Genomic DNA, 68,799 nt, shown 5'->3' on the forward strand with positions numbered 1-68,799 from the left:
GGCATCTTCGTCATTTAATTATTCAAATTGGGTTTGTGGGCAGTAATATGATTCCTCTCATCCATGGAACTTAGGAAGGCCTGCAGGACTTAAAATAGGATTGGGTGGACTGCCTGGGGAAATCCAGAACCTATGATTCAATTACAGGGGCTTTCACAGGGTCAGTCGCTACTCGGAAATTACAAAATCAAGTTAAGAGTCCAAAAATAGTCTAAATGGTAAGCTGATCATGTTGATCAGATTTTAATTATGCTCTATTATCTAGAACTAGATTATAGCATGAAGGAACAGATGAAGAGATATTTGTTCATCCAAGTGGTTTTGTCTGGTCTTTATTTTCATGGGCAACCTAAAATATAAATTCAGTTGGGCCCATGAAAAATTGTCAAGTAGAAGAAGTCTGGCTTTCCACTTCCTTCTTTCAGCCAGTTGTCATTGGTCCCAAGTCCTCTGTCCAGCTGAGGTTATCCTTTATCTGCCATCCAGGCTTGTTTTTTTCTCTACTCTGCCCCATGTTGTATCTGGTATGTGTTCTCGCCTTCCCACGCTTCCCTGACACACACTGGACAACACTTGGATTGCTTCACTCTCCTAAAACTCTGCCCGTACAAGGCTAGCGTTACCTGCAGTAGCGACAACTGGCAGTGTGTATGTGTGTGTGTGTGGGGGGGTCGGTGTTCAATGATTAACCCGCAAATGATATCCGTCCTAGCCTTAAACTGGAGATTCTATTTTTATTTTATTTTATTTATTTATTTATTGCCTGAAACTCAGTCTTTCTCCGTGTTTTGGTGCCTCCTCTCTGTTCTGAGAAGCTCAGAATTACCCAACTATTTTATGCAGAGCTGTAACACTTTCACTCTTTCATCTTCCAGGCCATATCTGGGGGCTTTTCTTTCCCACTGAGTGTTGTAAAAATGAGGAGTTCGTAAGAAGAAATTTTGTCTCCAGCTTCTGAAACCACGCTGTTGTTTTTCCTTGCTAAGCTTCCATCCTTCCTTTGATTCCCTACAGTTAATGGCCATCTGGAGAAACCCAGGAGCCTGGTGCTTTCCACCCTCCCAGGACATACAGTGATCTTCGAGTCTCAGCCTGTCTTGTTCTGCCGCATGCTCCTGAGGGATTCTCTGATACGCCCATTCCAAAAGATTCCTTCCCAGCTAGTCTGATGCATTAATACAGAGTTTAATCCCATTAAACTATCACTCCCAGTGAAGTGTTCCTAACTGAAAATGGCAGAAATGTGTACGGATTGCGTTTTGATGGAGGACTGGATGCAGAGTATTTTATCAGTGGTTCTCAACTGAACGGTTTAATCTTACACCTTGCTTCCTCCTGCCCTCACCAGGAACATCTGGCAATGTCTGGGGACGCTTTTGGTTGTCACATCTCAGAAGCAGGAGAGTACCTCTGGCATCTAGTGTGTAGACAGAGGGTTGCTTTTGAAGATTGTACAATGTCTAAGATAGTCTTCTCACCCGAAGGGCTAGCAAATAGGGAAGTTTCATTGATAATGTTTGGGCAAAAATATTTGGGGAAAATGGTCTTCAAAGAATCCATGTAGAGACAAGTATCATTACCTCATTACCTCTTCTGCAGTTCATCCTAGAGGGACCACAAGCAGCCTGACAATCAGGCCACCTTGGGGTACTTGATGGGCATAGTCAGCACCTTGCTTGGTCACGTCACCCCAAAATAGTTTATCAGGGAAAAGCAAATGTTGGGTGGATTTCCTTTGCTGGAGGAGAGTTTATTTCCATTTTCCAAGCTTTCCCTACTTGCATGTGAGTAGCACCCACAGTCAGGATACACAGATTTCAATTCAGGGGCAAGGGACCTTGTATGTTTCTAATCAAGGTGAAAAAAATACCATTTAAACCAAAAGCAAGCACTCTACATGGAAAGCAATAATTTGGAGAGGTCAGCAGCGTGGGTCTAGCTGCTGTGGAGAGACACTGAATTTATGAACACAGCCAAAGCATGCTGGCACCTAGAGGGGGTAAGCACTTAAATGGCAACACCAGGTGAAAATGTAGAATAATCCCTCAGTCAGGAATATAAGCCTTACCCATGAGTTCATACGAGTATTTATCAGTAAGGTAAGCCAACAGTCTTCCCCGAAAATCTTTACAAACTTGAAAGCCACCTCTTAATAATGTTGTATAGGAAGTGTATTCCTGAGAGAAGACAAGGGACTAATTTCCATAACCCGCAAGGATTTCTTTCCACCAGGGGGTTTAGCAAGACTATCACAAGTTTAAAATAACAAAGTCAACACTGAAAATTCTCTTTATTATGTTTTGATTTCACAGAAAATGTAGACTTGTAAATAACAATAGTTCTTTGTAACAATCTGCGTGACACTTTTATTAGCTCATGGAAGTGGGAGGTTTGGTTAAACAGGAATCATGTGAATATCAGGGAAAAAAAAAACTAGAGTTGGAACAACTATGATTTAGAAAAATAATAATCATGTTGGGCTTTGCAGACCACCTGTCACCTTGCTGATCCCCTGAAAAATGTAAAGAACATTCTCATGGATGAGTGAGAATTTTCTCTGCCTAGCTAAGGAGAACGGCAAAATAAGCATGCCTTTGTGAGCTTATACCAGCGGGCTATTTTGCAGAAAGTCAGCGTAGACCTGACAAAAGCAATTCACCAGTTTTAGAACTGGCAAGGTTTATTTGTTAAGAGTATGTTTCTTGCTCTTAAGAGAAGGAAACCCAGGTTGAAGTACAGTAAACAGACACAAAAGGATGGTTCTGGTCGATTGGACGCCTCTCTGAGCCTTTATTTGAAGATCAGGCAAGAGGGGAGATGAATGTTCTTCAGCTGAGCGAGACACCACCAGCCCCGGGCTAACCTTTAATAAATGAGACGTAATAACAATATCTTGGCCTGAAACTGCCATCCAGGACAAGTGCATGCTCAGTCATGTTGGCTGCTTCGGAGGGAGCCCTGCTTTAGGTTTTGTAGAGCTGATGGAAGATTCCATAATAAATTAATCGGGCTGAGAAATGTCAATGTGAAGTTCGGTTTTCTGACTCAAAAGCTACTTTCTTTGAAAAAGAAATGTGATACCTGATGTTATTGAGCTCCGTGGTAACTCCAACAGAAAGGAATATGGTTCTGACGATCGAGAACATCTCTTGAAATGAACCTGTGCAGCCTCGCACAGAACTACACCATGGGCGGGGAGAATGCGGGTAGTGCTGCCCGAGGCTTTGCACCTCTGGGCCTCCCGATGCCCCCTTGGGGAGTAGATGCTAGGAGGGGACAGGGAAATGACCACAGGAGGAAGGGCGGCTGTTACCCACGGGAGCTGAGAAAGCCACTCTGCTCTGTCACCAAGTTCAGCCAGTCACTTGGCAACAGCCACCTGGCTCTTTCTCTCTCAAGTCTTTTCCCCACCATCCAGCCCCATACAGAATATGTTGCCATTTGGTAGATCCTTCGGGAATGTTCCTTTCAGTATGGTGATATCTGTATTGTGCCGGGGCCTCCATCCTGGAGGGGCACAGAGCCACGGTTGAGTGTGGTCCTGGCCCTTGGGGCTCTTGTGCTGGAGCTTGAATGTGAGAGGCTATCCTAGGGTAACCAGGATGCACCCCGACAAGGCATGCTCACAGAATACACAGATCAGTCCAGTCCAGTCTTGCGAAGTGCAGACCAACGTAGGAAGGCACAATGACCGAAGAAGACAACTCATTTGCTAAGATCAGAGACCTGTGCGGATGATATTTTTATTGTAGAAGACCCCACCGAGTTAGTTGAGATCTCCTGTCATGTTAGAACTTTTCTGGGTACTTCAGAACATTAGTGAACATCCTCTTGGGTCTAGAAATCTTTGTTTTATAGTAAGATTTTCATTGAGAGGGAATTTGTAAGGGATCTGAACTGAGCAGATTTTTTCATTTTGTTTTGGGTAATTTGTGCCACACATTCCCTTAAAAGCCTCAGGTAATCAAGAGCTCAGTATGACTTAGAATCATGCTGTCTCGATCCCAAACCCTAAAGAAAATGAGTTTGAATTTATCTTCAACTGTTTTTAAATGTTTTCCCTTAGTAGTGGAGATTTCCTCTTTCAGAAGTAAAAGCAGATAAAAATACTTCACCCTCTTATTGTGCCCTCCGTGATGGCCACACCCACCACCACTTGAGATGGCTGCCATAGCCTCCCTTACAGATTAGGAAAATTTGTGGCCCTGCTCATTATCAAGAAGGCTGCAACTCAGCATGAAATCAAAGTCAGATCAAAACATCCCAGCAATGAAAAGAAATCATGACCATCCCCTTTGGATACTAAATGACTTAGAATCCACTTGGGTTAATTCTGAGACAAATTAGATAAAGTGCTTGACTTTCCTACTCCTCTGTTTGCCATGGAGATGGGGGGCAATGGCAGATAAGTGCACAGAGGCCTTCACCTCTCTTGGTCTCAGCTTCCCCAGATACAGAGTGGAGGGAGCTGAGATGTCCTCTTAGATCCTCTCCATTTCTATATGCACCCATGGAGTTATGATTTCATAGTTCATCCAGCAGGCAGAAGGGCTGACAGCTGTGGGACCATTATGCAAGTCCCCTCACCACCCCCAGAAAGGTGTCCACAGGCAGCTGCAGTGTAACTAAGACGGTCCACCTGCCTGGACTTCCCACTCAGCCCTGAAGGCCCACGCTGAGCTCAGAGCAACTCTGTCCTGCTCCACTCTTCCCACCCTCTGAATCCACAGAATAAGAAGAGGATAGAGCTACTCTGGAAAAATCAGATGACAAAATTTGGGGTTTGGAAGTGAAGGAAAGGAGATGAATTCTGTTCGTTTTGACAAGGGCTAGGAGGCAAGCGTTAATTCTGGCCAAGGATCCCAGCAGGTTTTTGTCCGTGAGCCTCCATCTAGACATCCTGCAAGGACTGAGAAACTGAAGGCCAGGCTCCCAATGAACGGGTGAGCCTCAGTCACCAGGCACAGGGTACAGAGAATGGAACATCTTCTTAGTAAATGCGAAAAGACCACACTGAGAACCAGAACCTCACTGTACCAAGGGGATGAGAACTATCTTCAGATATTTCACCTTTCTTTCACTTACTTTGCAAAATGGGGTGGCAGCTTCTCTATTCCCTGAATGTCATCTTTTGTCTCATGGCTGAAGCCAGCCACAATTTGCACATTGATGTTCCCATAATTATAGCTGGTCCCTTAAATATAGTCTCCAAATGACGATTTGTTTGCAATATAATATACTAGGGTTGCCAACTATATAAGCAAAGCTGTGTGTCATTTGCTCTGGGCTCTGGTGTCTTGTCATCTTGTCAGCCTCAGATGAACACAATTCAACGTGACAGCACTTTTAAACATGCTTCAAGGGGGATGGGTAGAAGCTGGCACACATGGCCAACTCGCTCTGGGCATCTGTTTATGGTGCAGGCGTGACTTAGCTCTGGAAACCTCTGTGTCAGTGTGCTGGTTCCCTGGTCTTGTCATCCCTGAAGTTTTCTTTCTCAAAGCCATTTTGTCTACAAAATTCCACAGGTCACATGCATCATACCAGACAGAAATATCATTCCCCCTTTTTTCCTTATCTGTACAGACACATTTTCTGATATTCCACTTACTAAGTTATTTTCCTCCATCTTCCCTCAATAGGTAGAGAACACTGCCAGATCATCAATCTTCTTTTAAATTCCTTTCAGATCCTAAGGAAGAAGTCTCATTCCTTAAAGCTTCTTTATATCAAGGGGACAGTAATGCAGAACAATTTTTTTCTGAGGCTCTTGCAATTGTAAAGATTCCAAACTGTACCAAAGGACAGTGGTCCCACCTTGTCACATCAGACTTCAATAAGGCAATAAACGCCTTGAAAAATATGCATTTGAAACCTAAAGTTCATTGAAAGCCATTCTTCTCCAAGCAATTACCAATTAACCCTGGAGGGGTTGGCTGTGAAAAGCAATTGATCAGGCAGAAGCCTTGCTTGTTCTTTTCAAGATTTAAAGTTAATTCAGTGGCAATTGGTCCTGCTGTCTTTATCCTCCAGAGCGAAGTACAGAATTTCTCAAACTATGAGCATTTATTGTGAGACACAGAAAAAGCTCCTTTGGGACACTCTTTCCCTCTGGCCAAGTGCTAGGAAAGAGGAAAGAGGAAAGGTCTAGGTGGGTGGAGACTGGGATCAGCTAGACAACCCCCACCCCGCCGCCTCCCCCCTTCCCTTCTTAGCAGTCTGTCCAGACCAGGAAGAGATGTGCCCCCAGAATGCTGGAAGTCGGGGAGGATAAGGCATGCTTTATGTGCAGCATGTGGCCCCTGTCCTGAGGCCCTCAGGGAGGGAGAAAGGGCTTCTGTTGAGACAAAGGTCACATGCCTTAGGAAGTATCTCCCCGAGAAAGCCCAGAGGCCCAGGGTCCTTGCAGATCCCACGGAGTCTTTGCAGGAGGGCAGGTGTGCGGGGCCTTCCGCCGGCATCATGTGGGAGCCGCCCAGTCAGCGCTCTTGGGGGCCTTGCACGTGTGCACGTCCAGGGCCTCCAGACAGTCCTGACAGCGCACGGCACAGCACCAGTGGAACTTACACTCGCACTTGGTCATCCGGGTGACCCGGGAGGTGTCGTAGCCTCTCCCGCAGCACATGACCTCGCAGCTGTCCATGCCGCGGGAAGTCAGGTTGCACACGCGGCCTGCTGTCCCTGGGGAGCCTGGAAGACAAGCCGGGGAGGGGTCACTGAGAAGGTGTGGGCCGAATACAACAGGCCTCAGGAGTGGGAGAATCCCTCCTCCGGGATGGTGCCCGGCGCCTCGTCACCACAGCCTGGGGCTGAGCCCCTGTGCTGAGGCCCAGACAGGGTCTGTCATCCCCAGGCACCGGGCTGCTGTGAGTGAAGCCCTGCCCACAGGGCCAAGTCCAAGAAAGACTGATGTGAAACTTTGGAGCTGCCTGGGGCAACTTACCTCTAGGGCTCCCACTTCTGAGCTGGATAAATGTTTTGAGTTTAGCCCTACCCAGCCTTGTACAGGTGGATCACTGAGTGTGCAAGGCCAGCTCAGAATGAAAGAAGGATCTATCCTAGCTCCTTCCCACCTGCCCTCAAACCACGTCAAGGAAGCCGTGACCCAGGTTCAGAAGTTGTCAGAACTCACTCAAAGGGAGGGGATTCTCTCTCCCCAGACCTGACTACCCTGCCTTATGTGAAAGAGGAGAGAACTCTGGCTGCTGAGGGGGAGGCATGGGCATCGTTAGTGTAAGACCTTGAGGAGGGAGCGAAGCCCGTCTGCTTTACCACAAGCGCTAAGGGCCAGTGGACCGTCTACAGGTGTGTGAGGCTCCTGGGCAAAGCCAGGATGCTAAGCTTGCAATGAACAGAAGTGGCTTAAAAACCTATTGGAAACTACCACTGGAACATTGTCATAGTTATTTAAGGTGAGGTTTCCTAAATGGCAATTCATTTTTATGTATTTGTGTCTGAAAAAGACTCTCAAAGACAGGGTGCCTCTTCATGTGTTCTATTCCTGGGGAAGCACCGGAATTCTTTCACAAGAGTATTATTAGACAACAGAACAAAGTGTAGTGGGCCTTTGTGGAGAGTTTGCTCAGCTCAGAAGGATCCTTTCTGCTTCTGCTCTGGCACAGAAATGGACACTTGTTAGCCATGTTGAACACCATCACTGGCTCTGCTGGTGGCAGGTGACTGGACAGGGCATGGGGACCTGGCTTGTGCCAGCCAATCAGGTAGACTTCTCTGGGGACTGGCAGTTTTGCGGGAGCTAGGCGGTCGTGCCAAATACATATTCAATAGCCCCTGGCAGCCATCCACCATGATGAAGTGTGTGGGCAAGTGGAGGTCTACAGAGAAGTAAGAATGAGACGGATGTACATAGACAGTGAAGACAAGACATGGAAAGAGGTTGCCGCCCAGATTCTAGACTATCTTCCTGGAGCTGCTTCCATATATCCCTGAGGCCTGGCTGCATTCCAACCTTTGGGTTCCTAGAGATTCTGTATCCTTATGATAAATTTCCCCTCAGCTTAAACCACTCCGGTTTCTATTACTTGCAATCAACAATCCTAAATAATTGACAAACTGAGAGAAACTAAGCTCCTTATTTTTAAAAAAAAAAAAAAAAAAAGTGTGTCAGGATGAAAAAGACAGGGTCTTCATTCACTTCCAGTTCCTCTATCATTTAACAAGGAATTTCTCCTGCTTCATAACTCTTGCCCTGCCTCGTGACTCTCTTTGTTTACCGCAATCCAAACTGTGTTCCAATTATCTACATAAATGTCATGCTGCCCTGCCTGTCAAGAATGACCCAGGAAGCAGCCAGGTTCCAGCAGGCCGCGAGGTCAAGAAGAGGAGAGGCTGGGCAGAACTTGTTCTGCGTGATCAGGCCACTGACAGCAGGAAGACAGGCAGGGAATTTCATGATGACCGGAAGGATGGCAAAGGGCTGGGGTCAGGGGGGAGAAGGGGGTCAGCCAGGGATGGCCAGGAGCCTCTATCGCGCTGAAGAAGCACACAGAAGAGGGAGCACGTGGTGGGGGGCAATCATCAGGACAGTGCTCGGAATTACTGACTGGACAAGAAGGACTGCTTCTTAACAGCATGCCTGTTATTTCATTCAACAAACATCTGATGAACACAAACATGTAAGACACTGTGCCGACTCTTTAGAGTTTTGGGTAGTGGTGGTGGAGAGGTAAAATAATTAGAATTCACTTCCTGTTCTCTGAGCACTCATACTATAATGAAGAGATTACTCTGTAAAGAGGTACCCGCACTACTTTAAGATAACTGTTGTGTTTGCTGAAGACCTTCTGTAACCTCCAGGAGAGTTTTGGGCAAAGCAGCACTGGAGACAAACTCACGATGGTGGAATCAGGTTATTTAGAGCTTGGACACATCAGGATCCAAGTCCTAGCTTTTGTCATCTATCAGCTGGGCAACCTTGGGCAAGCTGTTTGATCGCAGTAGACTTTCAGTTTCTTCCCTTGTGAATCTGGGATAAAAATGGAGTTCCTTCCTCACAGGATTGTGGTGAGGAGGGAATGAGATCCTGCAGGAAAAACACCTGGCAAATAAGGGCTCAGTGAATGTTACCCTTCTACTCATTAGCCAGTTTATTGAGTGCCTACTATGTGCTGGGCACAGTTGTGGGAGCTTGGGATATATCAGAACAAAACAGAGATCCTGCTCTGAGGAGCTTATGTACCAGAGAGAGTGAGTCAAATATATAGTAATGATAATGAATGTTATTAATACCAATAGCAGCAAACAGGGTCAGAAAAGGAGCTGTTACCAGTTTTACAGAGGTGGCTTTGGAGGTAGGATGGAAAGGATAAGTAGGTCTGGAGAGAGAAGGAGGCAAAGGGCATCTTGGGTAAGACAGAACTCCCAGCAGACGCCCCGGGGTGCGTTCGTGGGATGCAGAGCCAGTGTGGCCATGGCACAGGCGTGGGGAGGCAGGGGTTCAGGGCCTTCCTGCCTTGCTACAGTTTGGGTTTCATCCCATGGTGAGCAGCAAGCCTGTCCAGATTTGTCGTCAGCGGAAAGCCTGTCGGCATGGGGCAGGGAGGTATCCTTGAGGCAGCTGGTTAGTCCAGGCAGGAGACGATGAGTGTAGGACAAATACGTGATGGGGGAAAGGGGGGACAATCACTAGGACTCGGGGACTCACGGAACTGGGGGCAGAGGGTTAGGAGGAAAAGACTGAAAACTGAGCACTTGGCTCAACACGAAGAAGGTAACAGGCACCCTCTGAGGAGAGCTGCTGTAGCAGAACCAGAGGACACAGCAGCGATCCTGTGGGGTGAGTGGGGGCGAGGGCAGATGGGCACAGAGTGTGGCCAATTTTCACTTGGTGGCAAAGCGGACAAAAGAGCATGACAGCAAGGACTGATGAGTCTGAGATGGGTCTTTAAGGTTGTGAAACTTAGGTGTAAAACTTAAGGTTTTAGACTGAAATTTAAGGACTTTCAGCTGGGTGACTTTGGGCAAGCTGGACTTTAAGGTTGTGAAATTTAAGGTGTAAAACTAAGGTTTTAGACTGTGAAATTTATGGGTGGTTTTTTTATGCAGCAGTAGACATCAGACACAATTCGGTAGGTTCTAATTACATAAAGTACGAAAGTGGGAAAAATCCGTCTATGCTATTTGAACTCAGGGTAGTGATTTCCCTTGGGAAATGGTGAAAAGGGGCATGAGGGAGGTTTCTGGAATACCAGTCCTCTTCAGGTCTTGGTCTGGGCATAGATTATATGGGTGTGTTCGTTGGAGACCATTCCCTGAGCCATACAGGTGGTGTGCACTTTTCTGTATGTGTTTCATGTTCTAGTAACGAAAAGAAGAGGGAGGAGGCCACAGAGGCAAAACCAGGAAACCAGCAAAACTCTGATAGGTGAGGAGCAGAAAGGTGTTTAACCTGCCTAGAGGGCAGCATTCAAAGGAGAGAGTGGCGAGAGCTGAGGCCGGAGAGGTGGGCAGAAGCCAGGATGTGGAAGGCCTTGGAGGACAGGTGAGGGCGTAGAAACTTTAACCCAAGGACAAAAGAGGGCTACCGAGAGCTTTTACCCAAAGGGGGACATGGTGGGTTTACACTCAGAAGGCTCACGGTGGGTGCTGGGGTCAGATGGATTGAAGAGGGCCAGGGTAAAGGCAAGGAGCCAAGTTAGCGGTGAAGCGCCCTGGGGAGGACACAGGGTGACCGGGACAAGGACAGCGCTGGTGGGGGTGGGAGAGGTTAAAGGGTTCAGGGGACTGTGGGGGAGGCAGGATGGGCAGGACACAGAGGGTGAGGGTCAGGAAATACTCCCAGGCTTCTGGCCTGAGGGACTGGGTTTATGCTGGTGACCTTCCTTGGGGTGGGACACCTGGAGAGGGGCAGGCTTTGAGCCGAGATACTGAGTTTTGTTTTCAACGCATTGACTTTGTTGTTGACAGTGGGTCCTCCAGGCAGGAACATTCACTGAAAATACTCTTTGGGACGCAGGAGAGAGGTCAGCGTGGAGATGCAGAGTGGGAAATCTTTACCTCAGAGGTGACTGCTGAGCCATGGTGCAAAGGAGACCCCCCCCCAATGGGTGTGAGAAGCACCGTCACCTGCCTCCCCAGAGGCTGCTGAATTTTCACCTTTTTGTGTTTTTTCCATAAACCTGCACACCCATAAGCATTCTTCACTTTTACCAATATGCATTCATTAAAATAAGAATGCACGCAATTGGAATTTTCTCTCCCCCTTGGTTCTGTGAGGTGTGTATGTGTGTGTTGGGGTGGGGGGTTGCGGCTAGAACAGGGAGGTGAAGAGTCTTATTCCCGAATCAGTCTATGGGCTTTTTACTGATATCAAACTTGGTGACCTTTCCCCGGTGGCCTGAAGCCTAAGAAGGTCCTGAGCCAGTGGTCTGACCAGCCGCAGTGATAGCTGGGGTGTTTTTGTCCTTCGGATGCAAAAAGTTGAACCAGACTCTGAACAGGAGGGCTCAGGGAAGTGACCTCAGTGCCATCAAATCTCTGAGGTGGTCAAAGTGATGGCCACTGACAAGAGCTTACCTCAGAAGTGGTTTCAGTCAAGGAAACAAAGCCTCTGGTGCTGAGATCTCAGTAGCTCAGCGTTTGGTTACAGAACGCCGGAGAACACCACTCACCACTCATCTGGACACACCACTCTCCACTGGCCGCCCAAACCAGGCACAAGGAGAGCCCAGAAGGAGGAAGAGGAGAAGGGTTTCTGAAGGTTGAGAGCCACTGATGTGAGAACAGGGGTCACAGCCTAGAGGAGGTATGGCCTCCTTGCGAGGACCCCAGGCTCCCAGGAATGTGCCAGCCAAGAGGTGCAGGGTGGCTCTGTCGTCTGGGGAGACCACGAGGCTACAGGACGATGGACTACAAATTAGCTCTTGCTCTGGGGTTTGCATCTAAGTAGATTTAATGACAGACTGTAGGGAAGGAGAGCAGTTTTGACACTTGCTGTCATTCAAGCAGAATATAGAGCAATTTCATGAAAACCCTGAAAAGAACATTTCTAGGGTGCAGAATTTATACAAAATTTGCTGGCACTGCTTTCCTTTACCAGAATGAAAATAAAGCCCCATTATCAATGATAGCAGAAAGGCTCTGATGTCTTAGGGACCTCCCACTGTCCTTTCCAAAACAGAAGACATCACCATTATTCTTAAAATAGGAGGTAAGGATAAAGACTATAAACTCTGTGTGTGTGTGTGTGTGTGTGTGTGTGTACCTTGTGAAAGGGACCCTCCGAGTTCTATGATCTTCCTGCTTGTTTTAGTTCTAAATAGTGAGACATACACTTCTAGATCTCCCCCGCCCAATGCTATACCATTCATTAATGAGTCAGTCCTCATTAGTTAATTGATGGTCCTGCCTGGACCACAGCAGGAACCCCCAGATTAATAAAACCAGCTCCAATGTCAGCCTGAAGTCCAAAGCCCGTGCCTTCTTGCCTTTTTCCTCTCTTCCCCTCATTCTTCTTGCTTCCTTGCCCTCTGCCTTCTTTTCCATCCTCTTTCTCTTCTTTTTGTTCATAACTGGAGCCAATAATTATGGGGCACCAACACGGGCTAGGGCCTGTGAGAAGCATTTTGCCTGTATTATCTAATTTAATTCCTGTAAGCTTAGAAAGTAGGGTCTGTGATTACCAGTTTGGAAATGGGGTAGTGGAGGAGGGGGAGGAACTTGATCACACAGCTGGCAGCAGGCAGGTCAGGAGGGGAAACCAGGCTTGTGTAAGTCCAGAGCTCAAGTTCTTGACCGTGGCGGCATCTGGCAGAGAGCGCCAGCCCACAGCCCTGCCAGATCCCAGGAGGATGAACTTTAAAACCCTTCCTGCTCCCTCCCTTCACCCTTTTAGCAAATGAACTTGCAAAGGTCATGATGCGTAATCTTTTTGGAAGGGACTTTTTCACCAGCATATGCCATGCCACAGAGAGTGAAGACGCCTACAGTTACATGAGAATTGAGAAAGGCTAGTTAGCCTGCAGTTAGTGGCCTTCATGCATTGTCCCTGTACTCAGAGTCCTGCTGAACTCCTGCCACCTTTTTGAGAGACAAGACCATTTTCTCTGTTATACCAACATGCACGCCTCCCAAAACCTCAAGGTGGTTTTAACTTCCGTCACTGATGGGGCCATGGTTGAAAACATTGGGAAGAACTCTCGCTAAGCACAACTTTCTGATTCAGGAAAGCCAATAGCACCAATTTGCCTCTCACCCAAAATAGCATGTCTTAGCCCGTTCCCTCACCTAACTCTCCCCTGGACTTGACTTTAAGATTTGCTGAGACATGTCCTAAACCCAAATGGACCTTTATAGGTAACATATCTGCATCTTACAGCATCCGCAAAAGCTCACGTGGTAGGCTTTACAAATACTTCAACGGAAGTTTTAAAAACATTTTGAGTAATGGCCCTATCATTAGTTTCCCAAAGTGGTATATGGTAATAAGATAAACACATATGAGATATGTTTCTTTAAAAATCATTCATAAAATCATTCAAAAATCACATTTCTTTAAAAATAATTCATAGTGATTTATAATGTTATTTCCTACTGCACATTGATTTACTCAGTTTACCTAAGATAAGTTGCCAGTCCGAGCTCTTTTCCCTGACTTCCCTTAGGTTTAGGTTTGTGAAATGTGACCTGATGTGTGGCCTGCCTGGGTTCGGATCCCAGTTTCCAGACGGAGTGTGGCAGACTTGGCCTCAGGGAACCCAACCTTCCTCTGTCACCTTCACACCACACTGCTAGGAGATTATCTGCCCAGATGCAGTGTCCATAAGATCCAGGCAGTCAGGAATGTCTATGCCATGGGAAGGTGTGAGTTCCAGCCAGATCTTCCTTTCTCCTCCCCGCAAGTGTGGTCTTTACCCTTCACAGAGTTCCCATGTGCATGGGGGGAAAAGGAGGGTGAAGAAGCAGAGTTTCTAAATCCCGCAAGCTGGGACCATTGGACTCACTTTTGGTGGGGCAGTGCTGCGGGAACTTTACAGAATCAAGCATCCCTTCCCTAGAGCTATAAAATTAATAATGGAGTCAGGGTTCCCAGTGCGAAAACATTTCTGTCTCCACCGACATGCATCTTCCTGACAGCAGAGGAGGACGGAGAGCTTTTGCTAATAGTTCCCAGATCCATACCTCTGGGACCTTGGAGGAAGGGCGCTCTCTCGAACGGTCTTTCTCTGTGGATGGGCCTGCGTCTTTAGAAATTCCTGCCACTCCAGGCTGACAGAAGCCCATATGTTGACCATTAGGACATAAAGCAAGATTCACTTAAGCCCGTCATCCAATCGGCTGTTTCTCCTCTGGTTGACTTACATGTTGTCATTAACGACACAGATTTATCGAGGGAAGAAAAGAATGTTAGAGCAAATGTTAGAGACCGCACATTCATCTATGCACAAGGCTTCCCTCTCACGTAGTAAGAATTGTAAACCTAAAACTAGGACAGACAGTATCTCCCCTTCTCTCAGAGGATTTTATTCAACATTTTTCTAATAACCAGGAAAGCTTGACTGGCACAAGAAAGCATGTCCCATTAAATTAACAAATCCTATCATGGAATTAGAGTTAAGTTCAGACTCTTCAAGGCTTTCCATGTCTGGCACACCTAGTCTACCCAAGTTTATTTCCCATTGCTCCCCCACCTATACCTTTTAGGATCGGGCCAAATCCTCACTGTCCCATTGACTTGACTAGCTATGTAGGCTGTTTCCTCATGAGAGCTACTCTCATCTGCTGTCCTGGGCTTTCCTCCCTTCACTGGATCAGAAGTCTTCGCATTCTTCTAGATTCGGGCCTATTTGAGCACCTTCCATAGAGCAATCTCTGTTTCTGCTCCTTGCCCACCTGACCCCCCTCCCAAGTCCTATAATGTGTGTCATGCAATAGAGCTCATATACTGTTACGAAATGTTTGATGATTTCTCATGCATCTTGTCTCCCCAAGGACAGAGGTTGGATCTTATATTTCTTCTATACACTGCATAGTGCTCAGCTGTCAACATATAAAGTCCCAATTCATTAAATATTAAATTAAAAACAATTTCTTAAAAATGAAGATCAGCTTTTCCTTGACAAAGGAGGGCATGCTTCCCCAGGGAGCGGCCACTGAGTCCTCAGGCACTAAGGTCAGAGTGAGCTAGCTAACAGCCTGGTTTCTACTCAGATGATCTCACTGGATATACAGAGAACACATGCAAAAAAATGCAGCACATTTTTTAAAAGATAGAAATTGAAAATAGCAACCTAAGGGAGTCTGTGACATCAAGTTCAGGTTCTGTGATGGCAAACTTAGAGTGAAATTTATTAACAATTCACTCAGTCATTTATGGGAATTTCTGAATAAAACACATATGTGAAGAGACCCAGAGAAGTTAAGTTGTCCATGGCTACCCAATCAGTAATCACTAAAAACAGTAATAGGTAGTGATGGGTTGCACCAAAGTCTACTAAGCCATAATGCCAGGAATGGTTAGGAATACAGGACTTGCAGAGATTTAAAGAAGAGATCAACCACACTAGCACAAAATCGGTTCCACGGGGAAAGCTCACATGAAGTAAGCAAATACATTGTTTTAAAATATGTTAAGTTCATTCTTTTGTTTGTGACATATGAGTTTTTTTCTGTTACAAAAAAGAAGGACCTCAATTTGGTAAATTTTTGTTGGTGCCAATTATGTCAAAGACTTCAAAAATAGGAAAATGAGAATTTTGTTTCCTTTTTTCTGAAATTTTCTTTTTCTTTTTCCTTTTTTTCCCAATTTACACAATTCAATCTGATTGCCACTGTCAGTTCAAATTAGGGCCCTTTTCAGTGTATCCTAAAAGTTTAATAAATTTAGTACACCTACATTCTGAAAGGAAAGGCAGACTTACAGATCATGCCTATAACATAAAGTAGTATTAGAAATATTTTGCTTGCATTAACAACAAAACCAGATGAACTAAGAAGTAGTCCCACACAGAGTAAAAGAACTGAGTATTTGGTGGAAACTAAAAGCCATCAATTTAGTCTACTGTTGGCTATGAGAGTTTTATCTCTTCCAGGGAAATGGGCAGCCACCAACAGCTTCAGCTGTTTACATGGTCCACTAATGCACTTGAACATGAGGGAAAATTCCCTTCAACATTTCAGTTTAAATGGGAATTTTCACAGGCCGTGTATTATCATCAGCGATGAGTGAAGACATGCTTAATAATCACCTGTCAAAGAAACCAAGTTATCTTTAAGTTATGACACTGCACCAACATAACTAAGAATTCAGCTCCTACAATGAGCATATTTTATGTTGTTTATAACTTGCCATTCCACTCCGTTCAGCATGTCTACATGCTAGGTGCTGGCGACCCGGTGGTGATCAGACATACCATGCCATCATGGAATCAGAATCCAAACAAATACATAAATAAACTTACAAAAGCTCATGGTATGTGCTGTGAGTCAAGGAACAAGGAAGGCTTTCTGAACTAGATCCCTGATGCATTTTAGGAGGACCTGGTGATGGGCCAAGATGCAAGAAAGAATGTAGCAAAGGACCTGCAGGTTTATGTGCCCGATGGAGCAGATGGCTTTGCTGTTTTCTGCAAAGAGGACGCTTGGGGAAAGCAGGTTTCGGGAGTGGGATGAATCAAGAGTTCAGTTTTAACAGGATCAGACTGATCATGATGTGAGCAATTGAGAGGAGCCGTTGAGCATGGGTAGGACCCAGAGGAGACCCCAGAAGCAGTTAGCCATCGAGAAAGAGGAGGCCACCCAGGGAGAAGGTGCAGAAGCAGAAGGGGTGTACCTCTTCAAGACGAACAAGGAGAAACTAACAACTGGAACTGGGGAAGACCAGCTAGCAGGGCAGGAGGAAAATCAGAACACTATGTTGCAGGAAGGAGGAACAGGCTAATTAATTGTTTTACCTGCCACTAATAGTTTGAAAATAGGGTCCTCTGGATAGTAATTTATGTTAATTATACAACATAATCAACAATTGCCTGTGAAAATGGTGACTTACAGGACACACCAATACATTTTTCATTTCATTTTCTCCTGGTCTAGCTGTCTGGGCACTTCTCAGATATCAATTCATGAATTTCCAAAATAAATTTCAACATAGAAAGGGATGAGTAACCTAGTCTTTAGTTTTTCAAATGACACACGTGCAGTGAGACCTTGGAATAGAGTGACAGAGTGAGGCCAGAAACCCAGAAAGCGCCCCCTTCCTGTCCAGGCCTGAGGACCCCCAGCACCTGGCCTACCTGCCTTTGCCTGCCCCCCACCCAGCTCAGCTACAGAGACTGGCAGCCTCGTGAAGGCTGAGGGCAAGGACCGAGTCTGGCTTCCACATCTTTGCATTCCAGAGGCTTATCAAACGGTCCGACATAGAGAAGGGGCTCAAAAAAATATTTGACCCACGAAGCCATGAGGAACCTCGGGATATTGTGGGAATTGTGCATTTAATATCAAAATAAGGTCCGTCCATTCCATTCCTATTGGCTGTTCCCTTGCTTTCAATCAGGTCACAATCACAGAGCCGCTGCAGACCCGGCCACGCCATGGGCATGTCTAGATTGGTGAATCGCTGTAAACAGTGGTTGGAATTGCGTTCCCGGGGTTTCCAAGCTGTTTGCCAAGTGTGATTTGTGTAGAAAAAAGAGGACTTTGCGCTTCCCCCACTCACAGCCTGCAAACAACAGGTTAAACAATTGCAGAACTCTCTTTTTTGAACTTGACTAGAGAGGAGGTGGAGGGTTGCCTGTTTCCTACAGTTGGAGAGGAGACCTCAGGGTGACCCCCGGCCCAGGTCAGGGTTTTACCTCATAACAGGGGAAAGTGGCCTGTGATGAGGGGCATCCGCGTCTCTGGACAGGACAGCGGCATTCCTCGGAGATGGACTATCTCTAACTTGAGGGCTTCTTTGATTTACAGACGCCTGGGGCAATAACCAGAGTAGATAACCTCACGGCCACTAGAGTATGTGCCTCAGAAAGCCCGGCTGCCCAGTTGGAGCCTCCAGTGTGGCCTGCTTCATGTCACACGCGCGGCGTGACACCGCCCTACGGACTTCTGAGATCTGAGGGGAGTCTTTATCGGTGAACATCAGAGCGCTCACTTTGCTCAGCTGAAGGCTGGTGGAGAAAGTCTCTTGTGGTTGTTGCCGTAAGATTATCTTCCTTAATTGTTTTTGAGCTTGTGATATTTTTTAGGAACTGTGAAGGACATGACCACTCTTGCAGACTTGAAGGGCTTGTGGTTAGAGGGGCTCCGAAGTAGCCAGAGCCAAACAGGAGGGAAGCTGGGGTCTGACCACTTTCCACCTCCCCACTCTGCAGGCCCCTCTGCCTGCTCTGCTCCTGTGTCCTCACCCTGCCTCTTTAGGACAGAGGTCTCCCTTCCCTGGATTTCCGGAAGTTATATAGCGAGGAAAGTAGGGACTTTTGATTTGACTTGTGTTTATTTTGTTTCATTTACCACTTATGGGCCACACAGTCTCAGGCAAGTTAAGAAGCTTTTCTGAGCCTCCATTCCCTTCTCTATAAATGGAGGTAACTGATGTGCAGATTCAGAGAACATGTCCAGAATGTGTGTAGTAGGGCCAGACTCTCAGAGGAACTCACCCCATGTTCCCACCCTCCTTCTGTCCCTGGCGTCTGGGTCTGTCCTCACCCATGAGCAGCCCAGGGTCTTGACTCAGCCTTCTGCCTTTCTCATCGAAATTTGCCTGCTAATGCTTTCTGTCATTCTCTCAGGACTTCACTCAAGGGCTGGCTTGGTCTTCTCTGTCAAGCTTGGATGTGAATGCTTGGATGGCTGAGATCACTTTAATGCACTCACAGTGCAAAAAGGTTCCTGAAAGTGCAGGGCTTCCACGTGGAAGAACATCCCTCTCATACTGGGCAAGCCAGGGTGGGGAATATTTTTGGGTGCCATTTGTCTAGAGCTCTTTAAATAAAGATATTTTTTCCTTCATAAGAGATCAGGTATTCCGAAGAATATAATGTCCTCAGGATTTCTTCTTACTCAATACTTATGAAAAAATACTTACGAAAAACAACGTTGTAGGCCGGGAATTGCCTAAAACATTGATTTTCCACTTTAATGTACTCAAGTTTGAAATGTAGATGGAATCCCAGCAACAGTCCCCTGAGATTGTGATCTAACAGTTTCCCCAAGAGGCCCTTGCTTTGGGAAATAACAGACTAGACCCATAGCCTTCATCCGTCCTACACACCAGACTGACAAAACGCGCAGGCTCGCTTCAGTCACGTGATGAGTTCATCGGAGCAAGGAGCAGGCACCGGCCAGCAAGACGGAAGTCAGTCCGCTACAGGAGCCTATGACTTGGCAAGATTCAATCTGCTCACCACCATTGCTTTTCCAGTGTTGCATAAGCAGAAGGTTCCCAATCAGTTCAATAGGAAATGGTATGAAATTTTTTAAAAAGAGAAATAGAACGATATAGGGAATGGTGCCAAACTTAATAGAGAAAAGGAAAGACACATTATTTGTTTTAAATTTTACTGCGACCCTTGAACCTATTTTAGAGCCTGGATACTGTTGAAGGTAACCCATGTCAAACGTGGGAGTTCCAGTTAGCAGAAAACAGACCCTTCCTAAGGTTCGACACGATGCTCGTGAAGGGAAGAGCGTACCCTCATGACGTGCTTTCTCAGCGATGCACACATGTGGGGGGCTGCTTTAGTACAGACGGACAGGACGCTAGCCCTGCAACATCCAGCACCTTCCTTCCAGGACAAGGGGGCAGAGCTCAGAGGAGGAATGCCATTGTGAATTACAGGCAGGAGCCTCCCCCCTTGTCGATCCTCTCAGATTCTGTCACCTCCCCCTGCCTCTGCAAATAGAGGTTAGAGGTACCTCCAGAAGGATTCAGACGCACCCACTTCTACAACTGTTTTGACCAACTTTCTAGAGTGCACGCTTCAGGAGTTTCTAGTAGAAAATGGCCAGGATACACCTTCAACTTTAGAAGGCCATAGGTTACACAGGCAGGCACAAGGCTCTTGGTCGCTGTGTGAGTTGAAGCAGGCTTTCTCAGGGAAAATCTGCATCTCATATATGTAGTTAGGTACATGTGAATTCAAGTACGAACAATAAAAACTCTGCTCTTTCAGTAACGGGAACTATTGCCTACATGATAGCAAACACCCTGAATCATAGTTTCACTAAAATACTCACCCGATAGTCAACAGAATTAAAAAGAAAAGTTTGAATGGATGACTTTGGTATTTCCTCAGGCTCAGCTATAAAAGGACATGAAGGCTAGCTCAAACAAGGTATGAATAATCTAGAAATCTTACTGGAAATCTGATCTAATACTTTGGAACCAGCTACTTAAAAAAAAAAAAAAAAAAAAGGAATAACAGGGTAGCTCCTGGTTAATCAACAGCAAAAGAACTAAGTTCACATCCTTTTTAAGCTAAAAATGAGATAAGTTAAAAATGAACCTAAAATAGGACAGAAATAAATGGAGAGTGAAGAAATTCTAAAACTTCCCTCAGAACGTCAGCCTCTGCCACAGGGTGCCTTGTAGCTGGCGTGTCTGGAGACAAGAGTAGATGCTTAAAACAATGGACGGTTCAAATCCCTGCTCTGCCTCTTAACCAACTGGGAGTTTTTTAGCAAATTCCATACCCTGTTTGTCAGAGCCGCATTTTTCCCTCCCATAAAATGGAAAATAACATACCCATTTATATTCTTGGTGCGAGTCATTGGCAGAATGCAGACCAAGTGCTAACAAACGGCAGGTACTGCGGACGTGTTTGCTATTTTAGGATCAGGAAACAGAATCGTGATCTAATAACGGGAGGAGCCAAAGCAAAGTGTGGAAGGATAACTTAGTATCCTGAAGAGGCGTCAAGGGGTAGGTTCAGAATCTCCTCTTTGGAGAACACAAAGTCAGGGCTTTATTTCATCGGATGCCCATGAGGCGGCTCAGTGGCCATCGAGCATCGCACCTGTTTTTTTCACTGTGCAAACTGCTTTAATCTGAGAGCCCAGGACAGATGTCCTGGGGAAGCAGGCCCTCTTACATCTGGAATGAGGGGTTGGCTTCGCCGCGCCTTTTCAGAGCTGGCTCGTGACAAGTTGCGGTGTCAGGGTCAGGTGTGCGGGTCATGCGGTCTGATAGCCAGACACCCATGCCCTCCAAGATCAGGGAGATCTTGAGCTAGTCACTCACTTTCCTCATCCAGGCAGTTGGGAATGATGTTATCCAGGGCTGTTTATCTGATCTCAACAGCTAAGATGGGAATTTGGTTCACCGTTGGTGTTGATCAACAAGGAGCCACCCTCTCCCACCCCTCCCCCCCACCTCCCTCCCCCCCACCCCCGCCCTGCCCAGGATCTTGTTCCATTGCGCTGATGTCATTGGGTGGTTCTAAGGATTAAATAAAACCATGTGTGCAGTGATCTGAGCCCAGTACCTGACACACAGGAGTCAATCCATTGTAATTCCTAAAGTGATCATGATATCATCATCCCCATGTCCTGGCTGAGGAGCCTGAGGTTAGATGGCTAGTTAATGGCAGAGGGGAGCCAGACCTCTGGGACAATCTTGTATCAAAGTATAGGTTTCATGGTGATCTGGCTGAAACCGTGGGCTGACAGGTAGGATGACTTGTTAGAGGTCCCAAAGCATGTCAGGAATGCAACAGCATTCTGGTCCCTGTGCTCGGTCCTAGCTAATCCGTAGGCTGCAGGTATAGACCCGCCCGATACTGTAAGGAACGTGCTTATCGAACCAGGAGGGAAATTCAGCCGCTCAGGGACAAAGGAGAGGCTCTGGACTTCTTGTGACATTCCCTGGTAAGGATCCCTCGTGGTTAATCTAGTGTTAGGAGCCGGCAGTTTTACTGGTTTCTTTGCAATTACTTTAGAACCAAAAACTATTTTAGAATTTAAATTCAAGGACATTTTTCCTGATAACAAATTCCCTTGCTTTCTACTAAGTCTGGGAAGTTGGCTCGAGCCAGAGTTGGCTGTGGGCTCTCCATCTCCTCCTATCCACTGAGACTTATTTTGTATGAGTCTTTGCAAAGACGCCTGGAGCTCAGGGCTGCCTGGGAGGGGTGAGAGGTAAAGAGCAGGTGCCTAAAATCACGCTGGTGGAAACAGCTATGTTGAGGCTGATGGAGCTGCCCTTCGAGTGAGTCCAAGACAGACAAAGCACTGTCTGCAAGGCAGTGGTGTGGCTCTAATAAACAAAATGCCCCTTACACAGCTCTCATCCACTGCCCACCAATGGCCACACCAGTGGGGATGCATTTTTGCCTTCTAGTATTTGACAACCTCTCAGAATATTGGAAAGAACGAGGGACTGAAAAGCATGGCAGATCTCAAAACTGGCTAATTTTAAAGGCCTGGGTCCCTCTTCATAGTCACATAGATGGATTTGTAACAGAGAAGGTCCATTGCATAGACCTCTCTACTCCTCTTAGCTTCAGGATCACAGGGAAGATGCAGGTTGCTGTACAGAGTGTACATGAGCTCACCAGAGTTTCATCCGAGCTGAAGAATTTGGTCAATCTGCATATTGTGACCCTGCCGTGTACTTTCTTGGGGTCACCTTTCTCTAGAACCTGCACATTCTCAATCCATTTCTCCAGTTGCCTAGGAAAGCTCTCTGAAGTATGAATTATAAATATGAATTCATATTTCACACTTGAAATATGAATTACAAGACCATGAACATTGAACCTGAAGGCATCTGGCTGCACTTACAGAATTGTCAGGCTGAAAACAGGACCAGACTGAGACTGGGGAGGACCGATCGGTGAATGAGGTACTGTGAGTAAAGGGTTTTGAACTTACCTGCATCTCGGTCCCTGATGCAGTAGTCTGGAGAATTCTCAAAGTACACGAGGTCATTTTTTGTTGGCTTCTTAAACCTCTTGTTAGCCACAGTGAAACCAGTGCCATCCTGGTTCATGACGACCTGAATGGCCCCATTGTACTTCCTCCAGAGGTAATCGCCCGTCCTTCTGAAGTCGGCCATGGCCAGCCAGCATGTCCGCAGGGTACACGAACCGCTCACGCCGTGACACTTGCATTCCTGCTTCAAGAACCGCTTTACCGCCTGCCAGGAGAGACGGGCAAGGTCAGGGCAGACGGACGCAAGACCCCGACAAGTGCTACAACTCCCCTTCCCAGTGAGTGAGCGACAAGTGAGTCTGATGACAAAGAATCCTGGGACTTAGGACTGGGAGATATTGGGGGTCACTTCCGCCATGCCACACTGACCACTGTAGGTGGGGTCCCCGGAAAAATCAGTGTGTGGGGCGGGGCCTGGCCATGGGCACCTCTTGGCTATTGGAGTAACAAAAACCTCACCAATTTGAATGGAACAGGGCACAGGGCTCTTTGGAAGAGTGAGAGAATGAGTTAGAGGTCTTTTCCTAAATAAATGTGGCTTTATTATCTTAAAACCGTACAGCACTACTCAGGAATTCCTAAGCCTGCTTCTTTTGATAAGCCAATCATAGTGACTGTGACTATTTTCATGTTCTAGGCATTGCGCTCACGTTTCCTATGCTCTATCGCAAAGACCTTAATCTTTACAACAGTCCTGTGCTACCATATTTATTTTGCAAATGATGAGGGAGCCAGTCTGAGGGAAATTAAAGCACTTGCCGCGAGGGACATGGCTGGTATAGGACAGAGCCAGGGTACACTGGCAATCAGTTGATGACCCTGAGGATACCATTCGATTTGGGAGATTATCCCTCTACTCTGGCCAAATTATTCAGCTTGGATGACAGGGCTTAGCTTGCTCTTTTTGCAGAGGGGAAACCAAGGCACATGGGACCAGCCCATCTGAGCTGGCTCCCTGCACTAGCACTCCCTTTGCGGTAGGCTGTGAGGCTGGGGACAAGGAAGGACTCCGGTGGGCCCTGGAACTAGAACTGCTTTGGTCTTGGGATTAGCCAGAACACTCGTGCCAGCCCCAACACAATTTTGTGAGTGTTACGCTACCGGGCTACTGTTCTTCCCGTTACACGAGCGAGGGAGCTAGGGATCAGGGAACTGAGCTCCTAGGCCAGGATGTGGAATGGCAGATGCAAACCCAGACTCTAGAGTCTTTCCAACCCATAGGACAGACACATAAATAGCTTTCCTCAAAATATTTTCTAAGAGCATGTTTTCTGATTATATGGCAGATGCAAACCCAGACTCTAGAGTCTTTCCAACTCATAGGACAGACACATAAATGGATTTCCTCAAATTATTTTCTAAGAGCATGTTTTCTGATTATAGACCTTCCTGGGTTCCCTTTCTTAAGTGATTTACTACTTTAACAATTGTCATTCCCCACCCCCAACAGTTAGAACTAATGTCTTGTTTAATCAATCAGTTTTCCACATTATTATAATATTGAAAGAACTTTTTTGTTGCTCATGGGAGATCCTGACTGATGATTAGGGGCTTCCTCCATTTGTGACACCCAAAGTGACACACAGAAGGGGTGTCCACGTGGGGGTGACCACGGCCTCACCAAAACCACGCCTTTGGAACCTTGGCTCAGTCGTGGAGCAGAAGAGGAGAAACCTGCCTGCCGAGGGCTCCCACCCTTGCTGCTTGTATCCCCAAAACAGCACCTGTCTGGGCAGAAGGCATAGGCAGAGGGGCCAATGAACCTCCTTGATGACATTATCCAAGGTGGGACTATGAACAAAATTCTTAGGGTAACACATGGAGAGAACTCTTTCTAAGAACTTAGATGGTGGATTCAACCCTGTACTTCCCACTTCCTGAGATTCTGGTATCATTGGTCTAGTTGGGGGAGGTGGGTGGGTGGCTCCAGGATGCATCCCAGGAGGAGCTCCCTGCTGTACACTTGTTCACCCTCCCCCATGCACCCCCAAACACGCATGCACGCAGATACCAGTCTTCCAGGCCACCTCGCCAGGGTCTCACCAAGGTAACTTCACCCAAACCTCGTTTTGCCTCTTCTACAGATTATTTCTTCTCTTTCTTTCACTCTTTCACTCTTTCTTTCTTTCTTTTTTTTTTTTAAAGATTTTATTTATTTATTTGACAGAGAGAAATCACAAGTAGATGGAGAGGCAGGCAGAGAAAGAGAGAGGGAAGCAGGCTCCCTGCTGAGCAGAGAGCCCGATGCGGGACTTGATCCCAGGACCCTGAGATCATGACCTGAGCCGAAGGCAGCGGCTTAACCCACTGAGCCACCCAGGCGCCCTCTTTCTTTCTTTTTTAAAGATTTTATTTATTTGTCAGAGGGAGAAGAGAGAAAGCACAAACAGGTAGAGTAGCAGGCACAGGCAGAGAGAGAAGCAGGCTCCCCGCCAAGCAAGGAGCCCAATGCAGGACTCAATCCCAGGACTCTGGGATCATGACCTGAGCCGAAGGCAGCTGCTTAACTGACTGAGCCACCCAGGTGTCCCCCTTCCTTCCTTCCTCCATCCCCTCCCCTCCCCTCCCTCCCTCCCTCTCTTTCTTTCTTTCTCTCTTTCTCTTTCTTTCTTTCCTTTTTTCGATTCTATCTATCCACTTGACAAAGAAAAGAGAGCACACAAGCAGGGGGAGCAGCAGGCAGAGGGAGAAGCAGGCTCCCCATCAAACACGGAGTCCGACACGGGCCTGAGCTGAAGGCAGACACCCAACTGACTGAGCCACCCAGGTGCCCTGACTGTTTCTTTTCTAACCAAGTGTGCAGAAAGGTTCTTCATTTCAGAAAGTTAGTGTGCAGAAAGGTTCTTCATTTCAGAAAGTTAGTCCCAAACAAGTATTCTAGAGCCGAAGGATCCATGTCATCGTGGTGGCTCTCCAGTTATGAATTCACTCACAGCCTTCCCAGGCTGGACCTCAGCACCCTGTTTCCGATTTTGCCCCCCATGGTGGATTACGCCCTGTTAGCATGTGAAACCTGTCCTCTTCAGCATGAACCAGCCTTGAAAGGCAAGGACAGAAACATGCTGAGCAGGAGGAATGTTATGAATTTGCTCCTCCAGGTCAAAGGGATCTGGCGATATTTAAGGGCTATCTTAGAATAAAATTGTTTGAAAATACACTCTCCCCACCTTTATATTTCAGGTGTTTGGGATGAGGTCCCTGGGTGACCTGGACAGCAGGCCTCCACCACAGACACAGTCCTAGAAGGGCCACCTTGGCCCCCTGATTGCCCCATTTGGGTCCCACCTGTCCAGGAGTTTTCTATCCTAAGATTTCAGTAGAGCCACATAGAACTCATTCCATGCCAAGTGCTTGGGAAGTGAATGCTCATTCTTCAAGGCTTATTCCCTTTAAAGCTGGGTTATTTACTCATAAACAACACTCTCAGCTTTACAAATGACAGGAAAGATTATGGCTCTCCCTTTGTAAGGCTAAGTTTCCAGGTTGCAAACTTCAAATGGATCAATATTTAAGATGACTAACTGAAACATTTGCATATTAAAATTGGATTTTGAACATATATCTTATGAATCCTTATAAATACACGTGGCAGTGGTCCACACTGCTGACCATCACCATCACTGCTAACAGCCATTCCCCTCTCCCTTCCTAAGTTCTGTCCCAGTGCTGGGCAGCCACGTACTTCAGAACTGGCCTGGCCTCTCTCTGAGCCAGAGCAGCCCAAATCAGTAATAGTAATTTCACTGTCCTGCTCCTGATTCAGCCGAGGCCAATATGATGTTAGGAGCAATCTGCAGGGGCACTTGTGAGAAAGATTTCTTCACGCTTTAAAAGAGACACGAGGACAGCTTCTTTTCTCTGTCTCTGGATGCGGGTTTCTGCAGCAGCTCCCCTGGGACACGAGGCAGCCAACTCAAGACCAGCAGCAAGCTGCTGATGGCAGGACGGAGAGATGGGAAGGGCTGGGTTCTGGAGGATGTTGCTGAACTGCTTGAAGGAATCCACCTTGGCCTGGCCCTGCCTCTGTACTTCTTGTGATCCAAGATATTAAGTTTGTGCCCCCAGGGTCTATTACTTATAACTGCAACTATTTCAACTGCAATCATGGTCCGTTCTTGACTGTAGATTAATCACAGGCTCCATCTGACAGTTCACCTTGGGGCAGAGGGAGACCTTGTCTGATGCTGGGTTTGCTCACAGCTCCAGGCCCCTCTCCTAACACACAGCCTGTTCGGGGTTCCATCACAGCTTGGGGCCTCCTCTGCCTCTGGATTTGCAGACTTGGAATTCAAACTCTTAACCTTGAACAGGACAACACCCTGCTCAATCAGAGAGGTGGAGGGAAGGGGTCCTAAGCCGAAGTGGTGTAGCTAACGTTAGAGTAGCTAACGTTAATGTAACAATAAGGAAGGGAGAAACTCCAGGGGAGTTTAGGAACTTCCTAGCTGAGAAGAATTCCCATGATCAAATGTTATAATAACAATGTAACAATAACAATCACTTATCCAGTACCCTGCTGCCTGACAGGCTGCATGACAGGTGGTTTACACACATTCTCTTGTCTAATTACTACAATTAGGCAAAATAGATTATTGTTCTTATTCTGTAATTAAGAAAACCAGGACTCAGTGGGGAAAGTAAAATCCCCAGAGTTACCCAGATACACTGGGGCTGAACTAGGGTGTGAATCCGCCGCTTACTCCCAGATCTGTGCTCTTTCTAAAAATATTTAAAATCCTATATAAATTATAGAAATTTTGAATAATGCATACTGTTTCCCTCCCTTCTTTTGAATGAGTCAAAAATTGGCTAAATAAGATTGCCTGCATCATGGAGAAAAAAAGAGGCAGAGAAATTAATCAGGGGGTACTATATTCCATCTTCCATACCAATAGCCATAAAAAATCTGTTCAACAGGCAATTTACAGAAAAAAATATAAAGTCCTAACAAAAGTACAGAAAGATGTTCAACTTCACTAGTATCAGGAAATGCAAACTAAAAGAATGCAACACTTGTTTTTTGTCATTAGCAGATTAACAAATAGTAAAAAGTCTGATAATATTTGGTATTGGTAAGAGTATCGAGGAAGGAATCCTTTAAGAAACTGTTGATGGAAGAGTAAATTGATACACCATTTAAACATGGAGAGCATTTCTGCAACACCTGTCAAAATTTTAAATATATGTATCCTTTGACCTCAGCTATTCCATTCTGGAAATATTTGCACAAGCTTTGAGGGATACACACCCACAGGGTTGTTCACTGCAGCATATTCAGCAATAGCAAAATATTAGGAAAAAAGCCTAAATGACATCAACAGAAAAATGGTTAAGCAAATTATGGTATATGCTTAATAATGGAAATTATGTGAGCTTTGAATAATGAGGTAGATCAGGAGGACAGAATGAAAGGAAGCCAAGAGACGAAAACGAATTGCAGAACAATGTATGTGTTATGGTCCACCTTTTAAAGGCCTGCGTATGGGTGTAGACACAGAGAAAGAAGGGAAAACATGCTCTTCTACAATCTGGCTGCAGTCTGAGGGGTTGCATGGTCTGGAAAGAGAGGGAAAAAAAGAGTCAAACCCTTTGACAGGTAAAGGGGATTAAGAGGAACACACTTCCAGTTAGAAGTCAAAAGTAGGAGACAAAAGCCAGGTGTAGGGAATATAGTCGGTAGCCCCGTAATAACGTTGTAGTCGGACTACACGTCCTGTGTGAGCACTGAGTAATATATACCATTGTCACGGCCTTACGTCGCACACCCGAAGCTAATAGAACGTTAATTCCGTTCCGTTCCGTTAACGTTCTGTTAACGTTAATTCCATGTTAATTCCGCTTCCACTGGGGGGAAAAAAAGGGTGAGGCTCTGCGTGGAACCGAGTAAAACAACAGGAATCCGGGGTTTGTTCCCTGGCATCTGGAGAGAGGAGAGCAGTGATTCTCATTCGAGCTACACATTAAAATCACCTGGGGAGGCTTCCAGCACCTAGAGGGGCCTCTCCCTCGGCAGAGGAAATCAGAACCTAGGCAGGGGTGAGGGGCAAGGGATGATGGCCTTGAGACTCCTGCCGGTCTCAGGTGCCTCTAACAGGCAGCGGGAGCTGAGGATCCCAAGTCCAGCACAGCGGCCACAGCCGGAATGCCCCGGAGGAAAAGAGAAGCGGCTGCACCCCCGAGGGTCCCAGCCCACCCAGGGCCCAGCAGGTGAGATGCTTTCGTGGCAGGGAGCGGCATTCCATTTCTAGGAATGGGGATAGCTGAATGTTGACTAGAGTTTGCGTCCTACCCCATGTCTCCGAAACATACTCCAATTCTTGTTCCTGCTGTTCTGGAGGGAATCAGAGAGGGGGGTGGAGTAAAAGCCAAGTGCTTTTAGAGGACCCGGCTGCAGTGGAGGGGCTGTCCAGGGAGATGCACCCCGGGGGTCCTGGGAGGTGAGAAGAAAGGGGCTGCTGGTCTTGCCGAGCCGGCAGCAGGAGGGGAGCCCCGCAGACTCACCCTGTGGGCAGAGGAAAGGGTAAGGGAAGGCGAGGACCTGGGGACATCCCAGGGGCTGCCACACAGTCTGGGCTTTTCATGCACACTTTCAGAGTTTTTAACTAAAGAAATATGTGCCCATGGTTTAAAAATATCAGATAGTCCAGGCAGGATCGTGGTGAAAAGCTGATACCTTCCGTTGTACCCTCCTCCTCCTCTCTCCCCGCTTCTTCCCACGGCACCGCACACCCCAGAGGTGGTCTCGCAAAATGAATTCTGCTTGTAGCCTTCCTGGTGGTTACCTAAATGCCCACAGGAACGGTTCTGTGCTAGAGGATCCCTGACTTTGGGAGGAACAGGGAAAGCCATCCTAAGACTCCTCTGCCAGAAAATTGCCATAATAACTACACAAATCTGCAGTGACCACGAGGTGAGTGGAGCCACCTGACACAACAGAAGGTGACAGCCCTGCGTGTCACTGTTGACCCACTGATCTACAGAGAGCATTTCCTAGGAGACTTCTTACAGCAGTGGAGAATTTATCCTAGCCCTTACTTGCCTCACCCGGCCTCTCAACAATTCTGGCGATCTGGGCAACTTCAAGGCCCAACGTGGAACAGTTCCACCTATTCTTGTTCCAAAAGTCCAGGTGCAGTTCATCTTCCCTCCTCCCCTTCTGCTTCCCAGTCTCCATCAGCGTCACCTGTCCTTTTACAGGGGCAAAGGTGAGGGCACTCAAGTCCTATTCTGTGACGATAGGTGTCTCCCACAGTGTGTCTGGATGTTGACTCTGGAAATTGAAAACAGTCAGCAGAGAGGTGGTTGTGTTAACTGCACGAGAAGGACCACGCCAGGACTGCGGGTCAAAATCTCTGACCCAGCATCACAGCCTCTGTGCCAAAGAAGAGTGTTACTGGAGTGAAGTTTGCGGTTTTCCCGTTTTCCTTGCTACCAACTGCATTTACTAGAACCTGATGTTTTGCCCCCTCACCATCCTTCTCTCTATCTCTGGGGCCTCCACAATCCTCCACTTTCTTCCAACCTGGACTGGCTACACAGCTGAGAGCCAAAATTTTGCTCTCCCAGTTTGGACAAACTACTCTGCTCTATGCCATATTTGCTTTTCTTTTCTTTTATCTTTTCTTTTTTCTTTTTTTTTTTTTTTGGTTTATTGCTTCTCTTTGCAGCAACTTCTTAACTCCTTCGAGGTGCATGGGGATACATTGTCTGAATTCTTGTGCATCCAAAATGTCTTTATTCAGCCTTCATCCTTGACTAATAGTTTGGCTGGGTATAGAATTCCAGGTTGAAAATAATTTTTCCTCAAAACTGTGAAGATGACACTCCACAGGGTTTGGTTTCTAGTGGTATGGATAGGAAGTCTGATGTCTGGCTGATTCTTTGGCAAGTGACTTTTGTTTTCATTTCACTTTGTATTTTTTTCTACATGGAAGTCTCCAAAAACTTTCCTTTATCCCGGATGTTCTGAAATATCAACATGATATTTAGGATTTTAAGAAAAAAATTAACCCTGCTTGGTTCTCAGTCAGTCCCTTCAATCTGGAAACTCCTTCAGCACAGAGATATTCTCTCCTCTCAATTTTTTAAGTTTCTTTATGGCATTCTAGTTAGTCAGCTGCTGAACCTTCTCAATTGATACTTTATGTTTTTTATATTTTCTCTCTTATATTTTTAATACTTTCTTTCTGACTTCTTGAGGAAGAAGTTCCATCAAAGTAACACTCTTGGCTCTCACCATTCCCTTAGTCATTTCTCTCCAGGGGAGAAGTGACTTATCCAACTAGTGAGCTTAGAGGAAGGACAGGGCTTGTGTGCCTGCGTTCCTTCTTGTTGGGCATCTGCCAACCTGTGGAGAAGATGAGTTATGATCAGTTCCTTCTCTCCAGCAAGAAGATCCTTGCAGGGGCTCCAACGTGCAGCCTGTGACAGGGTGAGTAAGGCTGTCCAGTTTGGGGGTGGAGTGCTAGGAAGTGCTTCGAAGCTTTGAAGCTACTTCCTCGAGTGCAGCTTTTTTTCAGTAGAGCAAAAGACATTTTTATTCTTTATCCAGCTCCTTTATCCACTTTTTAGTTGGTTTCAAATTCAAGTGGGAAAGATGGGTATTATTTATGGATCTCCTTAAACTCCACTTGTCTTTTGGGCTCCTTCTTTTTTCTTTTCTTCATTTTTTGAAGCAAAATTGATATATAACATTATGCAAGTTCTATATTTACAACATTATAATCTGACATCTATATACATTACAAAGTGATCATCACCAAAAGTCTAGTTACCATCCATTCTATAAATGACCCCATTTATCCATTTCACCCATGGTTCCACCCCCCCTCCCCCAGGGAACCATCAACCTCTTCTCTATCTATGAGTTTGTTTTTGTATTGCTTTGCTTGTTCATTTTGTTTCCTTAGATGCCACATATGAATGAAATCATATGGTATTTGCTTTTCTCAGTCTGACTTATTTCACTTTGCATAATACTCCTAAGATCTGTGTTGTCACAAATGGCAAGATTTCATTCTTCATGGCTGAGTAGTAGTCCGTCGTGTATATCTACCACATACTATTTATCCATTCATCCACTGAGGGTCGCTTCAGCTGCTTCTATAGCTTAGCTATTTTAAATAACACTACAGTGAATATAGGGTGCAGAAGCTTTCCAAATTAGTCTTTTAGTATTCTACTGAGAAGTACTCAGACATGAAATAGCTGGATCATATGGTAGATAGATCTATTCTCAGTTTCCTGAGGAATCTCCATCCTGTTTCCTGGGCTTCTCTTTAAGCTTTCTGGAAGGCTTCTTTGGTTTTCTCTTCAAGTTCTTCCCTACTCTTTAGCTGTCACTTTTTCAAAGCATCCATTCTTATAGTTTATGGATGTGAACATCTTCTGAAGTATCTGTGAGGAGACTAATTAGGCTTTTAAAAAAAAATTCTCTTCTCATTCTGGAATTAATGGTTCCCCCCTCCTCTCCCCCGAGGTCATTTATCCTACAATTCTTGGTCTTTTTCTCTCTTGCTGCTGAATTTAATCAAATATATGGTAATCTTTGGACAGTCTCTTCATATTTAAGAATGAAGTTATAAAAACTTATTTAGGAATGCAGGTTATGTGGGTGGGGCTTGTGGGCCAGTGAGTTTTGTTTTCTGGTGAGTAGGTAGGACATTGGCTGTTATGCTGGAGACTCTAATTCCAGAAAGCCTGAGAGGTTACACCAGACTTCTAGGAGTTCCACTCATGGGGGGAGAGGGTGTGGATGGAGTTCCTTATTCCATCTATGGGATTTTCAGTTAGTCCCAGTTTTCAGGCCTATGCTTCTCTCCTGTGCTCATTAGTAACTGAGCAGCGTGGTGCCCACTTTAGCTATTGTCCCATCTGCTTTTTCCTTTCCCCCATCTGCTTTTAAACCCCTAGACTGTGGCTTCTTCATCCTTCTTTATAAGTAACAATTTCTTCATTTACTTCCCACTTCCCAGAAATTTGTTGAGTTTTCTCATTTCTTTGACCATTCTTCTTATGGTTGATTTAAACCATTTCTTATCCCATTGGTATAATTTAGTGAGGTTTTGGAAGGAAGATGTGAAAACCCTACGTCCTGTCCACAGCCTTGAGTCTGTTGCACTCAAATGTCTGGAAGGGGAAAAGGACCGTGGGGTGGGGATGGGGCAGGTGGGCTGTAACTTCCCCATCTTCCATAGACACTTCTGTACGGTATAATTTACTTTTTGTTTGGGCAATTCTTCTCTTACAGCAGGAAGAGAGGACAGTAGAAAGAACTGATAGCAGTGGCTTGTTGTCTCTCTCCAGTGTGTGAGGCTAAAATCTTCTTCGAAAAACAGGCCCATGACACAGGTCCTGTTTTCTTTTTTGTCTCAGATCTTTCCTAAAAGATCTCTTCTGCTTCTTGTTTGATTCTGAGTGGCTGTGTCTTCAAGGTTGCCATCAGTATCCCATTCCCAGCCTTCCCTACCTCCTCTCTCACATTCTCCTGGCCCCCATGGCTTTTCATATCACCAAACTGGCCAGCACAGTCAGCATCAATGCTTCACTTAAGCTTTTACTCTGGGGCATCCAGTGAATAAATACTTGTTCATTTGACATGACTACATGAGAAAAAAATAAATATGGCTCCTAAGGACAGCAATACTCTTTTGGTATTCAACCTCATGGAAACCATTTTTAGCTGGCCAGATAACTTGTCTCAAAAAATCTTTGATAGGCTCATAATTGCTTCAGTGCTAAAATCATAGTTAGCAGTTTCTTTATGTGGCCCTTAAATCTCTAATTTTGAGCATTTTAAGCCTTTGGTCTGCAGAGGCTAATTTCTAGACTTAGGATTTAAGAAACTTCTATATATTAGCATTCTCTCCCAAAGAAACAAAAGTCTGAATGTTTAAAATAAATAAATAAATAAATAAAAGCTATAGAAGAAGGTAATACATGCATTGAGCAGACTAGAACAACTCTTTTGATTTTATATTTATCTGCCCAGCTTATTGTCAGAACATAATAAGGAAGCTTAACTTTCATTAGGGTCTCACATATGTCAAACCACACTAAACACTTTATACTCAGTACTTACTTAACCCACCCAAACACTTCATATTTACTGTGTTACAGAAGCCACACAAACATATAAAATATGTCCTATTTTTATCCCCATTTCCTGGACTAGGACATTAGATACTAGATCTTGTCCTTGGTCTCACAGGTAGCGTGGCTGAGGCAGGATGTAACCCAATCGTGACTGGCAGCAAGTCTATACTGTCTATACCTCAAATCACTCTACCAGCATTTGTTATCCTGGGGTTTTCCCCTCCCCCAGCTCCCAGGGGTTCATGATCTCTGGGTTCAGTGAGCTTTAGGAAAGTTGTTTGTTTGTTTGTTTGTTTGTTAAGATTTTTTACTTTATTTTATTTTATTTTTATTTGAGAGAGAGACCATGAGAGAGAGCATGAGAGGTGAAAAGGTCAGAGGGAGAAGTAGACTCTCCGTGGAGCCGGGAGCCCGATGCGGGACTCGATCCTGGGACTCTGGGACCGTGACCTGAGCCGAAGACAATTGCCCAACCAACTGAGCCACCCAGGCGCCCTGTTTGTTTTTTAAGACTTTATTTATTTTGAAAGAGAAAGCACAAGCCACGGGGAGGGACGGAAGGAGAAGCCGGCTTTTCACTGGGCAGGGAGTCCGATAAGGGGCTCAGTCCCAGGACCCCAGGATCATGACCTGAGTTGAAGGACTGAGCCACTCAGGCTTCCCAGGAAAAGTTTTTACATATAGTGTTTGCATATCTAATTACAGTCTACAAAGAATTTTTGCCAGTTAGAAAGACTTCTCCCAAAGAGAATGAAATTTTGGTTTCTTAAGTCAGCTTTGCTGAAAATGGAGCCCAACAACCCCAGGGTATCTTTGTAAGATTTCTTTACAGGACATCTCTTCCTACCAGAATGAGGGCAACCGACCTTATACTCTGTGAAATGTATGCCAGCTTAACTATTAACCTTGCCTTAGAAATTCAGTTTAGAATTTACTTTAGGTGCTTCTATGCTATGTTTTAACTAAATTACTTAATTAAGTGTGGGCATTCAAAGAAGGGTTAGTACTTTACTTTTTTAGTTGAGTGTATGCAACAAAGCTACTCATATATTTCTGGTCTTCTATCAGTTTTCTTGAGGGAAACATATTTAATTTTCTGAGGGAAAACATATTTAATTTTCAGATGCTGGCTTACAGCCAAGTACATTTATTAACAAATCCTTTTGACAGGTTCATATCTCTAAGATAAGAGTTACTGAAAATCAGACCAACGTCTATAAATACAAGTTCTGGAACTAGGAAACAAGGGACATTTATTAGCCACCTGTGCAGCTGATTTGCATATAACTTAAATGAGACATTGTGATTTCTTGAGCACTGTCATTCTTCAAAAACAGTGACTTCAGGTGGGTTTTGTTAGGAAATATAAGGTATGGAATTCAGGAACATTACCGTTGGCTAACCATATATATATAATAGTTCTTATTGACTAACGAAGCCAGTCTAAAAACATTTTCTATGAATAATAGAACTTTACATGGAACCATAACAATTTTGTTAAAAGTTATTCTCTGCTTTGGGACTTTGATTCTGGTTAGTTTTTGATTCCTATGCTCTATAAAGATTTATAGTATGAAGCACATACTATGTACAGGTACAAGACAGGGGTGAGGTTGGCACAACTGATCTACCTTTTCAAAATGCATTTAATTCTATGAACTAAGGAGACCAGTTAGAAAACAAATGCAAAGTGAGATTGTGCCTCATAAGGATGCTCAACATAATTTAAAGGAGGATTTATATGAAGAGGAGGTTAAAGAAATCTGGCTCTGTAGTTCAGTTTGATTTTATCATTTTCTGTTGATAGTCCTTACTTTTGGAGAATGTGATTTTCATGCCTAGTTCTCTTGGTTCATAACAATTATTAATTATTTGAGGGGCATCATGGGAGTGATATCTCGGAAGTTTTTATTAAGGTCCAAGATTACTTGCCTGTAGTAAGTCTATGCTTGTGTCTTGGACAATATCCATTTCTGTTGGACTTTGGACATATTTCCTATAGACAGAAATACCTGTTCTGTCCCAGTTTCCCAATGGGCCAAGTTCAGGGACAGTCCCCAGTGCTCTACCGCTTTGACTTTGAGTGGCCCTGGTTTGCTCAGGGCATGGAACTAGCTCTGAATCCCTTGACCCTCCAAATTTCTCCCATATAAAATACAGGATGCCAAGTTAAGTCTGAATTTCAGATGATTTTAGCTAGCAGTAAATTCATTTTGTTTGCTATTTCTAGCCTTCCTATTAGACCTTAGTCTCTTCATATGCAAAATATGGATAGTAATGTTACTTGCCTTTTAGGCCTGCTTAAAACCTGGTGTGTACATTTTAGCTGATGTGGAAATTCTCTTTAGGTAACCTGTCTAAAGTCATGCTCAAGTATTAGAGCCAATGTTCTGATTCCAGAACCCCAGCTTCCATATGCCTCGGAAGATGCTGTCAATAGCTAAGATCCGCTAATGAATAAAGTAGCCAATAGCAATGTTAAACATTATGTTAAAAATATAAATTTCAACACAGTTGCCACATGCTAATTTTTTGTTAGTATTCATCAGAAAACCTAATATCTACATCAGCCCTCATATGTGTATTTAAGGCTGAAAATAAAATTCAAGGAAGTAAACATTTCTCACAATTTTCCTACTCTATTTAATAAGGCACTAATTCAAACACATCACAGAACATCTGAACTTTGAAATCTATCAGCCCTTCAAAGGGGACTCCAGAGGAGTTAAGAATGCGTAAGAGTGGAACTTAAATGTTTAACATCTCCACTGTTCAGTGCCTTCCTGTTGCTTCCCAGCGATGTCCAAATCTCTCCACACGGCGTTCGAGGCTGAGATCTGGCAGACGCCAGTGTGCAGCCTCAGCCCCTATTAAGTCTTAGTTAGGAACCCCACCCTAGAGCCCTCGTCATTCCTCAACTTTGATGTTCTTTCTGCTCCACTATCTTTCTTGGCCTTGCAATTTCTTCATCCTGGAAAGAATTTTTCCTATCTCAATCATGGGAAATCTTTATCTCCAGCTCCAACATCCAGTTCTGTTGTGACCCAACCTTTCTTTCCTCAGCTTTCTGGCCCTGTGGCTGTTTCTTCTGTTAATACCCACAGCCTAGAGCTTGCCTGGCGCTTGTGTCTCCCTCCTCCCCACAATGAACCGGTCATTCCTCCTGATCAGGAGGCTCTTTGTCCCATGCTTTTCCACCTACGACTTAGTGCCCCAGAGTAACGCGTTAATTATCTATCGACCTAAACTGAGTCCCATAGCGCGTAGGCCTCTCAGAGAGGCAGCAGTGCCATTAGGTGGAACATTCTCAAGCCACCCAGCAAGGCTCCATTACTTCAAATACACTCCCAGGAACCAGTAGTCGTGTTTCTGGCATTTAAAACAATATCCTCCCTGGGGCGCCTGGGTGGCTCAGTGGGTTAAAGCCTCTGCCTTCAGCTCAGGTCATGATCTCAGGGTCCTGGGATGGAGCCCCGTATCGGGCTCTCTGCTCAGTGGAGAGCCTGTTTCCTCCTCTCTCTCTCTGCCTGCCTCTCTGCCTACTTGTGATCTCTGTCTGTTAAATAAATAAACTCTTTAAAAAATAATAATAATAAAACAATATCCTCCCTGTTGTTAAAGAAGAATATAAGTTCACTGTAGGGTACTTGTGAGAGAAAGACCTACACAAAATATCATCATTAAACTACCTTCCAAGGGCAGCCGCTGCTCTTTTCAAGATACAGAAACTCTGTGTTTTTCTCAGAATTGCTCAGCAGAGCCCCCATGGAAGGTCCACGAGGAGAGAAGGACGAGCCCCACTGGGTTTGAGCCCCAAGCCCAGCGTGCCTCGGCCATCTGACTCCTTAGACACCATGTCCAGCCCAGTCTGCAGCTTGCTGTCTGAAAAGTGGGGATACTCGTGCTGGTTTTTATCCTACAGGGTTTCCTGGAAGATCAAATGACAAATTTTGGGTAGTGTTTTATAAACTAGAGAATACCGCATGCCTGTATGTTAGTGTGCTTAACTGTACCAGAGATGGCTCTACGGCTACCTGGGGCCCGTCAGACCGAGTCCTCAGTAATAGTTCCTCCTGGGTTTGTGTCTAGGTCTATTCCTGAAGTCACAGATGACCTTCGCTTCACTAAAGAGAAAGGAATGGACTTTTATGGAGTGCAGCTGCCTCTCCGGTTCTGTGCTATCTACCTTATTCTTGTCTTCCCACAGCACCACGGAATACCCTTTACAGAGGAGAAAAACGGAATTTCAGTGAGCAACGCCATAGATACTGCAAGATTAAAACTAGGTAGATCTGGGACGCCTGGGTGGCTCAGTTGGTTGAACGACTGCCTTCGGCTCAGGGCGTGATTCTGGAGTCCGGGGATCGAGTCCCGCATCAGGCTCCCAGCTCCATGGGGAGTCTGCTTCGCTCTCTGACCTTCTCCTCGCTCGTGCTCTCTCTCACTGTCTCTCTCTCTCAAATAAATAAATAAAATCTTTAAAAAAAAAAAATAAATAAAACTAGGTAGATCTGATTTTAAATTCCATATTCTCTGTGTTTTCACAGTAAGAGAATTTCAGGGGAAAAAGTTTTCCTGGAATTCTTATCATGCACATTTCCAGTGATCCTAGGGCCTCGCTTGACTAGATACAGATTCTTTTGATTCTCTTAGAAAAGGTCAAAGAAGCTGTGATTGCTTCAACTGGTTGTGATTACTTGTGACTATTTCTAAAGAGTAGACTAACGTAAAAGCCATTTTCAAGCTTATGAAAGGGAACAAATGGTGTTATCTACCACGTAACTTCGTCTCGTAATTTGCATATTTTAACATATAATTTAGAAGATTCTGTGGCATGGCATCTTTAGATTTAAAAAAAACTGTTGAGAGACACTGAAATTTCCTTCTTGATAGACTGTAGGTTTTGAAGAAGGTAGATTTATCTTTTTAGAACTTAATAATCTGATATAGCGGTGGAAAATTGGACTCAGTCAAGGATGAATTTTCAAGTACATATCAAGGGAAAACACCATTACTACAAATTCTGAGACTGTGATTAAAAAGATATGACAGCACAGAGGATCTGAAATGACATTACAGTACGGGGACACATGAGGGTGCTCTAACCAGCTGCTGTAATAAATGAATTAAACTGTTCAAATATTAGGGGAAAATTAAGGCCCACTGTGAATGGCAGTGTTGAATTCGCTTTATAGTATTGGCTAAGTATAATCTTGGAATCGGTGTTTTTTTCTTTTAAATAAAGCGTATTGGTCCCCGACCCGCATTTTAAAAAGTAGATGTTCATCATATTGGGCAATATGGGAAACACTGAAAAGCACAAAGCAGAAACTAAGAAGGAACAGACAGTGCTCTCCGATCGGGGATACTGGGTCTTTCTAGAGCCAGGCCAGTTGGAGGCTTAGCTCAGGAGGCCTGCCTTCAAACACAAGCCCAGCCTGTTCTCATTTTGATTCCACAGACCTTCTGCTCGTAGGAAGGGGGAGCAGAGACTGGGGGTCTAATGACCGCAAGAAGAGAATTAAAGACGCATGTTTATCTCAATACATTCACTCTCATTAAAGTTCATATTCACTGACATCATGCATCTCCTTGAAAAAGTCTGCCCACCCACCATTAATTAAAGCCACATTTTAAAAAGTCAGCGTGTGCACTTTTATTCCAATCAAAAGTAGCCTCCTAGGTTTTGCAGACTAGGCAGGAGAATATCTGAGGCCTGACAGCTGTTCACCTCTACACAGTGAAGAATCATGTGATTTATATTAGAAGTCACATTAAATCAGGGCCTACGATATAATAGCTAAGATCTGTTGTCTTGAAGAAGTGAAACATTCAAAACCTAATGGCCTATTAAGCAAAATTAACATTTCTTTTGACAAATCGACATTCTTTTGGTTACGGCATAGGACCATATGCCTTTACCTTTAGGAATAGTCTTCTAGATCTAACTACACACCCTGTTTGAATAATTAAGCAGCAAGCTCCCATCAAAGACACCACACTTTATAACTTATACATGTGGTATCAATGTCAAAACAAAGGTCAATGTAAATTTTTTAAAATCTAAACCATTGCACAAACAGTAATTACCAATAGTTGTAGGATTACACAACCATAGTCTATATTCTTGGCAGTAGTCACTGTAGGTTCGTAAATTCATGAAAATAAGGAATGTTGATTTTTAAAGTTCAAGAAAGGTACTATTTGTAAACAGCTCAGGTCACACTCATTTTATTCCATGTGTTAAGCAAGACTTTCCTTCCAACTTCCTTTAAATGAGATTTGTTCTTTCCATGAGCCTAGTAAAAGGGTTTTTATCCAAACAGATCTGCATTCTTTTCGATTCTTTTTTCTATTAAAGCCCTCCTGGGGACCTTTCAATTTTATGCTGATCTTTCTTTACATATTAATGTCAAGCACATTTTTGTTTTGTGTTGATAAAAGACAAATTACCATTACCTCTTCCCATTGGCAATTCGATTATTCTAGAATGGTTCTGACCAAATATTTCATTAGTTTATGTTTTTTTTCCACAAAGAGATAGAGTGTGGCATTCAGACTCTCTAGTTATTCTGGTCCTGTCACCATGCGGAAAGAAATGGCACATCAACAGATCTGAATACCAGCTCTGAAATGGTTTAATCCTGGGCAAAAGCACCCCTAGGCTAGGAGTTGAACCTGAATGCCAGTACTGACTTTTCTACTGACTTTCCCTGTGACCTTGAGCACCTTAGGTCCTGTTGCCTCATGCAACAAATGGGGGCGAGGAGGCAAATAATGACAGGGTACCCACAGCCCAGGAAGTTAGTCAGGACTAGTAGATCAGGGACCAGAGCACCTCTTTGGGGCATGTCTTTACCTGGTCTACCTACTCATCCAGTCCCAGAAACTACAAGGTGGTGCTTTAATGTGTGAGAGTTGGGTCTGGTTCTAAAAAAAGCATCTCTAAATCTAGAGGTCAATAAGCCATGCCTGGTGGGTTGCTTTCCTGATGAGTTTGAGAGAAGATGCTCTGGGTCTTGATCCCCTCAGATACAAGCAATCAGTGTCCCACTCTATCTCCTGTATAGATAATACAGTATCCAGAGGGACCATAAAACACTTGATTTTAGGGGCACCTGGATGGCTCAGTGTGTTAAGCCACTGCCTTCAGCTCAGGTCATGATCTCAGGGTCCTGGGATCGAGCCTCGCATCAGGGTTTCTGCTCAGTGGAGAGCCTGCTTCCCCCTCCCTCTCTGCCTGCTTCTCTGCCTACTTGTGATCTTTCTCTGCCAAATAAGTACATAAAATCTTAAAAAAAAATTTAAAAAGATTAAAAAAGAAAAAAAAAACACAAAAAACAAACCCTTGATTCTACACAATGCCAAAAGGAATGGGTGGCCTCCTGTTCTGCTGTGGGAAGGAAGGTGGAGTGCCGGTGGAGATGTTTCAGTCTAGTCCATGATATTCTTTAGAATCTATGGCAGGGGGCAGGGGGCAGGGCAGTGGGAAGTTGGACTGTATAGCATTTTATCAACTCTAGGAAAGCTTAAGACAAATTTGGCTTAAGTGATTTATAAAGCCATGCAGTCTAGAAAACCACGAGCACCGTAGCCATCCATACCTTCCTGCCGGCTCTGTTGTTGTGAAGGTTCATCAGGGCTCTGGCGTCCTTTCCCTTCCTTTCCTTGGCGTCCACAAAGGCTCGGGCAAATTTGATCCCATAGTCAATGTTATCACTGCAGCCACCCCAGTCGAAATTGCCCTTGCTGTCCTTGGCGGTTCCTTTCTTCTTTGGATCACAGGAACAGGATTTTAGTTCTCCTTGGCTACAGGCCCTGGTGATGGCAAACACAACTCCAGCTGAGGAGACGGCGTAAACAAAGGCAGATTCCCGACTACCTGCAACAGAAATGCTTATCTTAAATGTGGTCTGGAATGGCTAGTTCGGAATAGTTTTCACACGGGCTGTTGAGCGCTGGCTCTACCTCTGGCGTCCTTCGCCATGGAGCAAGAAGGTTCTGGTGTTCTTGAAGGTTTCTCTTCTAGAGCCAGGGGTCACTTTTTAATAGGAATTGTTTCTGTATTATAAAAGCTTTTGTCAGATTAGGCATCTGTGTGACAACCATCCTTCAAGTCAGTTAAGCGTTATGAAAGAAAATGCAACAAAAGCTGTCTTGCCCATTCCTGGCTTTACATTTGCCTCCTGTCCTAGAGGAGAGGAATGCCGCCTAGGAGGCCTTCCTTCCATTTGTAACAGAGCCTGCGTTCTAGGATTCTGTCATTCCACTAAATAGTTTAGTATTCGTGCTATGGGCATCTCTCCTTGAAAAATCCTTTCAAGCTTGCAGGCCTCAGTGAGGACACTTCTGTCACATAAACAGCGGAGGCTGAAAACTGAATTCAAAGACACCCAGGGGCTGAGCCTGGGAAGAGAACTCAGGCAGTGACCAGCTTTGCGTGTTCCAACCTGGGGCGGGGGGTGGGGGGGAGGCTCTTGTTCAGCATCAGCTTTCATGAGTAATTCAGAGATGGTTGAAGGCAATATGCAATATCCTTCAGTTACATACTACGTGTGACTATTAAGGTGAATTTACTTTCTTCTGGAACACCTGCACTAATCACTGGTATTGGGTAAAAGACAGCAAAACACTTTTCTTTCGTTTTCTAGAAGGAAACAAATTTACCGCCTATAATTAGACTTGGGCAAGAACACTTTGGGGTGCTTTCTTAGAATTGTTCTTTATTAGGGCACAGGCTACTTTCCCTTACAGGCTGAAAGGTACATATTTCAGTGCAGTAACTACATTAAATTATTTTAATAATCTGTAGTAACTCATAACACGGTGTTGTGGTACAGTGACAGATATAAGGCTCTTTGGGGTCCGTGTACACCTCATTTTTCACGTGGAGCAGTATTTCATTGTTATTAGCATGCCTTTTTATTAATGGGTGCTGCAGCAAATATATTAACAATCAAAATAAAAGCTCAACAACCTAATGCCAACTCAAGGCAGAAAATGGAGGGCCATTCAGCGATGCAGTATGTCAAGACAAGTGTGACTTTTTGAACCACGCAGCTGGAAGAACAAACCACCTTCTCGCCTTGAAGCCCTGCTTGTTTCCGTTTGTCATTCACTGCGAAAATTTATTATATGTCCCTTGTAATATTTGCTCTGCTAGTCTCATTATTAAAAATCAGGAAAACATATCTACACCATATTACATGGCACTTACCTCAGCCTTCAAAAAATATGTCCCCTGAAACCTCTAACCATCAGAAAAGGAATCCATCATGCTCTGTGTTTAGGTAAAATCAATTATATGAATATTTGCCATAGGTAGCAGGTAGCACTCTCCAGGGAGAAATGGGATGGTCAAAGAGCTATTTTAAAGAGTTCTAGATTCTATTACAAGGATCACAGGTTTTCTAAGTGAACTGAGATGTTTTGTAAAAGGCGGCAATTAACAGATACTAATGTGGCTTAATCTCAGATAGTGGCTTTCCGATAAGTAAGATTTTTATCACACCCATTTTATAGTTTAGGAAAATGGCTTGTCCATAGTTAACCTCTTGATCTGCTAAGGCCCGGTTTTGTACTTGGCATATAGTGCCAGCATGGAGAGATGACGCAGAGGGGGGAGATTCCAAATGCTTAATGTATTTAGCTCTAGTTTTATTGCTTAAGGAGAAAGAAGAACAATTTTATGAGGTGGTCTTTTAGGGGAAAGGTATAGGAGATGTGGATCATAGGATGTCAGTGACCAGACAGTATTTTGAAAGGCATAGAGGAATCAGTGGCCTAGGTGCAGAATTTATCCTGGCAGAACTTGCAAACGATGATATTGACTTGTTGGCTGAAAGAAGGAAGAAAAATCACTGAAAATCTGCTGTGTTCCTGAAGGAATTTCCAAAGCAAAAATATCACCTTTGTAAATATTTGTCACTTATTTTTAAAACACATTACTAAAGAACTAGATGTCTATCTATTTAAACATAAAAGTTAGCACATTGACTGACTTTTCATTTTTACCTCCAGATGTTTTGGTGTCATGTAGATATGGCCTTAAGATGTTTTCAGTTAAGTGTCTTAGATGAATCACTAAAATGCTATGTGTGAAATAGTAGCACATTTCAAGAGTTGGCTTTGTAACAGAACAAATTTTGATCTGGGGCCTCTTAGAAAAACTGATTCTCTTTAAAGCCATCACAGTGTGAAACAAAATCCAAATCTCAAAGGTGGTACTTCCTGATGTGGTTGAAGTTTCGTTAATTTAGGGGTTGAGAGGGATACCTGGGTGGCTCAGGTCATGATCCCAGGACCCTGGGCTGGAGCCCCACATCCAGCTCCTTGGTCAGCGGGAAGCCTACTTCTCCCTCTGCCTGTCACTCCTCATACTTGTGCTTGCTTGCTCTCTCTCTGACAAATAAATAAAATCTTAAAAACATAATTTGGGGGTTGAGATAAGTCAAGAAAGGTTTTTAAGTGCATAGGCATTTTTTTTTTTCTTTCTGGGGCAGAGGATGGTTACTGGGAGGGTAAAATACTAGAAGCTCCACATTCTGGAATGTTATGGGTAGTTCAGCTCTCTCTTTAAATGCTTGCATTTCTTTTTCTTTTTCTTTTTTTTTTTTTTTAAAGATTTTATTTATTTATTTGACAGAGAGAAATCACAAGTAGATGGAGAGGCAGGCAGAGAGTGAGAGAGGGAAGCAGGCTCCCTGCTGAGCAGAGAGCCCGATGTGGGACTCGATCCCAGGACTCTGAGATCATGACCTGAGCCGAAGGCAGCGGCTTAACCCACTGAGCCACTCAGGCGCCCTTCTTTTTCTTTAATACATTACAAGGATGAGACCTGCTCACTGTTTTGTTTTTTATGGCTTATTTTAGAATTCTGGAGGTGTATTCTTGCAGGAATATTTCTGGGTTTACTAGTTTGGTCTTCTAAGTTTCTCTGCCTATGGTTGGTGACAGTCTGTGGAATGAATGAATTGCAAATGTTTCCAGAAATTGTTCTGTCTTCCTCTAGCTCTCTGAAGCAAAAGAGGCTAGTAAATGTTCTCCTTTTCTCTAGGACCATGGGATATGTTAGTAACTGTTATGTTCTCCGCATCAATGGTGTTGTCCTTTGCCTTTCCTATTCATCTATAAGGACATTTAGGTTTCCAAAAGAGAGAGTTCTTCACAACTTAAGATGTGAATTTCCCTCCAAGCAATTAATTGTAAAAATCTTTGGATAGCTTCATTGGAATTTCTTGATTATTTCCAGGATAAACTACTTTAGGCCAAATTCAGCCCTCCCATAACCAACACAAAATCATCACCGACAGTCACAGGAGTTTATATAAATGTCCAGGAAGAAAGCTGGCCTTCTGTGAAGAATGGAAAGAAATTGTGTAGCATGAGTGTTTTAAGTTTCGAGTACTTTGGCAAAACATTCAGCTTCATCTGAAAGAACTCTGAAGAAATACAGCTTAGACTCTCTTTTTTACCTGAGTCCTGACGCTCAAACTAGCACCATGTCCCCGAGTTCTAACCTCTTCCTTCTCAGCAGCCCTACAGCCAAGATTAAAGGATTTTACAGATGAATCCCCAGCTTTGCTAGACACGTTATCTTTAGGTTCCTTCCATGGGCAACACTGCTTCCTTTGATTGCTGATCTAAAGGTTTTTATTCAATATGGAGACATCTGAATGGATTTTTGCAGACAGAATTAGGAGGTGAGCATTTTGTGAAGGAGAAGGATATTTAATTTGTAATGACTGAAAAATGATTGTGAGTACTTTGGAAAGAAAGTCCTCACACAGCCTTAAACACTGAGAGCCTGTCCACAACATACCCAAAGATCACTTGTGTTAGATATTTGTAAACTGTCTCTGACAAGGTCCAGCACTTTAATTGATTCAATGGTGAGCTAATCTAGGTGAAGTCTTAAAATTCCATGTAGTTGAAATTTACTATTAACCTTTCAAAAATCTGCGATGTCATATTGAAACTCCAAAAGGAATGCACGAGAATATAGTTCTTAAACTAGAGAATAAAATTGCAGAATATCGCAGTAAATTAACTTTAGGGATACACTGAGCGAGAGTACTACGCCCTTGGGGGATTTTAGAGACATTCAGTTATGCATTTGGCCTCATAAAACCCTAGGGCTGTGATGATTACATGATAGAAACACCCTCTGTTAAGCATTACCAAGTGTACAGCCTGGACAATTTTCTTAGGAATGGGGGGGGGTGGTGGTGGGCAAAAACAAGTGTAGTTTCCTGTTTCTGGGGTTCACACATAAACTGTTGTGTTTTCAGTCGGATTTCCCAATAGCAAATGGGCCGTGCTACGTCTTGAAGAATGCTAATGATGCCAGGTTAAGGGATGGGTATTTTTGACAATGAAATCTGATTTTCAGTTAATTTGCTACTTCCCATATTCAGGAATTTAAGAAATTTATTATGTAATTAGATGTGTTTAATGCTCCTTCTAAGTAAAACAGAAACAAAACAAACATGTGTTTGAAAACAATGTATTCATGGTTCTCACCCAAATCCTCCATAAATATTATTCTTCCTAAAATGTGCCTTAAAAAAACAAACAAACAAGAAAACAAAAACAAACAAACAAACAAAAAAAAACAGGTGCTCACTATGAGTTCATCCATTCATTCAACCCATCAATGAGTGAATAGTACCAAGCAAGTGCAGGGAAAGAGAGGCTAGTCCCTGCCTTGCAGAATTTATAATCTACTGTAGGAAAAAAATGTTGAATTTAGACACAGAGTGACCCACAGCTGAGTAGCTGAATGAGAGATAAAAGGTTTAAGACAGAGATTTGTCTCTTCTTTTTAATATACATACAGGGTTTTTGTTTTGTTTTGTTTTTTGAAATACATACTTCTTAGTCAGTAAAAGATTTGAGTATTCCATCCTGATCTGCTCAGATCCTCTGGAAGTTTCAAGTCCCAGAAAGAATAAACAAGTCAAGAGAGAGCCCTATGACCGTTTCCTTTCTCCTGAAGACAAAATCTGATCTTGGAGGAACAGGCAAGGTAGTGACAGGATATAGACAGACAGAGCAAAGAGCCAAGAGACAGTTCATCCTAAGCTACGCCTGGCCTCCTTCAAAAGTTGAGGCAAGTTCCTTGGTTTCTCTAGTCGTCATCTGCAAAACAGAGACAGGGCCAACCCAAAAGAAGTAGCTTCTGACTAGTAAAGTGCAAGACAAGATGAGCAGGGTCTCTGAAGCCCCAGTCAGGGGACAGCCCCGTGGAACTCCATGAAGGCAGGGGACTTACTTCGGAGCAGGACCCTGCCAAAGAGACTGTGATCCCGGTCCAGCGTGTTGCAGTTCCAGCGGTGCTGGCGGAACTGGTGCTGGCACTCTGCCGTCCACTCGGCCACTCCGAGGCCAATGGCCCGCATCACGTCCGGGTGCCGGTGGCACAGCTGTCGCTGGCGGCTCACCAGGCCTGGAACATTGTCACACATTACCCTGGAGGAGCCACCTGTAGCTCTCATGTACCTGCAAAGGACCAACACAGAGGTGAAAACACCACAAAGGGCCAGGGCTGGTGTTGTGTTGCCCAGGAAACGAAAGAGCTCAGAGCTTGGTTCAAATAAGAATTCCTGATCCTCTGGAGGATATAGGAAAGCAAGAAGCGGCACAGCAGGCATGGGAATGATCTGGTAGAAGCCTCCCCAGATTGGTGGAGTGGAGCAGTGGTTCCACTCCGCTCCAAAATGGAGCAGTGGCTGTGTGTTCTGGACAGGAAACCAGGGCCACCTGATGATGCTCTGCTCGTGGTGGGAGGGTCAAGGTCAAGAGTGAGGGTGAGGGACAATGAATGGATTTGGGGAAGAAGGCTTCAGAGACTTCTCCAGAGATCGCCAGGGAAGGCTCTGATCTCCACAACACGGTGTGTCTGGGCTTCACTTTGGGGGACGTCAACCTTTAGAAGCAGCTTGCTCCCATTTATTTGACCTAACGTTGACATGTCTTTAGAAACTATCTGTCTAATCAACGCCTGCTCGTGGTATCTGATGTTACAGTCTCCTCACAGACAGGCCCTTCTTTCCTTACCAAAACATCCTTTAAATATTTCCATTTTTCCAGCTCTCTTTAGCTTTTATAGAGAACCTTTGGAAAAAAAAAAATCTTTCTATTGTTATTAAGGACACTAAATGTTTGGAAGAATCAAACAGTGTTACAGCTCCATAAAGTACTTTTGAAAAGAAACTTTAACAAAAAAATTACATCATCATCTCTACCCAGATGTTCTCTATTAGTTGTGAAATGTTTAGAAAGGTACCTTTTATATAACCCAAGCTGCCATAGGTGTCTTTTGAAGCGATCAAACAAGGAGAATGTCTTTTTCTTGTATTTTCATTATTTTATATGATCATAAAATCGTTACAGCTGTGATTTCCAAAAAATATATTTAAGTGACAGCTGAGAGACAATGCGACAAAAGCCTAGGCAATAAATAATGTTTATACACCCATGGAAACAGAAATAGTCATTTTATTGAAAAATGGTCACTCTGATAAATCAATCTTTGATCCTGTGTCAGCAATGTCAAGTCTAAACGCCTTCCTGTTCAAAGCTGCTTAGGAAGGAATTGAACCCTTCTTCCCATCAACCTTTGAAGAGCTCCAGGGTCTTCCTAAAGCTCCTTGCTCTAGTCTTTAATTTGGCTGAGACTCCTTACTTATGCCAGATTCTTTTATAAAACAAAACAAATAAAACAAAACAAAAACAGCCCACGATAACTGGTCTTTCTGAATCAGTATTTTAGTATCTGTTCTGAAACTTGCAGGTTCAAGGACATTACAGAGCTAACAACTCCACCTCTTTTCAAGAGCAGAATGAAGGGAGATGGAATGAGGAGAGAATCTGCCTTTGGAACTTTCAGCTATGCTAAGACCTGTTACATTTCAACATTCTGCCATTCCTTTACTATGCAAAATAAATCGCAGACCAGCATACAAAGAGCAGCAAAGTTACTCTTTGGTGTGACTGTGATTTTCAACAGAGTAGCATCTTAGAGCCCCCTGGGGCTGGATCTTCGTGTTAAGGTGGTAATCTCTACCTGGAGGCAACAAGAGGTCCTTCCGCCCCACGGGGTGAAGCATTAGGAATGTGGAAGGACGAGAAATAATGCAAAATCATACGCTTTGCGTTGTGCAGCTCTCCACTGCCAGAACTGGCCCGTCGGTTTATCTTGAGGCAGTTTTACGGGGGGGGGGTGCTGGAAGGGGGGGACTGTTGTAGTTTTCAAGGTGAATTTTCACACGCACACACACGCGCGCGCGCGCACACACCACATACAGACGCCTGTGCTACAGAGCTGGAGACCCGGCTAGCGTGTCTCTCAACGGGATAAGAAATTGGCTGATTTTGCTGTCGCTCATCTGGATCCAAATCAACCAAACATCCGAGCTCTCATTTGAGGGAGGCTGTGGGGTTTTTTTTTTGGAGTTGTCAAAGCTGGAATGGTCTTCTATGGAAAAGCAAAGGGGCTGGGGCTGAGGCGGTACGAGAGGACAGCAGCTGGGGGTTCCGACTGGAATTTCGATGGCCGTGGCCGCGGAGAAGCGCCACCGGGAAAGGTCTATGTGGCTAGTGCGTTCCCCACTCCCATCTCCAAAATCCCCCTGCACCCGTGCGCGTGGACTTACCACCATGAAGAGCTGACCTCAGGGGTGAGCCAGGTCAAGAGCAGAGGGAGCCAGAGCCAGATTCCACCGAGAGGGGCGTTCATATTAACCCCCTTGCGTCCGCATCAGGTCAGACTCCGTGTGCGGGCGCCATGCGTGCCCCGAGCAGAAGCGCTCAGCGCCGGGAGCGCCTCGTCACGGCTGCCGGCGCCTCGCCGCGCCCCCGCCCCCCGCTCGCGTCTGCGGCGAGTGGCGAGACTCGCTGATAAAGTTTCAAACCACCAACAGGGCGAGCGATAAAGGCCAGCCCTGGCCGCCTCGCCCACAGCCCAATTCCCCAGGCGCGGCGAGCGAGGGCAGCCCGAGAGCTCTGCGCGCCTCCTGCGCGCCCCTGGCCGTTCAGCTCCCCGCCTGCCGGGAGCAGCCGAGGGAGGGGGTGCGGCGCCGGGTGGGGCGGGGGGCGCGGGTTTTATACAAGGGTGGATGAAATGATGGCAAGAGATGTCTGGAGATGAGGTGAGGCGGGGACAGAGGAACACCTCCGCGTGGCCTCGAGCACCCGCGGAGGCAGGCACCTCTCGGGAAGCTCCTGGGCAGAGAGCATCAGTGGGGCTCCTGCCACAGGACCCATGCGGCGGAAAGATGAGGCTACCCTCCGGCAAACAGAAGTCTCCGAGGGTACTAGTGTGGGAAAATGAAGGACAGGATGAGGAGATTACTGTGTACAGCATGCAAGAATCCAGAGACGATTTTCAACTCATTGCTCCGCGTCTCTCCCAACGCCCAAGAGGAAGAACGAGTGGAGATTTGGGGCTGCCGAGGCGAAGCTGGGCAAGGTTGGGGAGGGAGGCGCCAGGCCTCGGGGAAATGAAGACCTGTGGCCTTGATTCCTCGGAGCTGGGCTTATATACAGAGCTCGCAGGGCGGGGAGCCGGGAGTCCATGACCCTCCGGACCTCACCCAGGCACCCTCAGCCAAAGTGTCTGGGGAAGATGCGGATTTTACGCACACTCAGCTCCTCCCCGGCGCTGGGGAGCGCAAAAGATCACAGAGGGAGGAACCGAGGCAGTGGGGAGCTGCCGGGGGTCTGTGCTCCAACACGAGTCACGCCTTTGCGCCTTGCGGGGGTAAAAGGACCCAGGGTCCTGGATCTGGGCCCCCGCACAGAGCCAAGAGAGGCTCAGGCTCACGGGTGGAGCATCTTAAGCAGCAACTGGCTTGTAGCCCCGCCGTTTATCACCGGAAAGGAAGGAAGACCAGGAACTCGTGGCGGCCGTGAACTGTTCCATTGCTCTTTTCCTGGGGTGGAGGGACCCGCCGCCCGCCAGGGGAGCGGGCCTTAGGGAATGGGGAATGTGTGTGCACGTTGAGGGTGGGGGTGGGCGCCGCATCGTTCGCAGGGTGAGGAGGGGTGACTGTCCAGATAGAAAGGATAGGCTCTCCCCCACCCACTCCCAGGGCCGGGACTAGCGGAGCATCAGCTCTTGCTGGGCGCGAGCTTGGTGAGAGGCTGGACGGGGCCAAGCTCAGAAACGCCAAAAACCTGAAAGATGCTGTCATCGCCACCCCCATCCCCCCCGCCGATCCCTGGCAGGTCCAGCCCCTCCCAGGCTGACCCAGATACATCCCTGTTTGGGTCCGGAAAGGGAGGGGAGGGAAACAAGCACCGCGCCACCCACGACTCGGGAAGAGCAGGGCTCCGCGCCAGGGCCGCTCCATATCGCTGGGCTGTGACCCAAGGGAAGTTCTGGTCGGTCTGTGCCGGTCGTGAGGGAGGGGTGAGGAGGGCTCTGGGCAGGAGTGGGTGGGGGTTGCGTTTCTGCTCACAGAGTGTGCACACGCTGGTGGCGGCGTGTGAGGCCCGGTGAGTGATGTGATAGGCACAGAACAGCAAGAAGAACTCTCATTTACCTCTTTGCTTTTGCTCATAAACCTCCTTCGTGGATGAAAGATAGGAAGAACAAGTTACAGTTTTCTCCCAGTCTACTTTGTCCACTTCGTGCAGTAAATCCAGACAACTGGGACATGTGGAAGAAATGAGTGGCCCCAGAGGAACCCTAAGTTGCCAAAATTTCACTTCTACCAGCAAATAATGTAGGGGTGTGTATGTGTATGTTGGGAAAGGTAGGCAGCTGTTTGCTCTCTGTGAGACCTGAAACAACCTAAAAAACACTCCCCAGCACCAAGCTCCACCCACCTCAACACCTCCTGTCCTCACAGCTAAGGGGAGTTAGACATATGAGTGTGACCATCATCTTAGAGGCCCTTCCTCTCCGCCCAGGGAATTATTGAGTGGCCAGGACATCTGCCCTTCAGTTGTTGGTGAGGCCAATGGAATGACCTAAACCTGAAACAGACCTTCTGGAAAAAGAACGGGCCATCCCCAAAGCTAATTAAATTCCACTCCAAAGGACTTCATGCTGGGGCAGAAATACCACATGACTTGCAGAGAAGAAATCAGCCTTGGTAAAAGGCAAAAAGCTGAAAAGTTCAAGAGAAGCTAAATCCAGATGTGAAAATAGGTCCACCCAAACACCCCTTCCTGACCTTGTCTAGAGGCAGTCTGGACCAGATGACTTGTCTCTTCCAGATCTGTGATTACATTTCCCTTGATTCTCCACCCCTATTCACTTAGGACCCTTTATGAGCCCGGTAACTCCTCTTGCCGCTGACAGGTCTGACTTTCCTCCCTTCTCATCTGTACTTCATTCTTCATGCTCTTCAGTTGGACCCTTCAAGTTGAAGATAGTGGGGTCACTACTAGAAGGAGTTGGGAAATGCTCAAGAAAATCCAGAGAAGGAAAGTTACTACAACCCTCACTTCTCTTACAATAAAAACTACCACCCTAAAGCAGAGTTGATAAATAATGAAGTAAATTACATATGACTTCAGCTATGTTATAGCAGATGATGAGGTAAGGAAAGGCAGGGTTCAGAGTGCCATTAGATCTATAGATGTTTGATTTATTTTTTTTTTTATTCAGTGAAAAATCTCAAAATTGACTGTAAAACTCACAATATACAGAACCCTATTCTCTTTCTGGAGATTAATGTTGGTTTGCTTATAACTTCTGTATAGCACTGTAGCCAAATGAGTCAGTCTATTTTCTTAGTTAGATCCATTGTTTGTCTAATCTCCCAGGGCAGAGAGAGAACTAATTTACTACCAGACCATCTCCACCCTTTAAAAATGGAGTGTTACTTCTTCAACCGAATAGTCATTTGTGTTTCAGTCTGAACTGGCTTCTTCCTAAGGCAGTGACTCCTAATTTAGCTACTCACTAACCAATGATTCAAAGGTCTAGTATCTCCAACTTAGATTCAGTGACCTTAAGGGAGAACATTCTATATTAATAGGATAAGTCAAAAAAGGAAAGAAAAAGAAGTCTTTTTATTTTCTATCAATGAGCTTATCATGCATATTACAATATAGGTTGTATACGAAATAACAACATAGAATATATATATCATTACAATTTTTTTTACTTGCTAAGTTTATCCAACTAAGAGTAGCATTTACATAACATAGGTTCATTTTGAAATTTTAAGTTTGCTTTCGATGCCCTTAAAAACATCGCCCCTTTCCCTCTTTAGTCACTACTAAAATTTTATTAAGTGTACGCTTACCTATTCGTCATCAAAAATTCCTCTTATGAATAGTTAAAAGCATCAGTGACTTAAATCTCAGTGTGCATTTAAATGCACACTGCAGACTTGCTTCTAGCCATGAGAGAGTAATAGGTACCTGACTTGTTCTACTGGGATAAAACCTCTAATGTGACAAATCTTTTCAGGCATTGGCTGATAGGTAGCACACAACTATGATCTCTGAGAGAAGGAAATACATGAGGTATGCTCCATGACTATCCCATAATGGTCCTGGTTTTTCTGTTGAAATGCACCTCCCACCCCCCACACCCTGCTCCAGGGTACAAGAAAGTGAAATCCATACAGAGTAGTCTCATTTATGGAGAACTCAGGATCTTGGGCTATTAAAACAGCTGAAATTGGCAGGGTAGCATATCTGAAAGTAATTAGCTATGAAAAGTGGGGCCCTAAAAGTCTACATGGGGATTCATTGTGGTTCCTTGGCCAAGAGCTGAGATGAATATGGACATGATAAGACTCTGCACGGCCTAGTAGGTATTGCCTGCTGCATATCATGCAGTGTTAAGAGTCAGAATTCCATCTCAGTGGGGGCAGAGAGACCTCATGAAGCACTTCAAGAATTCACTTTAGATGTTAGAAAGGCCATCCCTTTAAACTGAGGGGCACACCTTAATGTAAAAAGCATGTTTTAGGTCAAAAATTCAAAATTTTGTCTCTCCATATCACATACCCAAAGAATAAAAACAAATCAAATAGGCCAAGAGAAATTTACAATAAAACCAACACTCACTAAAGAAAGACATCATAATCCAACACCCATTTAAGGAAGACCATATTGTATAATTTACAGTGTTGAAAATACAATAATAAAAATTAATAGACAAGTGAAAAACCAAAAAAACGTGACTCGGACTCAAGAAAAAGCAGTCAAAAGAAGCTGACTCTGAGATGGCCCAGATATAGGAACTGGTGGGAAATTTTTAAAATTTATTTTTAAATATAAATAATAATAATTTATAAATAATAAATATTTTTTATTTTAATTTTGTTCAAGTGTTTAAGGGAAATATCACAATGAACAAATAGATGGAGAATCTCAGTAAAAAAAAATGAAAGCTATAAGAAACATATGAAAATCTAGGACCAAAAATTGTGTCAAAAATGAAAAATTCACTGAATGGTTGTAACAATGAAAAGGAGTTGGAAGGAGAAAAAGATGATAAACTTAAAAATAGATATTATATAATCTGAAGAACAGAGAGAAAAGATACTGAAAATTAAAGAAATGTAAACTCAGATATCTGTGGTACAATGCAAAGTAGTCTAATATATGTGTAAGTGGAATTCAAAAAGAAAGGAGAGAGAAAATGTGAGATTACATAGATGTATATGAAAAAATACTGCACCATATTTGTCCACTATGAGAGAACACATTCATTTATAGACCCAAGAGGGTCAAAAACCCGCAAGCAGAATAAATACAAAGCACATCACACCTCCATACATTACAATGAATGTGTTTAAACCAAATATGAGAAAAATCTCTAAAGCAGCCAAAGGGAAGAAATACATTAAATACAGATGAGGAAGAATAAGAATTACAGCTAATGTTTCATTAATAATAATGGAAGTCAGTATAGCAGCAATGTCCACAATAGTCAAACTGTGGAAAGAACCTAGATGTCCATCAACAGATGAATGGATAAAGAAGATGTGATACACACACACACACATACACACACACACACACTGGAATACTATGCAGCCATCAAAAAAATGAAATCTTGCCATTTGCGACAACTACGTGGATGGAACTAGAGGGTATTATGCTTAGCGAGATAAGCCAATCAGAGAAAGACAACTATCATATGATCTCCCTCATATGAGGAAGTGGAGAAACAATGTGGGGGGGTTTAGGGTAGGGAAAGAATAAATGAAACCAGATGGGATCAGGAGGGAGACAAAGCGTAAGAGACTCTTAATCTCACAAAACAAACTGAAGTTTGCTGGGGGGAGGTGGGTAAGGAGAAGGTGGGAGGGACATAGGGGAGGGTATGTGCTATGGTGAGTGCTGTGAAGTGTGTAAACCTGGCGATTCACAGACCTGTACCCCTGGGGCTAATAATACATTATATGTTTATTAAAAATTTTAAAAATTATTTAAAAAATAATGATGTAAGTCAATATGCTTAAAGAAGGGTGCCTGGGTGGCTCAGTGGTTAAAGCCTCTGCCTTCGGCTCAGGTCATGATCTCAGGGTCTTGGGATTGAGCTCCACATCGGGCTCTCTGCTTAGCAGGAAGCCTGCTTCCTCCTCTCTCTCTCTGCCTGCCTCTCTGCCTACTTGTGATCTCTGTCTGTCAAATAAATAAAGGAAACCTTTTTAAAAAAGAATAAAAAAAGTAAAGTATGCTTAAAGAAAAAAGTGGTCCCACAGAATTCTATAATAAGTGAAAATATCCTTCAAAATTGAAAGAGGAGCTGTTCTTTGTTTCTTCTTTTTCCTCTTACCTTGGGAATAAGGGCTATACTCCACGAGTACAGGCAAAATGGAAACAAAGCAACCCCAAAAAAGTCTAAAGTCAACTCTTGACAGGATCAAAGTGAGCCATAAAAAAAACTCAGCTCTCCCTGAAAAGAGCATAATATCATTCAGGGTCTCTATAAATTTTCATCCATTATATGCAGCATCTAAAAAGTAAAACAAAACAAAACCCAGCAAGCAAATCAACAGAAAAGAGAGCCAGAAGTAATTTAAAGTTTTGATTTACCAAAATAACTTTTAAAAGTTCAAAAAGCAACAGATAATTTTAACAGAGAACTGGAACTCACACAGAAGACTTAAATAAGAATCCTAGAACTGAGGGAGGGAGAAGGACAGTAGTGACTGAAATTAAGAACTAGATAGATGGTTTGAGGAACTATCTAGAATCAGTAGAACAGTAGAATAATAAACAAGAAGAGAGCTTAATGAAAAGTACCCACATAACACACAGAGAGAATTAAAAGGATATAAAATATAGAAAGGAAAATAAGAGATTAAGTGAAAATGGTTAGAGAGAGAGAATGGGGCTAAAGAAATATTTCTAAGAATTTTCCAAAATTAGGAAAGATAGAAATCCACATATTCAAGAAATCTACAAACTTGAAGCAGAACAAATACAGAGAAAACCATTCTTAGGCACATCACACTTAAATTGATGATAAAGACAAGGAGAAAATATTAAAGCTGCGTGAAAAGACAAGCACAGTAGTTTTGTGGGATAGAACCCAAAAGGCTGGCTTTTCAGAGGAAACTGTTGAAATCAGAAGACAGTAGAATGACGTCTTAAAAAACAACAACAACAACAACAACAAAAAGAGGGGTGGTGGGTGAGACTGCTAAGCAGGAATTCTGTAATCATTGTAAAGATCCTTCAAAAATGAAGACAAAACAAAGACACTTTCAAACAAAAGCTAAGAAAATAAACATTAAGATAGTTCGTTAGACTGAAGGAAAATTATACCAGATAGTACTATGGAATTGCAGGAACAAATGAACACTGGGAAGGGTAAATTTGTGGGAAGAGATAAAATGGTATTAATGTTAAGACAGTTATTAAGTGATAGTAATATCTTGTGAGGTTTAAAACATATAGAAGGAAAATGTATGACATCACTAGCACAAAAAGCAGGAGGGTACTCTGATTCCAGATTAGGTAGATTGAGTAATACCTTGTCTCTCCCACTAAATACAGAGCTACAACTTGGAAAGAATGCATAAAGAAATTATTTGAAGACTATGAAAAGGAAATGATAGTAGATGAATTGAAGAAAATGGAAATTTTAAGTACTAATAAGTTATGAAGAGTTTCTTATTTTGTAATTCCTCTGGTATCCTGCGCCTGGACCCAAGGTAGTCAAACCCTTTAAGTGGGTACCTTCTATGAATAGAGGGACCTACAGGAGAAGTCTCCAGAGAAGCCCTCTGGTTTTGATTCAAGGAGTCTGAAAGAGACTCCTAATATACCAGAGAGTGGGAGAAATCCCCTCAGTGCTATTCCTCTACCCTATATCTCTTAAATCTGGGTCTCCTGAAAAGTCCTATTTTGGTGTTGGCAGTAGTGACAGTAGCAACAGTGAGAGCCCACATGTGCCTAAAACTCTAACAGATGGGAAAATTCCTCTCCAGAAAGGGGGGTTGTGGTCTCAAGAAAGCAGGACAAAATTCCATTGCCATTTTTTCTTCTCTTCTGTTGTGTGGCTCCAGAAATGGGGATAGTCACAAAAGTAAATGGCAGAGTGAGATAACTAAAGGCAGTTTCTGGCCAATGAACCAAGAAGGTGAGTCCTTGAGAACCACAAAATATCTGGGAAGTCAGAGAGAATGAGGAATTGGAAAAGAGACCCTTAACATTGTATGTGAACTCTTGTGCCTATTTCCAAGCTGTGCACATGGGATCCGACTCTAAATATCATACCAAAGACTTTGAGAACAGAACTATGAGATAGACCACGTCCTAGGTCCCAGACATACCCCTATGTTTTATATGTGTGAGACAGGCATGAATATCATTGCAAAGGCTTTGAAAATTGAAATAACTTCAGAACATGAAGGTACAGAAAGCTGGTCAGAGTTTTTAGCTTGAACCCAATTGGGTTGATTGTATGCTAAAACAAGACTATCAGCAATCTCCATAGGACTTAATCTAGACCCAGAGTCTTCTAATGATCTATTCAAAATGTCCAGGATACAATAAAAATTAATTGGGATACAAAGAACCAAGAAAAATCCAAATCATGTAGGAGAAGATAATCTACAGACACGAATTCCTAAATGACACAGGTGTTGAAATGATCAGAGACTTTTGGAGCAGTAATTATGAAAATGTGTCGAGAAGTAAGGATGAATTTTTTTTTTTAAAAGAAGATTTTATTTATTTATTTGAGAGAGAGAGCATGAGCAGAGAGAGGGGCATAGGCAGACTCCCCACTGAACAGAGAGCCTGGACATGGGGCTCAGTCCCAGGACCCTGAGATCATTATCTGAGCTGAAGGCAGACACTTAACTGTCTAAGCCACCCAGGCACCCCAAGATGAATACTTTTGAAACAAATGGATAATAGAAAATACCAGCAAAGAAACAGAAAACAGAAAGAGTAACAACATAGAAGTTTTAGAACCAAAATGTGCACAATTTTACAGTGATATATTGAAGTATTTATCTCACTAGCCAAGACCAAGAGCAAAATGGAGATGAAGGTGTGAGTGAATGTGAAGACAGATCAGTAGAAATTATCTAGCCCTAAAAACGAGATTGAAAGGAAATGAACAAAGCCTCTGTGATCTGTGGAACAATTTTACAAGGTGTAGTATGTCATGGAATCCTAGAAGGAGATGAGAAATATCCCATTGCAACAAAAAATATTTGCAAAAATAATGGCTAAAACCTTCCTAAATTTTGTCAAATCTGGAGATTCTAAAAGCTCAGCAAAACCCAAACAGGATAAACTCAAAGAGATCTATGTCAAGACACATCAGAATAAAACTGCTAAAAGCTAAGGGCAAAGATAAAACCTTATAAGCTTAGAAAGCAGAAGGAAATCAAACAATGTTTTTATTTTTATTTATTTTTTAAAGATTTTATTTATTTTTTATTTATTTATTTGCTTTTCAAGATTTATTTATTTATTTATTTGACCAAGAGAGATACGAGAGATGGAACACAACCAGTGGGAGTAGGAGAGGGAGAAGTAGGCTTCCCACTGGGCAGGGAGGCCAATGCGGGACTCGATCCCAGGAGCCTGGGATCATGACCTGAGCCGAAGGCAGATGCCTAATGACTGAGCCACCCAGGCACCCCAAGATTTTATATATTTAGGAGAGAGCGAAGCACAAGCCTGCATGCACAAGCCGGGGTGGGGCCAGAGAGAGAGAGAGAATCCCAAGCTGAGTGGGAAGCCCCACTCAGGGCTGGATTTCAGGATTCTGAGATCGTGAGCAGAGGTGAAATCAAGAGTCTGACGCTTAATGGGCTAAGCCACCAAGATGCTCTAAACAATATTTTTTAAAGCTCTGAAGGAAGAACCCTCAGCCCAGAATTCTATATACAATGAAAATATCCTTCATTAATGAAAGTGAAATAAAGACTCTCAGATGAAGATGAAGAATTCACTGTCAGCAGACCTGTTTAAAATAAATGCTAAGAGAATTTCTTGAGACAAAAGGGAAATGATATAAGAAGAAAACCTGAAAAACCTGGAATGAAGGAAAGGCAAGAGAAATGATAAATAGCTGGGTAAATGTTATAAACTACTTCTCTCCAGGTATTTAAAACATGTTTGATGATTGAAGGCAAAAAAGGGAAAAGTCTAATAGTGTTTTCATTGTGTGTAGATATAATTCTTAAGAAACTACAGTATCAAGTGAGGAGAGTAAATGTACTTTATATGGTGATAACTTTCTACCTTCCAACTGAAGTTGTAAAATGCTTATTTTAGAATCAACTGTAAAAAGTTACACATATATAATATAATCCCAATAACAATGACTATACGGAGATATAGCAAAGAACAAAAAAAATTAAAATGTTCAAATAATTTAAGAGAGCACACCAGAGCAATGAAAAACAAAACTAAGAGACAAATAATTAAATGGTAGCTAAAAATCAAGACATACTAATAATTATATAAAATATATATGGTCCCAACATAAAAATTTAAAATTTGAATAAATAAAAACATAAAACCCAACTATATGCTGGGTCTGAAGAAATTCATTTCAAAAACTCATTTCAAATGTAATAATACAGGTAGATAAAAAAAGAGAAGGCTAGAAGATACATCATGTAAACACTAAAAGATGAAGTAGCCATATCAGTATCAAAGTAGGTATCTGAGCAAAAACATTTACCTGCGATAATGAGGGACAAGACATAATTATAAAAGGGTCAATTTACCGAGAAGAAATACAATACTAAATGTGTATGCGCCAAACAACAGGCTTGCAAAACTTATGAAGCAAAAATTGACCAAACTGAAGAAAAAGCAGACAAATTAACAATCATAGTTGATATCGACATTCTCCTCTCAGGAGTTGGCAGAATGAGCAGACAATTAGCAGTGAGCAGACAATTCTTGCTAATGCAGAAAAGTAGCAAGATATAGAACTCAAAAATACCATCAACAGATTGAATGTAGTTATTTATAGAATGTCACTCCACAACAGCAGAATATACATTCTTTTCAACTAAACATGAGATATTCATGAAGATGATATGCTGGGTAATAAACATTAGCAAATTAAAAGAAGTGAAATTATATGAAATATTTTCTCTGATTGAAATGGAATGAAATGGAAAATCAGTGAGGGAAAGAAATCAAGGAAATCTCTGAACTTTTGGAAATTAAGCAACATGCATCTAAATAATCTATAGGTCAAAGAAGTCTCAAAAGATATTAGAAAATACATGAACTAAATAAAAAGGCATGATTATGAAACCATGTTGCATACATATTCTAAGTCAAGAATAAATATTGTAATCTCTGGGTTTATTAGTAAAGAGATAATAAAATGAATAACTTTTCCATTTGTCTATTGCTACATAACATACTGCCTGCCCCCCAAATTACTGCTTTTTAAAAAATGTTATCTATTTTTTTAATAAATTCAAGTATAATTAATATACAGTATTTTATTAATTCCAGGTGTTCAATATAATGATTTAACAATTCTACATGTTACTCAGGGCTCATCACAATGTGTGTTCTTAATTTCCTTCATCTCTTTCACCCATCCCCTATCTCCTTTCTGGCAACCACCAGTTTGTTCTCTATATTTGTCTGTTTTTTCTTTCTTTCTTTTTTTTTTTTTTTCTCTTTTCCTCTTTGTTTTATTTCTTAAATTCCATGGACAAGGGAATCATATGGTATTTGTCTTCCTCTGACTTCTTTCATGTTGTTTCAAATGGCAGGATTTCATTCTTTTTTATGACTAATATTCCACCTAAATGTTTGCTTTTAAAAATTGAAATAGATTAACATATAACTAATTTTAAGTGTACAACTTAATGATTTGATATATGTATATACTGCAAAATGATTACAATAAATTTAGTTAATGTCCATCACCACATGTAGTTAAAATTATTTTTTTCTTGTGGTGAGAGCACTTAAGCTCTATTATATAACAACTTTCAAATATACAATACAATGTAGTTCACTATAGTCTCTGTGTTGTATGCTACATCCCTAGGACTGATTTATCTTGTAACTAGAAGTTTGTACCTTTTGACCCCCTAAACCCATTTTATCTGCTCCTCAACCCATCACTGGCAACCAGTCTGTTTGCTGTATCTCTGAGTCATTTAAAAAAAAAATTTAGATTCCACATATACATAATGATACAGTATTTTTTTGACTTATTTCACCTAGCATAATGATCTCGAGGTCCATCCATGTTGTTGCTAAAGACTAGATTTCCTTACTTTTTTTTAAGATTTTATTTATTTATTTGACAGAGATCACAAGTAGGCAGAGAGGCAGGCTGAAAGAGAGAGAAGAAGAAGCAGGCTCCCTGCCAAGCAGAGCCGGATGTGGGACTCGATCCCAGGACCATGGGATCATAACCTGAGCTGAAGGCAGAGGCTTAACCCACTGAGCCACCCAGGCACCCCATAGATTTCCTTATTTTTAATGGCTGAATAATATTCCATCTCTCTCTCTCTCTCTCTCTCTCTCTCTCTCTCTCTCTCACACACACACACACACACACACACTTTATCTCTTAATGGACACTTAGGTTGTTTTCATGTCTTGGGCATTGTGAATAATGCTGCAAGGAACATGGGAGTGCAGACGTCTTTTTGAGATAGTGATTTAATTTCCTTTGGATAAATTCCGAGAAGTGAAATTGCTGGATCATATGGTAGTTCCAATTTTATTTTTTGAGGGACATCCATACTGTATACCATAGTGGCTGTACCAGTTTACATTCATGCAAATAGTGTACAGGGGTCCCTTTTCTTCACATCCTCATTAACACTTATTTCTTGTCTTTTTTTGATATTAGTCATTACAATAGTGTAAGGTAGTATCTCACTGTGGTTTTGATTAGCATTTCCCTGATTAGTGATGTTGAGCACATTTTCTGTACCTGTTGGCCATCTGTGTGTCTTCGTTGGAATAATATCTATTAAGGTATACTTTTCTCATTTGTTAATTGGATTTTTTTCCTTTTGAGTTGCATAAGTTGTATTTTGGGTATTAATTCCTTATGAGATAAGTCACATCTCTCATTCTGTAAGTTGTTTTTTCACTTTGCTGATGGTTTTCTTTGCTGTCCCAAACCTTTTTAGTTTGATGTAGTCTTCTTATTTATTTTTGCTTTTATGGTCTTTGCTTTTGTTGTCAAATCCAGAAAGTCATCACTAAGAGCTTACCACCTATGTTTTCTTCTAGGAGTTTTATGGTTTCATGTTTTACATTCATTCTTTTGAATGTAAAACATGAATTTTGAATTGATTTTTGTGAAAACTGCAAGATAGTAGCTCAATTTCATTCTTTTGTGTGTGGCTATCCAGTTTTTCCAATACCACTGATTGAAGAGACCATCCTTTCCCTTTTGTATATCCCTGTCTCATTTGTTGTAAATTAATTGACCAAATATGTGTAGGTTTATTACTGGGCCCTATATTTTGTTCCATTGGTCTACGTGCTTTTTATGCCAAAATCATTGTTTTGGTTACTGTAGCCTTGTAATACAGTTTGAAATCAGTAAGTGTGCTGCCTCTAGCTCTATTCTTTCTCAGCATTGTTTGGCTACTTACAGTCTTTGTGGTTCCATACAAATTTTAGGATTGTTCTATTTTTGTGAAAATGCCATTAGAATTTTGATAGGGATTGCACTGAATCTATAGATTGTTTTAGTTTGCACGGACATTTCCACGTGTTAATTCTTCTAATCCATGGACATGAAATAGCTTTTTACTTACTATGCCCTCTTCAATTTCTTTCATCATTGTCTTAGTGTTTAGTGTACATGTTTTTAACCTCCTTGGTTAAATTTATTCCTGGGTATTTTATTCTTTTTAATGCAATTGTAATATGATTGTTTTTGTAATCCTCTTCCTGGTAGTTCATTAATAGTGTATAGAAATGTTATTGACTTTTATATATTGATTTTTATAAACTGAAATTTTACTGATTAAATTTATTCTAAGGGAGCCTGGATGGCTCAGTTGTTAAGCATCTGTCTTCAACTCAGGTCACTGCCTTCAGCTCAGCTCCATGGTCCTGGGATTGAGCCCTTCACTGGGCACCCAGCTCAGCAGGATGTCTGCTTCTCTCTCTCCCACTCCCCCTGCTTGTGTTCCCTCTCTTGCTATATCTCTGTCAAATAAGTAAATAAAAATCTTTTTAAAAATTATTCTAATAGTTTTTTTGGTGGAGTCTGTAGGTTATTTTATGTATAATATCAAGTCAGGTGCTTTCTTTCTTTCTGATTTGATGACTTTTTCCTTGATGACTTTTTCTTGCCTAATGCTCCACGTAGGATTTCCAGTACTATATGGGATAAAAGTGGCAAGAGTAGATATCTTTGTCTTAGAAGAAACCCTTTCATTTTTTCACTATTGAGTACACAGCTACTGTGGTTTGTCACATATGGTCTTTATTGTGTTGAGGTACATTTCCTCTCTACCCATTTTGTTGAGAATTTTAAATCAGAAATGGATGTTGAATTTTGTCAAATGCTTTTTCTCTGTCTCTTGAGATAATTATGATTTTTTAAATTCTTCATTTTGTTAATGTGATGCATCACTTTGATTTATGCATGTTGAAATATCCTTGCATCCTGGAATGAATCCAAATTGATCATCATGTGAGATCTTTTTAATGTATTATTATATTCAGTTAGCTAACATTTTGTTGAGAGTTTTTACACCTTTGTTCATCAGGGATATTGGCCTGTAATTTCTTTTCTAGTAGTGACCTTGCCCTATTTTTGTATCAGGGTAATTCTGACCTCATAAGTTTAGAAGTGTTCCCTCCTTTTCTATTTTTTTAAAGAATTTGAGTTGGATTGATAGTAATTAATCTTTAAATGTTTGCTAGAATGCCCTGGTAAATTCATATGATTTGGACTTTTGTTTGTTGGGAAGTTTTTGACTACTGATTCAATATCCTACCCAGTAGTAGGTCTGATCAGATTTTCTCTTCATGACTCAGTCTTAGTATGTTGTATGTTTCTGGGAATTCATTTATTTCTTATAAGTTTTCTAATTTGTTGGTGCATAATTATTCATGGGACTTGCATGATCCTTTGTATCTCTGTGGTATCAGTTATAACATCTCCTCTTTCATTTCTAATTTTTAGTTCTTTTTTCTTGGTGAGTCTAAAGTTTGGTTAATTTTGTTTATCTTTTCAAAGAAACAGCTCTTAGTTTCATTAATCTTTTCTATTGTCTTTTTAGTTTCTATTTCATTTATTTATTTCTTTTTTTTCTTCCTTTCACTAACTTTGGGCTTTGTTCTTCTTTTTCTAGTTCCTTGAGATATAAAATTTCTTGTTTCTTGATGTAGGCATAATCACTATGAACTTCTCTTCAGCTGTTTTGGCTGCATCCTATAAGTTTTGGTATGTTCTATTTCCATTGTTATTGATCCTGAGATATTTTCTATTTTCTGATTTCTCTTTAGATTTCTTCTTTGACCTATCGTTTTTTCAGTAGGATGATGTTTAATAGCCATGTATTTGTGGATTTTCCAGTTTTCTTAAAGCAATTGATTTCTACTTTCATACCATTTATGGTTGGAAAAATGCTTGATATGATTTCAGTCTTCTTCAATGTATGAAGACTTGTTTTGTGGACTAATATATGATCTATCCTGGAGAATGCTCCGTGTGTATTGTCCATCACTAGTAATCAGAAAAGTACAAGATTAGACGGAAACAATCAGCTTTATTGAAGCCATCATATAGGAAGAAGTTTAAGTCAGTTAATATTAAGTGTTGGTATGGCTATGGGATAAGTAATGGATACTCATAGACTGCTGATAGGTCTGTAAATTAATATAGGCTCCTTGAAGAGTAGTGTAGGAATGATGTAATAAGGCTCTCACCTGGGAACAAGGAGGTTGGATTACAAAGACACTATTTTTGAAGGTGTAGGCAGAGGAGCTGTTACCACCCTCAGACTGGAAGGAACAGGAAGTGAAGATTCCTGGAACTCAGAAGATGTGAATCTTGTCGAGGTGCAGTCCCCTTCAGTTAGGGTCACAGACAGCAGTCTTGCAGGGAGGAGAGCCAGGTGAATTCATACATGAACCTTGCTCTACTTCAGATATTCCACTGGGGTTCTCCATTGGATAAACCCAACCAAGAGTTTAAAGGTCCTTTGATGTGGTTCATAGATTCAGCTTCCCAGGGTGGTCTAGGGTGAGAGAAGATCTGGAGGGGCAAACAGAAACACCTGGCAACATCAATAGTTAATGATATTGAAAATATCTGTGCCCTACAACTAGCTATTCCACTGCTAAATATAGCTAAAGAAACTGTCATGTATATATAAAGACACATACACAAGCATGTGCAGTAATACCGTTGAGGATAAATCCAAAATAACTCAAAACTGTATCAGTGGGGGGCCAGGTTGGTAAAATGTGGGATGGACATAGGATGAAATATTATACAGCTGTTCAAAGGAATTAATTACATCTTTGCTTTTTAACATGGATGCATTGGAAAACAATGTTGAGGGAAGAAGCAAATTATAAGATGAGACAACATACGTATAACCCTGTATTAGTTGGGAATAGTTTGGGCACCATTAACAGAAAACCCAATCACAGTGATTTAATCGAAGACGGGATTATTTTTCTCACATTGAAGAGTCAGACTATCCAGAGAGGATATTTGGTATTTGGTATCAGCCCCATATCTGTGCTTAAAATTCTATCACTTCAGATTATTTGCCAATTCAGTTAACTTGGATTTTCCCATATCTTTAGTGTTAGTTTTCAAATAGACATGAAATGAGTAAACATCTTTCTAGTCAGGTGAATTTAATGAATAAAAACCTGAGAAAATGTGTACTGTTCAGGTGGATAAACTCTGGCACCTCCTTTGGTGTATAAAATGTTTCAGGGAGATGAGGTCCTCTGTGACTTGGGAAGGTAAAAGTGTGTTAGGGCAGGGATCAAGCTGACAGTCTGACCACAACTGAGTCACATACCTCCTTACACCATCCAGTCTTCATCTGTATGGAACAGTAAGAATACAAACTCCAGGTCTCTCCACTATGACAAGAGATAAGCTTGGCTTTATAGACAAATGGTTTCTACTTCTGATTTGTGGCTGCTTGTACCCCTCTGTATTTGAGTATGGTACAACCTGATAAAAAGGGAAAGGGGAAAATAAAGGGACTCTTACCAAATAATTTATCATCTGTAATACCTACTAACTGTATCTTGTGGATTGTGAATACATCTCTGTCAGTTTAGACAATTTAAGTATTTTTAGTTACATAACATTACATGATAGAAAATATTTCTTTCAAACAAAAATATGGTCCTGGCAATTAGAAAAATATGACTTTTTTTCCTCAGGTAGAGTATCATTTTTGTGTATGTAAGGCACTGTAATAAATGCTTTAGATGAGCAATAACAAATTATAGGCTACCATTTATTTAATGTATGGCATATACTAGACATTGTAGAAAATTATAAGCCTTAGTTCACTAATCCTTTAACAAACTTACAGGTTTAATTCAATAGGTTTATTGAAAATTAAATTGGTTAAATGACTGGCATACAGTAAATGCCCAGTTGAAGATAATTTTTCAGTATGATTATTATTGTTATGTTCATGTCATAGATGAAGAGGCAGAGACTTGGAGGGCTTAGCTAGCTTTCTAAAAAAAGCTGCACAGCTAGTAAGAGGTATACAAGTCTGCCTGGCCACAAATCTTCTAATTATAAAACTCTACAACCCCTTCTATGTCACTACAATAAACACTCTTAACAACAACCTTAGCTCAGGATAATCTTTATTTTTCAAATTAGGAAACTAAGTTTCAGAGAAAAAAATTACGAATAATAATCATGTATTTCATGACTTATACAAGACACTGCTGGTGACAGCTGGGGTCCTTAGGAAGCAGATACTGAGGTGAAGATTAGCATACTGGACATTTCCTTGGGAATGCTCCAGAGAGCAACACCTGTGCAAGGGAAGGGAGGAGGCAGGAGTGGACAGATTGGAGAGAGATCACAGCCTCACTGAAGACTTCAGCCAGGCCCACCAGGAGCTCTGCAGTGGGGTGGTCATTTAGGGTTATCTTGAGTTGGGATGAGGTCCCCTGTAGGTGGGACCTTTAAACCCCTAGGTTGATTAGCCATCCCTGGAAGTAGTTTCGGGGAAGCTGTTGCTTTGGGGAAGGCAGTTTGCTTTACTGGAAAAAACTCCCATAGAGGCCTGTCTGCTCCCTGCACTCACAGCGGCTGGGGAAGTAAGTCCTTTACTCCTAAAGGGAGATCTAGGAGCCACATCACAGAAGCCACTTAAGGAACCAAAACCTTACTAAGAACAAAATCTGCATCTTTTTCTTTCATGCTATAAGGCCATTCCTATTTTATCTAGAAGCTGATTTAGGGACTTTTGTAACAACTTTAATTTTTCATTTCTCCATTTTAAGTCTAGTCTTGGTTGGCTACAGCTAAACATGACTATATTAGAATACTGCCACTAATATGAAAATTAATTATAATATTAACCCTGACTGGTTACTACTGAAGATTCTAGGGGTCTCATTTTAATTCCTTACACTAGGGGCAGGAAAAAATATACATCTGCAACTCCCCAAATTGGTTTAACATTAATGAGCCTGAATCCATGATGAGAAGAAATTTACTTTAAATTAGGTCTAAATCTTTTCTAAAAGATTTCACATATTGGGAATTATGCCAGTTTTCCTTCTGTGACTGTGTTTTGTAGGTGGGCATAGTTGAGGCTTAGCCCTAACCCCACAAGGAAAGGTAAGTCAGTCTTTCACCATATTCTCAAGTGTGGGAATCTGATTAAAGAAATAAACCATTCAACCACACCTGTTCTTATGATGCAGTCTCACAGTTTTAACATTTACATCCTTGCAATAACAGTAACCCTATTGTCTCACTTAATAATAATGTATTTAGGTTTTCTGATCTCATATAAAATATATAATATATAGGTATAATGTCTTACACATACTAAGCACTCAGTAATCATTGAATGAGTTGAAATGTGATTCCTAGTAATTATGCCAAAAATATAAAATTGGCAGCAACCAAAATTAAAATCAATTCTCATACATTAGATCTCTGAATGTGAGATCAAAAGCAAAACCACTCATGAGGGGTTCAATTTGCTTAGGAAATACTGATTCTTGTAAAGCCCCTGAGGTTTTGTTTTATTTTCAGAATTCCAAATTGAATGTATTTCTGAAGAAGGCATCATTCTGAGTCAGTCTTAGAAATAATCTATTTTACAGATGAGGAAATCAAGACCCAAAGAATGTACACACTAATGACAACAGCACTGGAACCTAGGCTACTTTCTATTTCAT

The 68,799-nt window shown here is 43.0% G+C and overlaps 1 protein-coding gene across 1 annotated transcript; it reads right to left on the minus strand.

The window, feature by feature from the left end:
- Positions 1-2,271: 2,271 nt before the first annotated feature.
- Positions 2,272-49,763, minus strand: WNT2 (Wnt family member 2). The gene is made up of 5 exons (XM_044246436.1): positions 49,632-49,763; positions 47,249-47,475; positions 41,580-41,857; positions 22,822-23,086; positions 2,272-6,690 (listed from the first exon to the last, which is right to left on the minus strand). Exons 1-5 carry the CDS (start codon positions 49,712-49,714, stop codon positions 6,461-6,463), a joined length of 1,083 nt encoding a protein of 360 aa, XP_044102371.1. The 5' UTR covers positions 49,715-49,763; the 3' UTR covers positions 2,272-6,460.
- Between the last annotated feature and the right edge of the window lie 19,036 nt (positions 49,764-68,799).

Source organism: Neovison vison, chromosome 4 (genome assembly GCF_020171115.1).
Source record: "Neovison vison isolate M4711 chromosome 4, ASM_NN_V1, whole genome shotgun sequence".
Taxonomy (NCBI): domain Eukaryota; kingdom Metazoa; phylum Chordata; class Mammalia; order Carnivora; family Mustelidae; genus Neogale; species Neogale vison.

Bases quoted from the DNA above. Each gene is read 5' to 3' on its own strand.
- WNT2 (XM_044246436.1), bottom strand. From the start codon at position 49,714: ATGAACGCCCCTCTCGGTGGAATCTGGCTCTGGCTCCCTCTGCTCTTG. The intron at 41,858-47,248 runs GTAAGTCCCCTG...TTTCTGTTGCAG, and splicing joins TGGCAGGGTCCTGCTCCGAA to GTAGTCGGGAATCTGCCTTT. The intron at 6,691-22,821 runs GTAAGTTCAAAA...CTTGTCTTCCAG, and splicing joins CATCAGGGACCGAGATGCAG to GCTCCCCAGGGACAGCAGGC.